The 72089-nt window shown below is 43.7% G+C and overlaps 3 protein-coding genes across 3 annotated transcripts; 2 read left to right on the top strand and 1 right to left on the bottom strand.

The window, feature by feature from the left end:
- Positions 1 to 3056: 3056 nt before the first annotated feature.
- On the bottom strand, positions 3057 to 5279 carry LOC142665038 (CD48 antigen-like). Its single transcript, XM_075844572.1, has 3 exons — positions 5264 to 5279; positions 4479 to 4799; positions 3057 to 3400 (listed from the first exon to the last, which is right to left on the bottom strand). The coding sequence occupies exons 1-3, from the start codon at positions 5277 to 5279 to the stop codon at positions 3057 to 3059; spliced, it is 681 nt and encodes a 226-aa protein (XP_075700687.1).
- Positions 5280 to 19437: 14158 nt separating this feature from the next.
- LOC142664573 (uncharacterized) lies at positions 19438 to 26384 on the top strand. The gene is made up of 4 exons (XM_075843736.1): positions 19438 to 19899; positions 21757 to 22059; positions 23935 to 24051; positions 25462 to 26384. Exons 1-3 carry the CDS (start codon positions 19578 to 19580, stop codon positions 24045 to 24047), a joined length of 738 nt encoding a protein of 245 aa, XP_075699851.1. The 5' UTR covers positions 19438 to 19577; the 3' UTR covers positions 24048 to 24051; positions 25462 to 26384.
- A 14096-nt stretch (positions 26385 to 40480) lies between these two features.
- On the top strand, positions 40481 to 68039 carry LOC142665037 (SLAM family member 5-like). Its single transcript, XM_075844571.1, has 6 exons — positions 40481 to 40826; positions 49476 to 49751; positions 51910 to 52005; positions 58431 to 58504; positions 64909 to 65055; positions 67929 to 68039. Exons 1-6 carry the CDS (start codon positions 40481 to 40483, stop codon positions 68037 to 68039), a joined length of 1050 nt encoding a protein of 349 aa, XP_075700686.1.
- The last annotated feature ends 4050 nt before the right edge of the window (positions 68040 to 72089 follow it).

Genomic DNA, 72089 nt, shown 5'->3' with positions numbered 1-72089 from the left:
AAATGAGATTGTCCAAAACTGCAATACCAGGCACTGCCAATGGACAAGAGTGGTGCTGTTTCTAAAAATTCTAAAAAAAAATAAAATAAGTAGATCATATTTAACACCTTGAATCAAGTGTTATATTTTTTTTTAAATAAAATTGTTCTGTTTACTATCGATTTTTTTTTTTTTTACCTGATTACAAATATTTCTGTGAAAGACGCATGTATAGGATGAAGGACAGCAGGCTGGTCGTATTCAAGACTAATATCGCCCACATAGAACTGATAGACACGTCTCCTAGAAACAAATATGCAAATATATACATCTGTTATATAAAAAGATCAGAGAGTATGGTACATGGCAACTGTGTACACACATTACATTACTTATCCTGTACTGATCCTGAATTACATCCTGTATTACACTCCAGAGCTGCACTCACTATTCTGCTGGTGGAGTCACTGTGTACATACATTACATTACTCATCCTGTACTGATCCTGAGTTAAATCTTGTATTATACTCCAGAGCTGCACTCACTATTCTGCTGGTGGAGTCATTGTGTACATACATTACATTACTTATCCTGTACTGATCCTGAGTTACATCCTGTATTATACTCCAGAGCTGCACTCACTATTCTGCTGGTGGAGTCACTGTGTACATACATTACTTATCCTGTACTGATCCTGAGTTACATCCTGTATTATACTCCAGAGCTGCACTCACTATTCTGCTGGTGGAGTCACTGTGTACATACATTACTTATCCTGTACTGATCCTGAGTTACATCCTGTATTATACTCCAGAGCTGCACTCACTATTCTGCTGGTGGAGTCGCTGTGTACATACATTACATTACTTATCCTGTACTGATCCTGAGTTATATCCTGTATTATACTCCAGAGCTGCACTCACTATTCTGCTGGTGGAGTCACTGTGTACATACATTACATTACTTATCCTGTACTGATCCTGAGTTACATCCTGTATTATACTCCAGAGCTGCACTCACTATTCTGCTGGTGGAGTCACTGTGTACATACATTACTTATCCTGTACTGATCCTGAGTTATATCCTGTATTATACTCCAGAGCTGCACTCACTATCCTGCTGGTGGAGTCACTGTCTACATACATTACTCATCCTGTACTGATCCTGAGTTACATCCTGTATTATACTCCAGAGCTGCACTCACTATTCTGCTCGTGGAGTCACTGTGTACATACATTACTTATCTTGTACTGATCCTCAGTTACATCCTGTATTATACTCCAGAGCTGCACTCACTATTCTGCTGGTGGTGTCACTGTGTACATACATTACATTACTTATCCTATACTGATCCGAAGTTACATCCTGTATTATACTCCAGAGCGGCACTCATTATTCTGCAGGTGGAGTCACTGTGTACATACATTACATTACTTATCCTGTACTGGTATTATACTCCAGAGCTGCACTCACTATTCTGCTGGTGGAGTCACTGTGTACATACATTACATTACTTATCCTGTACTGATCCTGAGTTACATCCTGTATTATACTCCAGAGCTGCACTCACTATTCTGCTGGTGTAGTCACTGTGTACGTACATTACTTATCCTGTACTGATCCTGAGTTACATCCTGTATTATACTCCACAGCTGCACTCACTATTCTGCTGGTGGAGTCACTGTGTACATACATTACTTATCCTGTACTGATTCTGAGTAACATACTGTATTATACTCCAGAGCTGTACTCACTATTCTGCTGGTGGAGCCACTGTGTACATACATTACTTATCCTGTACTGATTCTGAGTAACATACTGTATTATACTCCAGAGCTGCACTCACTATTCTGCTGGTGGAGTCACTGTGTACATACATTACATTACTTATCCTGTACTGATCCTGAGTTACATCCTGTATTATACTCCAGAGCTGCACTCACTATTCTGCTGGTGGAGTCACTGTGTACATACATTACATCACTCATCCTGTACTGATCCTGAGTTACATCCTATATTATACTCTAGAGCGGCACTCGCTATTCTGCTGGTGGAGTCACTGTGTACATCAGATGATTGTATACAGCCTGGTGTAAACATTACACATCCCAGATTGTAAGTCACCAGAACAAGCTCTGTGAAGAGACTGAACAAGCAGGAAATACTTCAAGATATCCACATCCACACCAGCAATGCAGTCTGAAGGAGAATAAAAAAGAGACAACAGAGGTAACGGTCATAAGGTAAACCTGTAAGAAGAAGGAGAACATTATGTACATTTTGTATTCTACATACATCAGTAAGAAATATAGAGATGCTCAACAGAACTTGGAGGCTTCAATGTTTTGTGATTGTAGGCCACTTTCCCCATGTCATACAGGGGTCCGGGGGCTGACATATAGGGTGCAGTTTGGTGGGGCCCTCGACACTTAAGGGCCCCATGACTCCATGTTACACGCAGGTAGAGGGACAGTCAGCAACAGCTCCCCATCTAAGGATCCTGGACCTTGTGTGTGTTTGACATGGAGGATGTGGAATATTGAGGGTTAACTGTAGTCACGCCTACATTTTTAGTTGAATTAGACTTAAAAATTCTTGTCCACATTTTCCAATCCTTTTTTTATTAGAACATTTCCCCAAAATTACAGTATATATAATATACAGGCCACCATATCTTGCATTACATCATGTCTTATATCATGTCTTATGCTCCATTCACATCCAAGGCTAAACCCGGGCGCCATGTCGAAATGTACGTGTACCAGATAATATTCTTGGTTAATTTGTAGGATGGAAATACTGATATGACGGGTTTTAGGTCTCTTGGTACAGAATGAGGTATGATACCCTTGCCGGGGGAACCTTTTGCAGCTCAACCCTAATAAATAGGGCTGAGATGCAATACCAGATGCAGTCCATGGACATGAGTGGCGCTGTTTCGGGAAAAAGGAAAGCAGACTTTTTTTTCCATTTGAATGACCTGGGCAGTTCTAGGTATTCAGACAAGCCTACTTGATGGTTTCCAAGTAGCTAAAAAAGTAAGTAAAAATAGCAAAATAAAAAATAATTCTGTTTTATTACACAGATGGTGGAGCATCACTTTGTGGACTACGTTTGTAGTATTTAATACCGTTTGTGTAAATTAGGTCAAGCCAGTTGTGTCGTATATTAAAAGAGACATTCTTCTGGTCGGCCGGGTTCTGGACTATACACAGGAATTCCGTGTCCTGGTGGTCTCGTGGCAGTGATATCTGGATGGAGCTTCCATTATTATACGGCTGATACTCCAAACCCTGGAGTCTGTATTTCCAAGTATAGAAGAAATCTGATGTATTTGATGGGACAGAACAATGGAGAGTAACATTACATCGGTCTGTGGTATTCTTCCTATCAATTCGTATAGCCGGAAAGGGAACGGGCTCTGTAATGAGAAAAACATGGTGCTGATGAGTAAACCTGAGACAGACCATGCCGATAGCGAAATCGAAGGGAAACCCCTCAGAAAAATCTCTAATAATTTCCTTATGGACTATTATTGATTTTCCCAGGCAGTAGAATCTGCCCGCATTCTCCACCAATAAGTTCAGTTTTCAACAACCGAAAAAAAGATTCACATTAAATAGGTTGTGCCATCTGGAAAACTCCTTGTTAGAATTCTGCCACCCCAGCGGCAGGCAACCACTCGCTCCCCTGCTAATATAGTATTACATGGCGCCCATTGAAATAAAACGTTGAGACTGCCAGACCGAGTGCTGCTTGGGACCTTGCATTGTGACGTCCATATTCCTGAATAGGGATTACAGACATTGGTAGTCCATTATACTTCCAGTTTTAGATTAAGTTTACTAGCATGCAGATCTTACTTCTGGCTGTTTCAACAGAATTAGCTGATCCTCCCACTCTTCCTACTGGATTACATGGAAAAAGATTTGTAGAACACACCTATAGGTAACAGAGACTGTGATTAGAGAAACCATGACTAGATTTAGCTATAACGGGACACCACCAGATTATCTAGTCGCTATGGCAGATTGTTCCTCCCTGCGCCCCTCTACTGCTCTACACTAATAGCCGCCTGTCCTGACCTAAATTACGTACAACTACACTGCCTAACATTTCTGAAACCACTCTTTGGAATTCCTATCCACTTGTACTAAGCTCTCACTATCGGAGACTACTCCTGGGACGAAACCTTGGATGTTCCATTTTAAGAAAAATTAAAGAATGGACAATCCCGTTGACTCCGCTCTCTGGTAAAGCTTCAAGCCAAATCCGTTAGTAACGCAGTCCACTATCTGTTGAATAAGAAACATTTTATACTCAGTAATGGCTAGCAAAGTCCACCAGGAGAGGAACAGAAGAGTTCACTGGTGGCATTTGTGGGTTGTATCTACATTTTCGATTTATTAAATTCTTATCTTATTAAAAAAAAAAAGGAATAGGTCAGAATGGTAAGGACCAAGATAAAATATGGACATTGGATTAGTGTGAGCACGTACCGTACACAGTGAGGACGTATGTTAATTGACCTATTTCAAGATTTGGGAAGGTCATTATTAGAGTGTAGACCCCTGTGTCCTCCATCTTCAGGTCTTGGATACGTAATTTTGTTCCATTGTCGGATAACTCCAGACGGCCATTAAATTGAGAATTGTAGATGGTAAATTGGTCTTTATGATACATGACCACTTTGGTTGTTATTTTCTCTCGGGTTAGAAATTGCCAGGTAACGTCAAGCACAGGAAGTGGTAAATCCGTATAATAAAACTCTGCAGAATGGTGTAGAAGACCGGCCACCGGGTGAGCACCGGCTTGTCCTCCTGCAAAACACAAAAATTTGAGCCAGAATTGATGCAATATAGATGACCTGCCTGCAGCGAATTCTGGAGCTTGATATCAAAAAGTGGGTGCCTAGGTTAGAAAAACATTTTCATATATGGTAAAACCACTCTGAAAGTCCACTTGATTGAGAAGACAACTTTATCTAGACCACATTTCCTGTGACAGATTTACGGTTCCATCTTATACTATGACCCCTCTAGAAGATCATTTTCAATGCAATTTTGGGTGGTCGTTTCAGAGATTTCATTGTACCCTGTCAATGGAGGGTGGTCCTCTGTTCATGATCCTCATCTCTTGACCAGACGGGGGAGTGGCTGCAAAGAGTGTTTCTCGCTCTGGAGGACCTGTCTTGTATTACACAGACAACACATTGATGTGAATGGGCACGGTGTAATGCTTAGTTTCCCCTGTGGTGGCACTGCAGGAAAAATTGAACACTTACTGTTGGATTTTCCCATAGATCACAGCTGATCACTGGGAGGGTCCCAGCAGGAGGACACTTTCTGATCAGCTTATTGTCAAGGGACCCTTCTAACAAGTAGGGATTGTCCATAGCTGACCTTTCCTGACATCTGCCATACATGTACTGTGGGAGTCGGAGAGGGAAGTATGGAGTGAGCCCACAGGCTGAACCTGCTACGTACACTGCATGTGTCAGCAGTGTATAACAGCTGACACCCTACTCTTATGGCCAGGATCAGAGATAACTCAGATCCCGGCTATTTAACTGCTTAGATGCCACGGTCAATAGCGCCCACAGCATATACAGAGGAAGAAGCAGCCTGAGGGCCAGAGTTAGGGCTTAATAGGAGAATGAAAAAACATAATGCACTACAATAAGTATTGTACCAGCGATCTAATCATTGATTGTTCAAGTACCCTAGTGGGCCAAACAAAAAATAATAATTTTTTAGAAATGTATAAAAAAAAATGAAAAGTTAAAAAAAACCACTTTTCTCATTTTTCTCTAAGGTAATGTGTCCCTAAAAGTTTAAACTAATCAAATATAATGTTATTTATCTGAAATGGTGAATGCCGTCGGAAAAAAAAAATGCCTCCCGAAAAAATAAAATGAAAAGTGATCAAAAAGTAGGATGCATCCTAAAAGGGTAATAATAAAAACGAAAACGCGTCCCACAAACAAAAAGCCCTTACACAGCATTTATCAAATAATAAAAACGTTATGGGTTTTAGTATGGCGACACACAGTAAAAAATTGTGTAGTACCGTGTTAGCCAGAGACAATATGAAATGTTAAAAAGTTTTTTGTTTTTTTTTAAATAGATTTTTTGGTAAAAGTGGTAATAAAAAAAACTCTTATCCTGCACTGTAATGAGGAGAAACAACCGTTACCTGAATGTATTCAGAGATAAAAATGAGTGGAGATGCTCTTCAGCTTGCATGGCAGTGATTGTCCTCTGGAGACATTGTCCCCCATACATCTCTTTCTGATAACTTAGGGGTCCAGCAATATGCTGAAACATCGTCCCTTTTCCTGGAGGGGATATTATACGGAAAACTCCAACTAGCAGTCATGGACAAGATTGAGGTGGTTGTAGAAATTTGCAGGAGGTCCAAGAACCAGTTATTCCTCGGTACTGGTCTAGGTTCTTAAAAAGGGCAGCTCATAGATAATTGTGTTCCGATTCTGGATAATCCAGTTCATTGACGAGATGAAGTGGCTGAAGAACAATGCAGGTGGTCCAAGAATCAGATATACCTCAATATTGGAACTTGCTTTTTGGGATACAAAATAGCTCCTTGTATCGGGCGCTTCCGTGTAGCTGGTGCGTTGTTCATTACAGACCCATTGGATGAAGTATAAATATTTTATTTGGACGTTACGTAAGTAAAAAACAATAAAAAGAGATAAAAAAGGATGTGCTGCTACGCGGTTCAACGCCGGACCGGCGTCTTCATCAGGCAAGTTTTTTTATCCCAAAAAGCAAGTTTAAAGACCACATCGAGGAAACTCCAGCACAGGAGGCATACACCGTGGGTCCGCACCCGAGGCTAGCACAGTGTACCAGAAAGTTCACCAGACGAGCAACAAAGTCATGTTGTGCTGATGATCCTGCACAACCATATCAGGTGAGTCGATTACAACTTCACCATACAAAAGATATTATCAGTACATACAACATCACCCCAGAGGAGCGCCATCTCTTTTTTGTACCTTTTCCAAAGCATCAATATTGGAACTACCGGTTCCTAACGGGGGCACCCCATAAATGTTTTTGTCTCCTAATTCTGTATAGTTTAGTGGAGTGCATAGACTAGAAAAAGTTGGATCAAGTGCAATACAGAAGATCCAACAACCAACTATTTCTCGGTATTGAGACTACTGGATATACAGTGAAGGAAATAAGTATTTGATCCCTTGCTGATTTTGTAAGTTTGCCCACTGTCAAAGTCATGAACAGTCTAGAATTTTTAGGCTAGGTTAATTTTACCAGTGAGAGATATATTATATAAAAAAAAAAAAAAGAAAATCACATAGTCAAAATTATATATATTTATTTGCATTGTGCACAGAGAAATTAGTATTTGATCCCTTTGGCAAACAAGACTTAATACTTGGTGGCAAAACCCTTGTTGGCAAGCACAGCAGTCAGACGTTTTTTGTAGTTGATGATGAGGTTTGCACACATGTTAGATTAAATTTTGGCCCACTCCTCTTTGCAGATCATCTGTAAATCATTAAGATTTCGAGGCTGTCGCTTGGCAACTCGGATCTTCAGCTCCCTCCATAAGTTTTCGATGGGATTAAGGTCTGGAGACTGGCTAGGCCACTCCATGACCTTAATGTGCTTCTTTTTGAGCCACTCCTTTGTTGCCTTGGCTGTATGTTTCGGGTCATTGTCGTGCGGGAAGACCCAGCCACGAGCCATTTTTAATGTCCTGGTGGAGGGAAGGAGGTTGTCACTCAGGATTTGACGGTACATGGCTCCATCCATTCTCCCATTGATGCGGTGAAGTAGTCCTGTGCCATTAGCAGAGAAACACCCCCAAAACATAATGTTTCCACCTCCATGCTTGACAGTGGGGACGGTGTTCTTTGGGTCATAGGCAGCATTTCTCTTCCTCCAAACATGGCGAGTTGAGTTAATGCCAAAGAGCTCAATTTTAGTCTCATCTGACCACAGTACCTTCTCCCAATCACTCTCAGAATCATCCAGATGTTCATTTGCAAACTTCAGACGGGCCTGTACATGTGCCTTCTTGAGCAGGGGGACCTTGCGGGCACTGCAGGATTTTAATCCATTACAGCGTAATGTGTTACCAATGGTTTTCTTGGTGACTGTGGTCCCAGCTGCCTTGAGATCATTAACAAGTTCCCCCCGTGTAGTTTTCGGCTGAGCTCTCACCTTCCTCAGGATCAAGGATACCCCACGAGGTGAGATTTTGCATGGAGCCCTAGATAGATGTCAATTGACAGTCATTTTGTATGTCTTCCATTTTCTTACTATTGCTGTAAAGGATCTGCCAGGCACAGCTTCGGGGTTAACTCCCTTAATTAATCAGTCAGCACCTGAATCTACATCCCTGAGACTGACTCCAGCTTCCACCACTCAGGCTGGCAGGCTTAGGAGTGGGAGAGCCTATCGCAACCTGGCCAGACTAAGCTAGCTCCCGCCCTCGGTCTATTTAAGCCTGCCTTTCCTGTTCCTCCAGTGCTTGTGATTCTTTTTCGTGTGGTTTCCTGGCCCAGCTACAGCTCCTTCTATTTTGTTCCTGCTCCATACAGACCCTGGCTTACTGACTACTCTTCTGCTCTTCGTTTGGTACCTCGCACACTCCTGGCTTGACTCGGCTCGTTCACCACTCTGGTTGCTCACGGTGTTGCCGTGGGCAACTGCCCCTTTCCCTTGCTTGTATTCCCTTGTATGTTTTTCGTGTTTGTCGTGCACTTACTGAGTGCAGGGACCGCCGCCCAGTTGTACCCCGTCGCCTAGGGCGGGTCGTTGCAAGTAGGCAGGGACAGGGTGGCGGGTAGATTAGGGCTCACTTGTCCGTTTCCCTACCCCCCCCCGGTCATTACATAATCACAAGCCCATACCTAGTCTACCCTGGTCCCTGACACCACTATGGACCCCCGTGAGACCCTGGCTCAGCAAATGCAGGGTCTCTCCCTACAGGTCCAGGCCCTGGCTCAGAATGTCAACCAGCCTGATGCTACCTTGGTAGTTCACCGCACCTCTTGAACCCCACCTCAAGTTGCCCGACCGGTTCTCAGGGGACCGGAGGGCTTTTCTCTCCTTTCGGGAGAGTTGTAGGCTTTACTTTCATTTAAAGCCTCATTCCTCAGGTTCTGAGAGCCAGCGGCTGGGTATAATTATGTCCCGGCTCCAGGAAGGGCCCCAAGAGTGGGCCTTCTCCTTGGCTCCTGACGCCCCTGAACTTTCCTCCGTTGATTGTTTCTTTTCTGCTCTCGGACTTATTTATGACGAGACTGACAGGACTGCCTTTGCCGAGAGTCAGCTGGTGACCTTACGTCAGGGTAAGAGACCTGTTGAGGAGTATTGCTCTGACTTTAGGAAGTGGTGCGTAGGTTCTCGGTGGAATGACCCTGCCTTAAGGTGCCAGTTTAGGTTGGGTCTGTCGAATGCCCTGAAAGACCTGCTAGTTAGCTATCCCTCTTCTGACTCCCTAGACCAGGCTATGGCTTTAGCAGTACGACTTGACCGACGTCTCAGGGAACGACAACATGAACGTTTATGTGTTTTCTCCTCCGACTCCCCCATGATGCCTCCCGAAGTTCCGTTGCTTCGTTCCTCCCCGAAAGACTCAGCGATACCTATGCAACTCGGGGCCTCCGTGTCCCCCCAACAACGTAGAGAATTCCGCAGGAAGAATGGTCTCTGCTTCTACTGTGGGGATGACAAGCATCAAGTGAACAACTGTCCTAAGCGTAAGAATGCAGCCAGAGAACTTTCGCGCCTAAGTGATCATCGGGGAGGTCACTTGGGCGCACAGGTATTTCCAGTAAATAGGAAACGTACTAAGATCTTGCTTCCCTTTCAGGTCTCTTTTGGTGGTAGGTGTGCTACCGGCAGTGCCTTCGTGGATTCAGGGTCCTCTATTAATATTATGTCTGTGGAATTTGCTATGTCTCTTGCTATGCCTCTGATTGATTTGCCTTATCCTGTCCCGGTAGTGGGTATCGACTCCACTCCTCTTGCTAATGGTTATTTTACACAGCATACCCCTGTTTTTGAACTCCTTGTTGGCTCCATGCATTTGGAGCAATGCTCTGTACTGTTGATGCAGGGATTATCGTACGATTTGGTTCTAGGCCTTCCCTGGTTGCAGTTGCATAATCCCACGCTTGACTGGAATACTGGGGAGCTAACCAAATGGGGTAATGAATGTTGTACGTCATGTTTTTCTGTTAATTCTATTTCTCCCCCTGAGGAGGCGAATACGGTACCCGAGTTTGTTCAGGACTTCGCTGATGTTTTCTCTAGGGAGGCCTCCGAAGTGTTACCTCCTCATAGAGAATACGATTGCGCTATCGAATTGGTACCAGGAGCTAAGCTTCCTAAGGGTAGGATATTTAATCTTTCTTGTCCCGAACGTGAAGCCATGAGAGAGTATATCCAGGAATCCCTGGCCAAGGGTTACATTCGTTCCTCTTCTTCTCCGGTAGATGCTGGCTTCTTCTTCGTGGGGAACAAGGATGGTGGTCTTAGGCCATGCATTGACTACCGTAGCCTAAATAAGGTCACGGTAAGGAACCAGTATCCCCTTCCTTTGATTCCTGATCTCTTTAATCAAGTTCAGGGGGCCCAATGGTTTTCTAAATTGGATCTACGGGGGGCGTATAACCTTATTCGCATCAAAGAGGGGGATGAGTGGAAGACTGCGTTTAACACGCCCGAAGGCCATTTCGAATACCTCGTCATGCCCTTTGGGTTGTGTAATGCCCCTGCGGTCTTCCAGAATTTCATAAATGAGATTTTGAGAAATTACCTGGGGATATTTCTTGTAGTGTACCTTGATGACATACTGGTGTTTTCCAAGGACTGGTCCTCCCACATTGAGCATGTCAGGAAGGTGCTCCAGGTCCTTCGGGAAAACAAACTGTTTGCCAAAACCGAAAAATGTGTGTTTGAGGTACAGGAGATACCATTTTTGGGTCAAATCCTCACTCCTCATGAATTCCGCATGGACCCCGCCAAGGTTCAGGCTGTGGCGGAATGGGTCCAACCTGCCTCCCTGAAGGCGTTACAGTGTTTTTTGGGGTTAGCTAATTATTACAGGAGATTTATTGCTAACTTCTCGGTCATCGCTAAGCCTCTTACGGACCTCACTCGCAAAGGTGCTGATCTCCTCCACTGGCCTCCTGAGGCTGTCCAGGCTTTTGAGGTCCTTAAGAAGTGCTTTATCTCGGCCCCGGTGCTGGTTCAGCCCAAACAAATGGAGCCATTTATCGTGGAAGTTGACGCATCTGAGGTGGGAGTGGGGGCTGTCTTGTCCCAGGGCACCAGGTCCCTCACCCATCTCCGCCCCTGTGCCTACTTCTTCAGGAAGTTTTCGCCAACTGAGAGTAACTATGATATTGGCAACCGCAAACTCTTAGCCATTAAATGGGCATTTGAAGAGTGGTGCCACTTCCTGGAGGGGGCTAGACACCACGTAACGGTCCTTACCGACCACAAGAATCTGGTTTTCCTAGAATCTGCACGGAGGCTAAACCCGAGACAAGCTCGATGGGCGTTATTTTTTACCAGATTCAATTTTTTGGTTACCTATAGGGCTGGGTCTAAAAATATTAAGGCTGATGCACTGTCGCGTAGCTTCATGGCCAGCCCTCCTTCGGAGGAAGATCCTGCTTGTATTTTGCCTCCAGGTATAATCATTTCCTCGATCGATTCTGATTTAGTCTCTGAAATTGCTTCTGATCAAGGTTCAGCTCCCGGGAACCTTCCTGAGAACAAGCTCTTTGTTTCCCTGCAATTCCGGCTAAGGGTACTTAGGGAAAATCATGACTCCGCACTATCTGGTCATCCAGGCGTCCTGGGTACCAAACACCTCATTACCAGAAATTATTGGTGGCCTGGGTTGCCTAAAGACGTTAAGGCCTACGTCGCCGCTTGTGAGGTTTGTGCTAGGTCCAAGACTCCCAGGTCCCGACCAGCGGGCTTACTGCGTTCGTTGCCCATTCCCCAGAGACCTTGGACACATATCTCCATGGATTTTATCACCGATTTGCCTCCATCCCAAGGCAAGTCGGTGGTGTGGGTGGTGGTAGACCGCTTCAGTAAGATGTGCCACTTTGTGCCCCTCAAGAAACTACCCAATGCCAAGACGTTGGCTACCTTGTTTGTCAAACACATCCTGCGTCTCCATGGGGTCCCTGTCAATATTGTTTCGGACAGAGGGATACAATTTGTTTCATTGTTTTGGAGAGCCTTCTGTATGAAGTTGGGGATTGATCTGTCCTTCTCCTCTGCCTTCCATCCTGAAACCAATGGCCAAACGGAGAGGACTAATCAATCTCTAGAACAATACTTAAGGTGTTTTGTCTCTGACTGTCAATATGATTGGGTCTCATTCATTCCCCTCACCGAATTTTCCCTTAATAACCGGGTCAGTAACTCGTCAGGGGTCTCTCCCTTTTTCTGTAATTTTGGGTTTAATCCACGGTTCTCCTCCGTTTCACCTGGTAGTTCCAACAATCCCGAGGTAGAGGTCGTTCATCGGGAACTGTGCACAGTCTGGGCCCAGGTTCAGAAGAACCTAGAGGCGTCCTAGAGCGTACAAAAAACTCAGGCTGATAGAAAACGTTCTGCTAACCCCCTGTTTATGGTCGGGGATCTGGTGTGGTTGTCGTCTAGGAACTTGCGTCTCAATGTTCCGTCCAAGAAGTTTGCTCCCCGGTTTATTGGGCCGTATAAGGTCATTGAGGTCCTCAATCCTGTCTCCTTCCGGCTGGAGGTACCCCCGTCTTTTCGTATACACGACGTGTTTCATGCCTCCCTCCTTAAACGCTGCTCCCCGTCCTTGGCTCCCTCGAGGAGACCTCCTGTTCCCGTCCTCACCCCTGAGGGGGTGGAATTCGAGGTGGCCAGGATTGTGGACAGCAAGATGGTCCAAGGCTCCCTCCAGTACCTGGTCCATTGGAGAGGTTACGGGCCCGAGGAGAGGACTTGGGTACCCGCCCGGGATGTTCACGCTGGGGTATTGGTCAGGAGGTTCCACCTGCGTTTCCCCAGTAAGCCAGGTCCACTTAGAAAGGGTCCGGTGGCCCCTCATAAAAGGGGGGGTACTGTAAAGGATCTGCCAGGCACAGCTTCAGGGTTAACTCCCTTAATTAATCAGTCAGCACCTGAATCTACATCCCTGAGACTGACTCCAGCTTCCACCACTCAGGCTGGCAGGTTTAGGAGTGGGAGAGCCTATCGCAACCTGGCCAGACTCAGCTAGCTCCCGCCCTCGGTCTATTTAAGCCTGCCTTTCCTGTTCCTCCAGTGCTTGTGATTCTTTTTCGTGTGGTTTCCTGGCCCAGCTACAGCTCCTTCTATTTTGTTCCTGCTCCATACAGACCCTGGCTTACTGACTACTCTTCTGCTCTTCGTTTGGTACCTCGCACACTCCTGGCTTGACTCGGCTCGTTCACCACTCTGGTTGCTCACGGTGTTGCCGTGGGCAACTGCCCCTTTCCCTTGCTTGTATTCCCTTGTATGTTTGTCGTGTTTGTCGTGCACTTACTGAGTGCAGGGACCGCCGCCCAGTTGTACCCCGTCGCCTAGGGCGGGTCGTTGCAAGTAGGCAGGGACAGGGTGGCGGGTAGATTAGGGCTCACTTGTCCGTTTCCCTACCCCCCGGTCATTACAATTGCACCAACAGTTGTCTCCTTCTCACCCAGCATCTTACTTATGGTTTTGTAGCCCATTCCAGCCTTGTGCAGGTCTATGATCTTGTCCCTGACATCCTTAGAAAGCTCTTTGGTCTTGCCCATGTTGTAGAGGTTAGAGTCAGACTGATTCATTGAGTCTGTGGACAGGAGTCTTTTATACAGGTGACCATGTAAGACAGCTGTCTTTATTGCAGGCACCAAGTTGATTTGGAGCGTGTAACTAGTCTGGAGGAGGCTGAACTCTTAATGGTTGGTAGGGGATCAAATACTTATTTCTCTGTGCACAATGCAAATAAATATATATAATTTTGACAATGTGATCTTCTGTTTTTTTTTAAATATAATCTATCTCTCACTGGTAAAATTAACCTAGCCTAAAAATTCTAGACTGTTCATGTCTTTGACAGTGGGCAAACTTACAAAATCAGCAAGGGATCAAATACTTATTTACTTCACTGTAGGTTCCTGACGGGGGCTGCCTATAGATAATTGTGACCCGATTCTGAATAGTCCCGTGCAATGGCTTTCCAGAGGGCATGCTGGGAGTTGTCGTTGACAGCTGGAGAGCCACTGGTTATAGATCACTGATCGAATGGATAAAATGCCCCTTATCTCTTGCTTTTATCACACAGAAACGGTAAGAGTATTTGGCTAGAGGCTGACTACAGAGACTCTACGACCAGTTGACTTGCGTGCGTAGATTTACTGACCTGAAACCAAGGAGACAAAGAGCAAAAACAAGATCATCTCAGTTCTATTCTAGAAGCTTATCTGATCTATCTTAACAACCACAAGAAGTTAGAGACGCAGGTCTGTGACTGCCCCTTCCTTCGCCACCCCCACATCATTACGTCTTGTATGTTTCTAGATACTTCAAAGGGACACTAAGATAAAATAATGACTACATTTTGTCTGTCCTGTTATATGGTTGAAAGAAAAAGCAAACATTTCTTGAAATTCTGATTCAGTGAATGGGCAAAGGCCGGTGCACCCCCACCCTCCCCCCGCCCCCCCCCCCCCCATTGTGGACTGGGTGTTGCATAGTGATTAGACCTAGTTGTGTCTTTACAATTTAAGGACTTCTTTCATCTCTCCATGTATTAAGGGGACATTCCCATCTCAAATATTGATGGCATAACCTGTGGCTATGCCATAAATGTCCGATACGGGCGGGACCAACTTTTGGGACCTATATCTAGCTCTAGAACGGGGCTCCCTGATCCTTGTCCTACCTTCTGCCGCTGTCGCTGGGCTCATATGGTGCTCAGTTTTCCTGAAACAGTCGTTAGGGATTTGCTCCAGAGTTCAGGAAACAGCGTAGCTCGCTGTGTTACGTTGTTTCCGTAACGTCCAATCACTTCTATAGGAGTTCCAAAAAAAACATAGCAAAACGCACTCGGCTGTGTCTGGAAAAAAAAAACGGCCACCTCGTCAGTCAGTGGTACGAGTCCATCAACAGCTGCTAAAAGTAGGATGGGGCCCTGTTCTGAAAAATTAAAAAGCGACAGAATCTGTGAGGCGGCGGAAATCTAATTGAGATGTCAACTGAAGGTTTTTTTTTGGGGCTGGTGACTCGTCCTCTTTAACCCCTTAACAACATACCACGTACATGTATGGCTTTTGGAAGGTGGGGAGGTATAATGAAAATTAAAAAAAAATTAAATTGACCGTGTCATTAAGGGGTTAAGTAAGAAACTTATGGCTGCATTTAGACACCACTAGGGGGAGCTTAGGAGAATTCATACATGGAACTCAATAATAAAACAGTTTGCGGTAAGCTCCTATGCTCCCTCTAGTGGTGAAGAAAGCCATGATTTATATTCTATTGCGGATTTGAAGATCTGTGTAGAAAAACTGAGCTCTGGATCAAATCAGCACAGAACGTTGGACTTAAAAACAAGGTGATGTTAGAAAACTTTATGGGTTCCTATTTACTGATGCAATATTAATGAAATCCTAAATAGATGACCTGTTGGATGTCCTTGGGGACTCGGCTGGAGGTACAGTGGTCTACATGATATGATATAAAGCTGTCGAGCACGGGATAGTTTCCATATTAGCTTATTTAGCTCTATTGGAACCCATATACATGTCAATGGTCAGGAAGGATGTGGTGTCCATCACCAATGACCATTTCCTGACATCATGTAGTAAGAATATATAGTGAGAGAATTAGTATTATAAATTATAATCCCGTTCAGTTGGTGGAAGATGCTGGGATTAATATTAAGCCTGTTGGCAGCTCAAGGTAAGAAGTAATTTCACATTTTCCACTGCATTATTGGGTAAAGAACTTCTCCGAGGGTCAACACTAAAGGGGTCAAAAACTCCAGTACAGAGGGAGCAAATATTTCCACGTACTCTCAATACGACCTCATTAAGATCTCGGGGACTGCTCCATGTGGATGTGGTTATTTTATACATACTGCATAGACTTTAAAAGGGGTTTTCCTCCATAAAGTTTGGCGTAAAGCTTGGACAGTGGTCTCCATCTTTTGGCTCTCCCCAGGTGTTGTGAAACTAGAACTCCCAACATGTCCGGACAGTCAACATCTGTGACAGAGAACCACAGGATGGAGATCATTGAGCTAAAATATTCCATACCATCCTGACCATTGGTGGGGTCTGAGACATGGACCATCTATAATCACTAGAAGGTAGGGACCAACCGTAGGGCACCTAACCATTGTCACTTGCCCTGGAGCTTCTGATGGCCAGATGCTGGTGAGATCTGATCTTGTGAACTAGTAACTGGTGCCAAATATTTCCTGCCCCATAACACACATTAATCGATGTCACAATGATGGAAAGTGGAGGTGGTAGTGCAAGTGTACTGTAAACTAAATGCCCACCACTAGCTCCTACACTGGGGGAGTAGAAGAAAGAACACCTCCACCAACCTTCATCTGGCCCTGAATGAGAATTTAGTGCGGTGTGATTCTCAGAGATGGTATGATGCAAAGTAGGTACATAACATAGACGTAGCTTTTAAGGGGCCCTTGGAGAGAGGGGTCCAGCCCTGGTTGGTCCCATTCCGTTTGCTATTGGGTGGCAAAAACAGGTGCCTGGACCTTCAGTCTTAGGAAAGCCCCTGACAAAGAGGCAGCATTGAAATTAACATTTATTTTAATACTTTTACTTTATGAACTTCCTATTAAGTAAAACCCAAGCCTGCACTTACCCACACCTACCACTTGGCGTATCACAGATCTATAGGATTAAAGTACTGTCCCGCTCATTACTCACAACAGCTTCTCCTCATCGGGACTCCTTGAATGTCCAATGATACAAATCTTTAGCTGTGAATGCCGATCTCCATCTATAGGTAACAGAGGTGTATCTAGGTTCTCCTGCACCCGGGGCAAAGATTCAGATAGGCGCCCCCCCCCCAACTTATTTCCCGACATCTCCTTCCTCCTCGCCATGTTTGCTTTCCCTACCAATCAGTGAGATGTAATTTTTTTTCTCACAATTTTTTTAATGTAACTTGAGTATAAAAGCATTTCTACATTTTACAAGCGATATAGTTCTATAATGTAATTAACATAAAAATAAATTAAAAGAAAATAAATTAAAGAGGCCACACACAGCCCCCCTTGTAAATAGCGCCACACAGCCCCCCTTGTAGATAGTGCCACACACAGCCCGCTGCCCCTTTGTAAATAGCGCCAAACTCCCCCCCTTGTAAATAGTGCCACATTCCCCACCTTTTAAATAGCGCCACACTCCCACCCCTTGTACTTAGCGCCACACAGCCCCCCTTGTAGAAAGTGCCACACACAGCCCCCCTTGTAGATAGTGCCACACACAGCCCCCCTTGTAGATAGTGCCACACACAGCCCGCTGCCCCTTTGTAAATAGCGCCACACTCCCCCCGTTGTAAATAGTGCCACATTCCCCACCTTGTAAATAGCGCCACACTCCCACCCCTTGTACTTAGCGCCACACTGTGAACAGACCAGTGAGCGGTAGCCTACCCCTACCACTCTCCGCTCTGCCAGGTGTGACTTACCGGAGAAGCCGAGGAGGTAATGCGGCGCAGGCAGCAGCGGAGTTCCTTCTGACTAGGGTTGGTGACAGCCAGGGCAGGACTTAGCTTGGATGGCTCCCTGTGCGGGACTCTCTATTGCCGCTCCTACACAAACCAAAAATTAACCACATATATGGACACGCTGGAACATATATACTGTACATACATAAAGACAGATATTTAGACATACAGGCAAATATACATACACACATCAGGAATATATACACACAGGTAACTATATAGACGTACAAACACATATATGCGCACACGCACACACACACACACACACACACACACACACACACACACACACACACACACAGGCAGATAAATACACAGACAGGAACATATACAAATACATAAAAGGCACAAATATACAAGCACAAAGACACATTCACAAACAGACCCATATATACGCACACAGGCACATATGTACACAGCACAGATAATGTAGTAGATGTTACCTGCAGTCCTATGTAACACCACAGATAACACAGTGATAACTCTCTGAGTACAGATAATGTAGTAGATGTTACCTGCCGTCCTATGTAACACCACAGATATCACAGTGATATCTCTCTGAGTACAGATAATGTAGTAGTGTTTCCTGCAGTCCTATGTAACACCACAGATAACACAGTGATATCTCTCTGAGTACAGATAATGTAGTAGATGTTTCCTGCAGGCCTATGTAACACCACAGATAACACAGTGATAACTCTCTGAGTACAGATAATGTAGTAGTGTTATCTGCAGTCCTATGTAACACCACCGATAACACAGTGATATCTCTCTGAGTACAGATAATGTAGTAGATGTTACCTGCCGTCCTATGTAACACCACAGATATCACAGTGATATCTCTCTGAGTACAGATAATGTAGTAGTGTTTCCTGCAGTCCTATGTAACACCACAGATAACACAGTGATAACTCTCTGATTACAGATAATGTAGTAGATGTTACCTGCCGTCCTATGTAACACTACAGATAACACAGAGATAACTCTCTGAGTACAGATAATGTAGTAGCTGTTGCCTGCAGTCCTATGTAACACCACAGATAACACATTGTAGCAGAGCTGAGATTGTAATTTAGCACAATGTGTTATCTGCGGTGTTACATAGGACTGCAGGCAACAGCTACTACATTATCTATACTCAGAGAGTTATCACTGTGTTATCTGTGGTGTTACATAGGACTGCAGGTAACATCTACTACATTATCTGTACTCAGAGAGTTATCACTGTGTTATCTGTGGTGTTACATAGGACTGCAGGTAAAACTACTACATTATCTGTACTCAGAGAGTTATCACTGTGTTATCTGTGGTGTTACATAGGACTGCAGGTAACATCTACTACATTATCTGTACTGTGTAGCAGAGGCGTGTGTGCAGAGCACAGAGTAGAGGCAGAGCTGGAAGGCTGCAGCCCGGTAGTGGACCTGTCCCCTGACCTGAGTCATCTGACCTCATGTCACTGACGTGAGGTCAGGTGACTGGACTGGTCCACTCCCTGGCCGTCACAGACCCCAGTCAGAACGCCGTAATGTCCTGGCTCTTCCTAAGCTGCTGCAGGTGTCCGACATACGGGGCGCCTGTCAGCAGCGATCAGCTGCTCTTCGGCGCCCCCCCCCCCCCTTCCCTATGCCCCTCCTGCCCCCCCCCCCCCCTAGCTACGCCCCTGCTAGAGACAGATTCTTCCTTCTGGAGAATAGCTATTTTGAATATTATTTTCCCAGATAGCATTGCTCTTAAGGCTCCCTTCCAGCTTGATCTCCACAAGGAGAATCAGTACCTTCACAAACCCTCTGATGCAGAGATTTGTTTTTTTCTTTTTTTTTTGTAGTGATTGCTGTTCCGATGGTTCTGTATCAGCCTGCGGATGTCATATTTGTTGATGTAAAGACCACGGCAGAACTTTCTTGTGTGTCCAATGAACCATTACAAGCTGGAACTCTGATCTCCTGGTACCGGAGAAGTTGGACAACTGGAGGAAACATTTCACTAGTTAAATCCTGTGCTTCGTATGATGACATGAATAAATATGTCTGTAATAATAACCGTTATGTGGCTACACTACAGATACATAATACACAGACCAGTGATTCTGGGGTTTACTTCTGTTCATACTATTATCATACGTCTAATATCATTGCAAATGGAACCTCCATAAATGTCAGAGGTAAGATCTTAAACTATTAATGACTCCTAAGAAATATATAAATTGCCTGTAGTAATGACATGACGCCGTTTACACATTTATAGCAGGTACCGGGGAAAACGCTGACATCAGCATCTATCACTCGGGGGGATTTTTCACTTTTTTGTTGCCTGGGGATTCTGAATATTTTGCAATAACCGGTAGAATTTTTCACACTTCTGACATGTACCTGAATTATAAAATAGAAAATTCCTATTATATCCCCATAGCCATATAATTTCTAAAAATGCCCCCCAGAACTCATGGGCACCCTCATGCAATTTTTCATTACATAATGTTGTGTAAAAAAAAATGCATAAAAATCCATGTTTGTGGCTACAACTCTGGCGCAAGCAGAACATTGGAAACACCAAACCTCCAAAAAGTAAATGTTTTATGTGTAAAGAGTTGGTACAGATGTAGCCATATTTATCTTGACTTTTAAGGCATTAAATACACAGTGTCACGAAAGTTTAACTTGCCTTTTTCAGTGGCTTTTCAATGGCTTTTGTTGCGCAATATCACGCTGCAGCAAGTTATCAGAGCCAAGATAAACTTGGCTACATCTGTATATGCCACAAAAAGAACCAAAACTAAAAGTAACGCTAGAGAAAAAACAGAGATTCAACACCTTAAAAACATTAGTGTATCCCCAAACCCTATACATTTTGTGAAAGCAGACAACCTGAACAATGTAGTAGTCCTATCTAGTGGTTTACAGTCATGACCACCTTCATTCAACTTTGCAGAATTGTATCTAGGCTTTCCTTTGACCAGAGCAAACTTTCAGTTTACTGCCCTAGCCCTCTAAATACCCCGACCAATCCAGAGTGGCTTGTTGGCAATCCTCCTAGAACCTAGGATCTGTGGGCACATGCCTCTCCAGCCCGTATTAGTTACCCTCCTGCAACTTTGCAACAATGATTATATTTTTTTGTGCAAAAAAAAAATATATGAAAGTTCAAGTGCCCGACTAAAAATATGACCTAGTCAGAGAGTTTATCCATTTATTCAAGTAAAGCTGCACATTTGTTTGTGCTCCAGAGGAGTAAAAACATACAAACTGTGATGTTGGGAGGGATAATAATAGGCTCATAAGGGTGGGGAGATACATTATAAAAGGGTTCGGATTCAGAGGAACAGCGTACTAATGCTGCTCATGGGGAGTAAAAAAAAAAAACGGGAGCAAAAAGAGCTAGTGGGAGGAGCATAGGGAAGCAGAGGATGCTGGGATATGTAGAAACACGGAATGAGAATGGGGAGAGAGGTGTATAAACATACATCATGGTGATAAAAGACCCAAAAATGTGATGGGGAGAAACAGGAAACCTAACTACTGTATATGCCGGTATCTTTTTTTTTTTGAGGAAGGGGGGTGGTTGGACCTCCCCTTACACCCTTTAAGTACCTTTACAACTGACATGCTACTACATTGTTACACTAAGTCAGCTGTAAAGCATGGGTGCTCAGAGGGTTAACCTAACAGAAGTTCATATATCTGCTGTGCAGAAAAAGAAGCAATAAGGCACCACTTATTGGTGGTCAGGGGGTTAACAGGCAACACACACACTAAATCCACACGCACGTCCTAATAGTAATAATTAAAAAAAAAATTGAAGTAATTCAATATTCCGTCAATATACAAAGGAGTAAACACCCCAAAAAGGGGACGTACCCTCAAACGTTATTTATTTCCTGAAGGTACACAACCTGACGAATTCGAATTTCGATTGACCAATAGATGAACTAACTCCATTGGTTGATTTCTCCATCCAGAATAATTGTTCTTCTGTATATACTGTATATGTGACTCTTATTTCCTACCAAATCTGTTTCCAGAAAGTTCCACACCCAATGGCTTTGCCCATCTTCTGGTCCACATCCAGCAATCGCATCCTATAAGGACAGTGCAGTTGGCTTGTGTTGTACATGAGATTCGCCCTACAGTCCGTATAACCTGGAACATCTCTGGGACACATCACAAGGGCACGATGACCTCCATTCAAAGACCAGGTGGGGCATGGACTTTCATTAACATCATCTTACTTCATAAAGACAAATGGGACCATGAAGACAGGATAAAGTGTGAGGTCTCGTTTGGTTCCATCCCTGTTCTCATCCACTGGCAAATACCAGTTGAAGGTAATGTTCCTCACTGCTATTAGAGTCCTGATCAATGAAAATCATGAAATATTGATGGACGATCTTCTGTTTCTAGTCCAACATAACTAAACTCTCTAATCTTACTAAATTATATATTTTATTTGCAATTGTGTTTACTTTGGGTTAAGTTCTGCCCCTTTGTAATGTCCTGGTTCCTACATTACACTAGGAAAGAGCCAGTCAGAGCCAGTCCGGATGACACAATTAACCTATAGAACCCCTTATTCCCACAACATCGATTTAAGTTGTGGTACAGAACTTCTTTTCCCTAAGCTAGTCCGGTGTTTTATCCCCTGGATAAGGTCTAGCGTGGGCAGAACTAGAATACTTTGGGAGAGTTTAGAGGTTTTGTTCGGTGAGTGGAAGTGTAAAGAAGACGTAGTCAAGTCTAGCCAAAGATGGTAACAGAGGTCAAGTAGATTCGAGATCCAATATCGTAGAGTGAACAGAAGAGTAGTCAGACAAGTCCGGGACAGGTAATGGAGGTCAAGTAGATCCGAGATCCGATACTGTAGAGTGATCAGTAGAGTAGTCATACAAGCCCAGGTCAGGTAACAGAGGTCAGGCAGAATAGATATGTGGTGTCTTAGAGTAGACAGAAAAGTAGTCAGACAAGCCAGGGTAAGGAGGTCAAGTAGATCCGAGATCCAATATCGTAGAGTGAACAGAAGAGTAGTCAGACAAGCCAGGGTCAGGTAACGGAGGTCAAGTAGATCCAGGATCCAATACTGTAAAGTGAAGAGAAGAGTAGTCAGACAAGTCAGGGTCAGGTAATGAAGGTCAGGCAGAAAATATATGTGGTATCGTAGAGTAGCCAGAAGAGTAGTCCTACAAGCCAGGGTCAGTTAATGGAGGTCTGGCAGAATAGACATGTGGTATCATAGCCATTACAGCAGTCAGACAAGCCAGGGTCAAGAGGTCAAGTAGATCCAAGATCGGATACTGTAGAGTTAACAGAAGAGTAGTGAGACAAGCCAGGGTCAGGTAACAGAGGTCAGGCAGAATAGATATGTGGTATGGTAGAGTAACCAGAAGAGTTGTCAGACAAGCCAGGGTGAGGAGGTCAAGTAGATCCGGGATTCGATAATGTAGAGTTAACAGAAGAGTAATCAGACAAGTCAGGGTCAGGTAACAGAGGTCAAGTAGATCCGGGATCCGATACCGTAGAATGAACAGAAGAGTAGTCAGACAAGCCCGGGTCAATACAGATCACTGAACACAAAAATAGCGACTAGGTCAAAACAGGGAATCATCCACTATAACTGGCGCAGAGGCCAGTAAGAACCTGCCTTAAATAGTACGCCTTAGGTTTTGATTGGCCATATGGTTACGAACATTGCTCCAGCGCCACCGCACTCCCTTACTTATAGAATAATTGGTTCTTGGACCTCTTCAAATAGTCTTTACAGTTGTTCTTGAAACTTGTTTCCGCTAACCCAATAAGCATCTCTCTACTATTGAGTAGTAGTGTTGGAACAATGTATTAGCCATCAGCAATTTGGGATTTTGGCTTCATACCCTACACCTACACACTTGTTTGCTTATATTGACAGGCCGGTGGAGTCGGGATCTTCATAGTTCCCACCACCCATTATAAGGGATGCAGAACACTTGGGCTAGGACCCTCTCTCCAGGGAGCCCTATAGTAGCTGCTTAGGCTGCCTTTAAGGTACCTATGTCTTGGGGAGCACCTAACTACTGTATCCTATGGTTCCTCTATAAGTAACTGAGGCACCTGTGTTTGGTCATAGACTGTCCGACAAGTTGTCTCTTTTATACATCTAGATCTGAATTTCAACATTTAGTTTTTTTGTTAAAATTTGCCCATTATATTTACATATTTGTGTCTTCCAGTTGCAGAAAAGACGTTCATCTCTACGTGTTCTTTATTTTTGAGATCTTTCCTGACCGCGATTGTTCTGTTGATCTTCATGATAGCTATACATCTCTCTCACACTTACGTATGACCAGGTACAGTCTTGTATTTGTATCCATATTAAGCATGTATTCTGTACAATGGCTACTAATACTACTAATAATATCATAAGCATTAGCTCAGGTCAACCTGGACAGATGCCAGGGCCATGCTTAGTGAATGGGTAGGATCTTCCTGACGTAATACGAGAGCTCTGCTGTGTGCTCTGAGCAAATCAAATGTCTCATCTCCCCTTTTCCTCTCATGTTTTCCCACTAAAACACTGAATGATAAACTGCAGCTGCATCCTCCTCCTCTGCCTCCTCCCTGTCCTCTATTTACTGTTTTACACCAGATGGATTTTTGGTGGCTAAGGAGGTTTCTGAAACTTTACATACAATCAGGATTGGCGGAGCCTATTATCCTGCCCTGGCCTACAACACATATTTACCATACATTTATGACAAAGACCAAGTTGGCAACTACTGGTTCATGGTAGCCCTTTAGTGTGTGCAATCGGGTGGTCACACAGGGTCCACCACCAGAGGGCACTAGCTAAAAAGAAGCACTTCTCACCAGATTATTCCTAAATATCTTGCTAGCTGATGCCCAGGGTTTTGGCGGGTACCATTAAAGAGAAGCACTCCTATGCACTCTCAAAGAAGGATAAGACGAAAAACAATTAATTCAGGGTTGTAACAGATAATCATGGGGCCCCAAAGAAAAACCTAGAATGGGGCCCAATACTAGCATGTTTTCCATCAGAAGCTGGTGTAATCAGAAATGCCCCATAAATCCCAAGTTATCCTCTTCTGAAGCTTCTAAAGGGGCTGTTCCCTCTTGACATCGTCTTCCATAGACACTATTAGGGCACATTGACATTATAGAGGGGGGTCAGGACCACCTCGGGACCCCCTATAGGCCAGAGCAAAGAGCTGCTAAGGAAGAATGGCTCCCGCTTTGTAGGACTCAACGTAACCATGTTTGAAGAGTAAGTGGCTGAATGGAGATTTCCCTGGCAATAGCAACTAATCTCGGGGGTTAGAGAAGATGGATCTGCAGCGATCAATTGATCGCCACGGCAATTTAAATTTCAGATGATGCAACCCCTTTTTTAAAATAGAGGCAGGCTCCCTCAGATGCTGGTCCTCATAGAAGCTGCCATGACTGTAGCAGTCACACCTTTGCAAGCCATTGACATAAACACACATAGGAGAATGGGAATAGTCAGTGCATGTGAGGAGACACCAGGGGAGGGGACCAACTCTGACCATGTGGAAAGGTATAACACTATTAACCCTCGCACCCTCAAAATATGCTTCCAAGGGTCTGCTCTGGATCGAATTTTCACATCATCTGTACGTTTTCAAAAACAGGCCCACTTACACTTTCTAGGTTTAGAATTCATCTTGGACTTTTATCTACATGAAATATTCTTCTCATAGACGTTGTATTGTTCTTGGCAGGTCACCATCTTACACGTTCATAGGGGGGCATTCTGACATCCTTTCTGAAACAATACAATGTGCAAGGAAACTGGAGAACCGAGAGGAAACCCACAAAAAAACAGGAGAACATGTGAAAAACCCTAAGAAGATGTTCCTCTAGTCAAGTTTTGAAGATCCTTCAGATGTTTATGACACCACCAATGTGTTCTTCTGAGCCATCTTTACAACATCAGAAGACTGTGAAAAATCAAAGGGTTAGACCCCATGCACACGACCGTAATTTTGATATTTACGGGAAGGTGTCCGGGCCGTAGACAGGATCTGCAAAAAATAGGACATGTCCTATTTTTTCATTTACGGACCGTGCTCCTATAAGGGTAGCACGGCCCAAAACGCAGGTGACTGTCCATGACCGTAATTACAGACCGTGAAAACAGCTTCGGCCATATGCAGGGGGCTTTATTGATGGTCTAGAAATTATGAGGGTTGTTGAAGTCTTTAAAGGGGTTTTCTAGCCGATAAAAATTGATGGCCTATTCAAAACAGCTGATCGACAGGCATCCCGGGAGTCGGACACCGAACCATCAGCTATTGATGGCCTATCCTGAGGATCGGCCATCAATTTTTATCGGCTGGAAAATCCCTTTAAGAATCCACTGGAGGTTGCTGTTGACCTAATTTTGTAATAGATCCACAGTAGGTTAAAAACTATATGGAAGAGAATGTGTAGGTTGAAAACGAGAGTAATATATTCATAAAATAATAATAGTGGAAACCCCTTTAACAGCATGCATGGACAATCAGGTCACAAGGGGTTTACATCTTCATTGAAGATTTTACCACTAGGTGGTGCTGGAGAGTAAAGTACATATGCCACAATGCAAGTAAAGTGAAATATTAAAGTCTATGTACACCTTTAAGGGCAATTGTTTTTTAATAAATAGATTAGTCAGTGTGATTAGTGTAACTTTGTAAATAGTTTTTATTAAAAATTTGTTTTACTTTTGGAGATACAACTGTTCTGTATTCTCTATAAAAAAAACAGTTGTACCATTCGCTTTACACTCAATCCTTCAGTCCCGCGGACCTGACGGCTTCAGTGTCGGCGGGTGCTGCATGTTTTTAACATGCAGGATCCACCTGTAATCGATCACATCTAAGTTATGAGAGTAACATCTAAGACACGCAGGACCGGCCGACACTGGACCCGTCAGGTCCGCGGGACTGATGGTAGCAGGATTAAGCACTAAATAAAAATGCCCTCAAAGGTCTACATGGCCTCTAAAGGGGTTTTCCAGGCATTTTATATGGGTAACCTATCCTTAGGATAGGTCATCAATATCAGATAGGTGGGGGTCTGATTACCGATTGATACTGCCGCGGCGTTCGTCGCCACAGCTTTTTCACATTTTACAGGCACAGCGCTGTACACATCCATAGCGGCTGTACCTGGGATTGCAGTTCCAGTCCCATTCAAGTGGGACTGAGCTGCAATCCCAGGCACAACCGCTATGGATGTGTATGATGCTGTGTCTGGTAAACACTGGGGCGGGTGCGGCGTTCATTGCCGAGGCCGAGGCCACTTGAGTCAGTTAATTAGCGGGGTACCGGAAATCGGACACACATTGATCTGAATAGGATGGCCTATCCTAAGGATCGGCCATCTGTATAAACTGCCCGGAGGGCACAGAACTTTTCTTTATACATTAATTAAATGGGTTGCATGAGTTTAGAATAAAGGGTCTGGTTTTTTTTCCACCAGAAACAGCGCCACTCTTCTGCATGGACTTTGACTGTCATTACAGCATTTATTGCATAGGGCTGACCTGCAATATCAGACACAGCTCATGGCACAAAATCAGGCGACCCCTTTAGTTTCTAAACTTTTTTTAGCACTCCATGTGGTCAGGCTTGGTATTGCAAACTGAAATATAATGGTTCACCGTCATTACACCTGACTTCATTGCCCCTTCGGTTATTGTTGGGGGGATTGCCTAGTTCCCCGGAGAGCTGAATACCGGCCATGTACTGTGTATCTCCAATAGGACACAGTCCCTCCGTTCTAGTGGTCAGTGGAGTGCGGATGACTCCGGACCCCCCACAATCTCCAAGACAATTCAAAAGTTTTAATGAACGTGAACCTTTATCATTAACATAACTTAGCACAGTTCAACATGTGTGAACTCTGTAAACGGACAAAAGTTTTTTCAAAATAGAACCAAACAATGTAACACAATGTACCATAATTAAAATAAAGTAAATACATAATAGGATCCATCAACAGCATATAGTCTTCTTGCTGACAGTTTCCAGCCACCAACAGTTCTCTTCTACACTGTACAGTACCGTGCTCACAACAAATAGATAAAAACTGAAGATTAAAAAAATACCAGTAAACTTGATAGATGCTAAAATAACAAATAATTATTTATTCATCTTTTGAACCCCCCCCCCCCCCCCCAATGTTCTGTGATGCCTTGCCATTCTTCAGCTGCAGTTTTGACATGTCTTCCTGTCACATGATGATGGCGGCCAATCACAAGCTACAGAGATGAAGTCAGTAAAGTGTCAGGGGGGCACATGATTACTGCAGTGGTGGGGTAACAAGGTGACTGTGCACAGAGGGCAGACACATACCGTACACTCTATGTACAGTGCCAGGTACATATACAGCTATATCCTCCTCGTATAGAGTGCAGGCACATACCCCATACATACAGTGCAGACACATACCCTCTATATACAATGCCAGGTACATATACAGCTATATCCTCCTCGTATAGAGTGCAGGCGCATATCCCATATATACAGTGCAGAAAAATACCGTCTATGTACAGTGCCAGGTACATATACAGCTATATCCTCTATAGAGTGCAGGAACATATCCCATATGTACAGTGCAGACACATACACTCTATGTACAGTGCCAGGTACATATACAGCTATATCCTCCTCGTATAGAGTGCAGGCACATACCCCATATATACAGTGCAGACACATACCCTCTATGCAAAGTGCTATATCCTCCTCATAACTGGATAAAGCTCAGCATGGGTTACATGTACACAGTGGAATAACACGTGATCTGTGGAAATATATCGGCAGATTTCACGAGTCATGTATATATATAAATATTATTACCCAAAACATGTCCAGCAGTATATACACACACGGCATCTCAGTAATTCCTGTAAAGGTGGCGCAGCCAGAGTAATATAAGAGCACAACAACGGATGGCAGATTTTTCAACTTCTGCAATAAAATGAAGAACCGTAAATTATGCAGCGACACAATATCAGTGTCTCTGCATAATATCCAATATCCCCAGACCACCTGCACAGGGGTCTCCTCAAATCCAACGTGTGACACAGGGCCAGCAGTTCTAAGCCACGTTCTTTATTCTTGTCGCTGTCTTGAGCTTCACTTTTGTCTCAGTCTCTGCCGCTCTCTCCAGATGCTGCTCTCTCTAGCGACTCTCCTCGTAGGGATCTCTCTGCAGTCTCTACATACTCTACTCTTTGCCTCCCAACCATCCCGTATTCTGCGGGACAGTTCTGGATTCCAGGCGGTGTCCCGCTGTCCCGAGTGACCAGGTTATGTCCTGCTGTCAACAGTATCTGCGTCCTCAGATACAGTTGAACCCAATTCTGAAGCAGGGAACCATCAGCTCTGTACAGGGGCACTGTGGTGCTATATACATGGGCCCTATCTACATGGACATTGTGTCACTATCTACAAGGGCACTGGCACTAGGGGCAGCTAAGAAGCATTAAACTGTATAAGGGCAGCTAGGGGGCATTGTACTGTGGGGGCAGCTATGGGAGCATTATGCTGTATGGGGTAGCTTTGGGGGCATTAGCCGGTATGAGGGCAGCTATGGGCCATTATACTGTATGGGGCAGCTATGGGGGTATTATACTGTATGGAGTTCTTCTACGAGGCCCGCAGCATGAGAGGGCCCGTGTTGCCCGCCGGCACGGGCCCCCACCATGGCCGGAGGCTCCGCTAGCTGCCGCTATGGCTGCTACAGCGCGACGCCACTAAACACTACGGCAGAGCAGGGAGGTATCTCCCCGCTCTTCCATTAAACGAGTTGTTCCTACATAAGACATGTGTCCCCTATCCACAGGACCCCCTGGGTGTCACACAACCCCCCCTTGTAGACGGTGCCTTTTTTACAGCCCCCCCTGTAGATAACGCCACACAGCCCCCTGTAGATAACGCCATACAGAACCCCCTGTAGATAACGCCATACAGAACCCCCCTGTAGATAACGCCACACAGCCCCCTGTAGATAACGCCACACAGCCCCCCTGTAGATAACGCCACACAGCTCCCCTGTAGATAACGCCATACAGACCCCCCCCCCCCTGTAGATAACGTCATACAGACCCAGGGGTCTCTCTGCAGTCTCTCCTCTCAGGAGTCTCTCTGCAGTCTCTCCTCTCAGAGGTCTCTCTGCAGTCTCTCCTCTCAGAGGTCTCTCTGCAGTCCCTCCTCTCAGGGGTCTCTCTGCAGTCTCTCCTCTCAGAGGTCTCTCTGCAGTCTATCCTCTCAGGGGTCTCTCTGCAGTCTCTCCTCTCAGAGGTCTCTCTGCAGTCCCTCCTCTCAGGGGTCTCTCTGCAGTCTCTCCTCTCAGGGGTCTCTCTGCAGTCTCTCCTCTCAGAGGTCTCTCTGCAGTTCCTCCTCTCAGGGGTCTCTCTGCAGTCTCTCCTCTCAGAGGTCTCTCTGCAGTCTATCCTCTCAGGGGTCTCTCTGCAGTCTATCCTCTCAGGGGTCTCTCTGCAGTCCCTCCTCTCAGGGGTCTCTCTGCAGTCTCTCCTCTCAGAGGTCTCTCTGCAGTCTATCCTCTCAGGGGTCTCTCTGCAGTCCCTCCTCTCAGGGGTCTCTCTGCAGTCTCTCCTCTCAGAGGTCTCTCTGCAGTCCCTCCTCTCAGGGGTCTCTCTGCAGTCTCTCCTCTCAGAGGTCTCTCTGCAGTCTATCCTCTCAGGAGTCTCTCTGCAGTCTCTCCTCTCAGAGGTCTCTCTGCAGTCCCTCCTCTCAGGGGTCTCTCTGCAGTCTCTCCTCTCAGGGGTCTCTCTGCAGTCTCTCCTCTCAGAGGTCTCTCTGCAGTTCCTCCTCTCAGGGGTCTCTCTGCAGTCTCTCCTCTCAGAGGTCTCTCTGCAGTCTCTCCTCTCAGGGGTCTCTCTGCAGTCCCTCCTCTCAGGGGTCTCTCTGCAGTCTCTCCTCTCAGGGGTCTCTCTGCAGTCCCTCCTCTCAGAGGTCTCTCTGCAGTCTCTCCTCTCAGGGGTCTCTCTGCAGTCTCTCCTCTCAGAGGTCTCTCTGCAGTCTCTCCTCTCAGGGGTCTCTCTGCAGTCCCTCCTCTCAGAGGTCTCTCTGCAGTCTCTCCTCTCAGGGGTCTGTCTGCAGTCTCTCCTCTCAGGGGTCTCTCTGCAGTCTCTCCTCTCAGAGGTCTCTCTGCAGTCTATCCTCTCAGGGGTCTCTCTGCAGTCTATCCTCTCAGGGGTCTCTCTGCAGTCCCTCCTCTCAGGGGTCTCTCTGCAGTCTATCCTCTCAGGGGTCTCTCTGCAGTCCCTCCTCTCAGGGGTCTCTCTGCAGTCTATCCTCTCAGGGGTCTCTCTGCAGTCCCTCCTCTCAGGGGTCTCTCTGCAGTCTATCCTCTCAGGGGTCTCTCTGCAGTCCCTCCTCTCAGGGGTCTCTCTGTAGTCTCTATTGAGACTTTAGCTTCATTAGTTACAGGCAGCACAGTCCCTCCCTCTGTGGTTTCTCACTGGCAGTTATTTATTGACAGTTGTAACAATGATCGCGGCGGCAGAAGTTCTCTTCTTGTTACTGCTCCTCACACTGCTGATCCCAGGCAAGTAATTCTATATATACTAATATCACTAGTGCCGGACTGATTGTTATAGAGAGAGATAGGAAGGGGTGCAATATAAAAGAAAGAGGAGATAGATAGATAGATAGATAGATAGATAGATAGATAGATAGATAGATAGATAGATAGATAGATAGATAGATAGATAGATAGATAGATAGATAGATATGAGAGAGATAGATATGAGATAGATAGATAGATAGATAGATGATAGATAGATAGATAGATAGATAGATAGATAGATAGATAGATAGATAGATAGATAGATAGATAGATATGAGAGAGATAGATATGTGATGATAGATAGATAGATAGATGATAGATAGATAGATAGATAGATAGATAGATAGATAGATAGATAGATAGATAGATAGATAGATAGATAGATAGATAGATAGATAGATAGATAGATAGATAGATAGATATGAGATAGATAGATATGAGATAGATAGATATGAGATAGATAGATAGATAGATATGAGATAGATAGATATGAGATAGATAGATAGATAGATAGATAGATAGATAGATAGATAGATAGATAGATAGATAGATAGATAGATAGATAGATAGATAGATAGATAGATAGATAGATATGTGATGATAGATAGATAGATAGATAGATAGATAGATAGATAGATAGATAGATAGATAGATAGATAGATAGATAGGTAGATAGATAGATAGATAGATAGATAGATAGATGTAGAATGTAAGGATTTATCAAAGGGGGGGTTCACGGTTAGTTGAATGGGTATTCTGGTGCACATTGACTTTTAATTATAAGTACACTTTTATCATCAGTTTAAAGGGGTCGACTTAGAAAGAAAATCCCTTTTTCGAAATAAGGCCGGCCTGGTGGGGATCGGCTGTTTTTGTCTGGCCTAACTTCTGTAATAATACAAACTGTATTCTTTAATTATATCGGAGAATGAATGAGAAAGTCTGTAATCTGAGGAAGTGGTGGTTTATTTTCTCTCTAATCCTCTTTGTTAGGGTATGTGCACACGTAGTAACCAAAAACGTCTGAAAATACGGAGCTGTTTTCAAGGGAAAACAGCCCCTGATTTTCAGACGTTTTTTGAGCAACTCACGTTTTTCGCGACGTTTTTCGCGGCGTTTTTTACGTTCGTTTTTGGAGCTGTTTTCATTGGAGTCTATGAGAAAACGGCTCCAAAAACGTCCAAAGAAGTGTCCTGCACTTCTTTTGCCGAGGCTGTATTTTTAGGGTATGTGCACACACACTAATTACGTCCGTAATTGACGGACGTATTTCGGCCGCAAGTACCGGACCGAACACAGTGCAGGGAGCCGGGCTCCTAGATCATAGTTATGTACGATGCTAGGAGTCCCTGCCTCTCTGCAGGACTACTGTCCCGTACTGAAAACATGATTACAGTACGGGACAGTTGTCCTGCAGCGAGGCAGGGACTCCTAGCATCATACATAACTATGATCCCTGCACTGTGTTCGGTCTGGGACTTGCGGCTGAAATACGTCCGTCAATTACGGACGTAATGCCCTCGTGTGCACATACCCTTGCGAGTCGTCGTTTGACAGCTGTCAAACGACGACGCGTAAATTACAGGTCGTCTGCACAGTACGTCGGCAAACCCATTCAAATGAATGGGCAGATGTTTGCCAACGTATTGTAGCCGTATTTTCAGACGTAAAACGAGGCATAATACGCCTCGGTTACGTCTGAAAATAGGTCGTGTGAACCCAGCCTTAGGGGAATAATTTAGTTCTCGAATTCTGAAATGACCACATATATTTATACATGTTAATAAGATCACCTCTAAGGTGTCTTTTTTGCCCTTCTTCTATATCCTTTTAATAATGTGGAGCCCAAAATTGAGTCCCATATTCAAGATGTGGCCTTACAAGGGATTTATAGAGGGGTAATATTACATTTGAATCACAGTTTTTATCTCTCTTCTTACACCCTAAAATCCTATTTGCTTTTGCAGCCGCTGCTTGACATTGAGTGTGTTCGGTAGGACTAAACGTGGACACCACAACACTACTCAGTTCTTTTCTAATCAACGGTTTACTGAAAAATCACAATTTCAAACAGGCCAAATAACAACAATGCAGTATTCAAATCAAGTCTCTCAGTAGCTGGGGCCCTCGCCCTCGTGGGAGTCCCACTCGCTCTTGGGTGGCTGCGCCTGGCGCTCACTGACCCGGCCCGGCGGGTCTCAAGAAGGAAATGGGCCGTCTCCGCGGATCACTGTGGTGCTACCACTCACACTGCGGAATCCCCAAAGGTGGAAGCTATGCCCCTCGCCCTTTGGCTACGGCGTGAGTCCGGCGGATATATTACCGCGTGCGCCTCCGCGGGTCAGAGTGAGAGCTACTCACTACCACGCGGCATACCACCCTTACCTCTGATTTCTGCTCCTCTGTTGATGAAGATGACGTCTTTTCCCTTGTGTCTCCTGACACCGCTGAGCTGTAGTGAATGTCCAGCTAGTCCTCCTCCAGGAACGTTGAGCCAAGGATCCTTCTCCTACAAATGGCGGCAGCCTGGTCACTGTGCTCTCTCTCTGTCACACTGCAAGTCCTCTTTTCTTGTCCCCACTCCGCTCTGCATCCTCTCTCCTCCCCAAGTCTCCTCCCCTTTTTCTCCTGGTTCCTCTTCCTGGGGTGCTGCCAATTTCCCCTTCCCTCTCTCTTCATCTGTGCTTTTGTTCCTCCCTTTTTCTGTCCTAATGGCCTGTCTGTTTTCTCACTCCTGCTGTGTTCCACTGCCCCCCAGTGGTCATTGTTAACTTTACGGTTTCTACACATTGTTTCTAAGACATATGTCTAACCTTTGCTGCAAGCGGCCTGACGTCACACAAACGGGGGAAAACACGAGGCCCAGAAGGGGCTGAGAGCACAAATGGACACCTAAGGCTCGTGGAGATGGTGGGAGGCGAGGGGGCTGCGACCCCTATCATGTCATGAGGGTGCAGGAGGCTGGTACCCCCATTACACATCTCCCTTGAGGAAATAGTGCAGTCCCCGGCACTACAGTCAAAATCCCTGTAACGGGACGGTAAGGTCCCTCTGTTCTCCCGACGGGGGTAACGTACCGTCCCTTCTTCTTGGTCCCCTTCACCTGTTGTTGAGGATGGGACATCTGCGACCGGGACCACTACCCACCATTCGCCACTAGGTTCAGCGGGGGTAGTGTCAGGTGCCGTAGCCGGTGTCAGCTCCCTCATCTGCTCAGCTGGAAACGAACAGGGTCTCAGCAAGTTTCGGTGTAGTTTCCGTACCCTGCCGTTTCCGTCTTCTCGCTGTACTTCGTACACTGAGAGTTGTGGACTCGCTCTTCGGATAACGACATAGGGCACTCGCTCCCAACGTGGTGCCAACTTACTGGCTCGTTGTGCTTGTTTGTTGCGGACCAATACCCTGTCCCCAGGGTGGAATGGTTCTATGGGCTGGCTGGGTCCGGCCGTTATCGAGGGTTGTTCATGTCTCCTTGCTGCTTGTACTCGATCTCGCTGAATCCTGCGCTGGTGCTCCACTATCCACTGAGACGGGGTTCGCACACTATTTTCTTCAGGTTGCTCCATGAGTAAGGCTATTGGTAGGCGTCCCATTCGGCCAAACATGAGCTGATAAGGAGTGTATCCAGTAGTACTGTGTATGGTATTATTATATGCCCATACTACGTCTTCCACATAATTAGGCCACCGCTCTTGGTGATCGTCGCCCAAAGTTCTCAGCATCCCCAACAGAGTCCGGTTAAAGCATTCACACGCCCCGTTGCCCTGAGGGTGATAGGGCGTCGTTCGCGACTTCCGTATGCCGTGTAGCACACACAGCTCTTGAATCAGCTGTGATTCGAAGTTTGGACCCTGGTCAGTTAACAGTCTCTGTGGACACCCATAGGGCCGTATAACGTGAGTCCATATTAGTTTGGCTGTGGTGGGTGCTGTCTGGTCCCTGGTGGGGATGACGATCGCATATTTGGAGAAATGATCTACACACACCAATGCGTATTTGTGTCCGGAGGTCACTTCATGGACGGTAAGGAAATCCATTGTTAACAGTTCAAAGGGTTCCCCCGTGTGTATGGCCTGCGGCACGGTAGTCTGCACTGGTCCTTTGTGGATAGCACAGTTGGCGCATGTCCTGCATATCCGCTCCACCGTCTCACTCAGTTGTGGGCTGTAGAAATAACCTCGGACCAGGGCCTCCGTTTTCACAGCGCAGAAGTGTCCTCCGACCTCATGTAGGGTCCGGCAGACTGACTCTACTTCTTTGATCGGCAACACCAATTGCCACACGACTCGTTGCTCTTTCGCCATCCAGAGCCGGCGGTAAATGACTCCACCTCGAAGGAGCAGCCGCTCCTGTTGTCTTGCAATTTGGCATCCCCTTCGTGTTAGCTGAGCACGTTCGGACCCTGTCGGCCGCCGTCTGGCCAGAAGCCACCCATGTAAATGTTGCAGGTCCTTATCAGACCTCTGTTTCTCCTGCCACTCTAGACGACAGTACAGTTCACCCACTTCGGGCCCTCCATTCCTGACCTCCAGTTGCGTCACCCTGCTTGCCACCCGCAGTGGCGGGATCTCCACCTCTTCCACTTCTTCATCCTGATCCCCGACAGGGTTCGTTGTCGGGTTCCGGGACAAGGCATCCGCATTGCCGTTGTTGCGCCCAGGCTTATAGCGAATTATATAATCGAACCGGGCGAGGCGTGCCACCCAGCGCTGCTCTAGTGCACCCAGTTTGGCGGTGTGTAGATAAGCAAGCGGGTTATTGTCAGTATAGATCTCTATCCGGCTTCCCGTCAAGTACTCTGCAAATCTTTCCGTAACGGCCCAGACTACAGCTAGGAGTTCAAGGCGAAAGGAACTGTAATTCAGGGGGTTCCGCTCGGCGGGCCTCAGACTCCGGCTACCGTACGCAATCACCCTTTCCACTCCATCTCTCTTCTGTGACAGCACCGCTCCCAAACCGTGCAGGCTAGCATCAGTATAGAGTTGGAACGGCTGTGAATAGTCGGCGAATGCCAAGATGGGCGCAGTCGTTAATCGCTCCTTTAACTGTTGGAAGGCCTGTTCCTGAGTCGGGCCCCATCGGTTGGCCACCGATGTACTCTGTTTCCCCCGCCGTTCTGCCGGCTGCCCCCGTAACAGTTCGTGTAGTGGACCGGCAATCTTGGCAAAATCTTGGATGTATCGCCGGTAGTATCCTCGTTTGTCTCAGTCATTGAACGGGATCGGCCCTTCTGATATTTTTGTTATTCTGCTCTTCTGATGGAGCAAAACAATTGAAAGACGAACGCGGATGTGAACAGCATCTAAACCCTCCGAAACTTACATGACACATCAGGATTCTAGGGAGAATTCACATCGGAAAATGTTTTTCCCTGGGGTTTCCCTGTTTTGGGTCTGAATGTGGTAATTTCCTGCTTGTTGTCTGTGGATGCATTCATTTTATTGTCTGAAGTGTTATTGTTTCTGTGGGCGATTATAAATGTAGAGATTTTTTTTACCCCTAAAGGGTGTGAGGGCCTTAATTGTATTAAAACAAAGAACAATTGATGCTTTGTCTGTTCCCACGTGTGGGATCGGTATTATTAAGGAATGAGTGTATATCGGGAGTCGGCATATTTCTTGGCGCCATTTCATATGCAAGTCAGGAGTTGCCTTTTTTGTGCGAAATTCTCAATTTTCATTTGTATCCATTTTCCAAGAATGTGATCACCTGCCAACACCTAAAAACAAATTGGTTAAAGAATCCGTCACCGAGACACTTCCTTTAGCTTCCACTAGGCGGAGCTACTTAAAAATGAATTTACAGTAGACAGCTATGAATTCAATAGGAACTGTAGAAACATTTTGTGAGCTCCCCCTAGTGGTGGCTGCAGGCAGGCAGAATTTTATCATATTACACTACGACTTTGTGTAGGAAAGCAGCGGATTTATAGCTCTGTGCCTAAAATACAGATCTCTGACCCCTATAAACATACGGAATTTGGAAATTATTTGATTTAATCTCTTTATAATATTAGACCACTGCAGATAATATCATTAACCCCTTCACCATCATTAAACACTAGGAATATTAGGTGTGATCCACCAACCCACCCTGAACCTCCAGTGGTATTAACTACACCTATAAGCACCGTAGAGCACCAGAGATATTACCATTAACCCCTTTGCCACCAGAGACAATGGGTGTTAACCCCTAAACCTCTGTAGACCGCAAGGGATATCACAACCCAAACTTGATATAATGTAGAAAGTTACCAGAGGGAGTATGGTGGGGGAGGGGGGAATCATTGACGATGAAATGTGTATTTCGGGATATTGTATGCATGACCTACTTAACTAAAATCTGTCTATTGTGGCAACGCAATTTAATCACTTTTTCCACCGCCATAATGGAAAGGTCACGTGACTTGCAAAGCTTTTAGAGACTAATTAGACTATTGATTTTAGATTAGTGCGTAATTTCATAGATACGGTAGCGAGGTAGAGACGATGGTTATTCACTTTTTCCATTTGGTTTGTGTCCCAGCTGTTTCCTGTAGAGATAATGGGCATGAGATCGGCCCTGGGTATAGGGACAAGGACGCCAAATCAGTTACAATGACTCAAATGTCTAGTAGGAAAACCCCCGTCATTCTCACAAAGCTTAATCTGATAGGAGTGGCTGATTGGCAGACAAGTTCCCATGATCTGCTTGACAGAGCAATGTGTCAAAATAGTCTGGTCAACGCTCGAGGCTGTTAAGAAACTCGGAGTATATTACATTAAATAGATATACGTTACGTCTATGGATTCCTTAAAGGGTTTTCTAACCTTTCCCGTGGATGATATCGTCTCAGTAAACGTCCTTAACAAAGATGAGTGAATTTCTCGAACATTTGTCTCGGGGCTGATACTATCAAATCACCCATGAAAGTCGATTCGGTCCGAATAAATTTGCCACAAAGTGCCCCAATTGCCCTGTCTGACTCTCTGATGTATTCTCAACTTGGACAAAGTCCTAGAAGACTTCAGAGAGTCAGACAGGGCAATTGGGATACTTGCAATTCCACCTCTTAAATACACAAATACCATACCCACCTCCCCTGGTCTTCTGTAGTGACCCATCCCGGCCAACCTCCCGAGATGACGTAATTTTGACACATGTCCCTCAGCAGCCTGTGATTGATTGCAAAGGTCACAAGAGACAAAACAACATCATCTCTGTAGTCCGGCAGGGACGCTCTTTACAGGAGACCAGGGGAGGCGGTGAGTATAGTATTTTTTTTTTAATTGTCTATTTTCCCCTCTTTTTTCTGTAATCTGTAAAATGGCAGTCAGCGCTGGCCGATAGCGCTGCTATTTTGCCAATTCTTGTGCTGTAAAACCCAAAATCCAAAACTTTTGGGAAATTCAGACCGAATTTGAATTGTGCCAAATTGGTTCGCTAATCTCTATTCCTCAATATGTGATTAGTGAGGGTACAATTTCAAGGTCCTCCACCATTGTCAAAAACTAGGTAGATTCTCCCATTGACCATTCATTGATATCTTAATAATATGTCATCAACGTAAAAATCCGGAAGACCCCTTTAATGAGGACCGGTGAGTTCTCCTGACTTCTCAGTTTTTGTAAATACTTGCATTCCTCATAAAATAAAAATTCATCTTCTCTTAGAACTCTGCGTTATGCCGTTCCTCTGTTATGCCTCCTAGAAATGTATTAAGAAATTGAAAACTGGGCGTTACCATTCCACTTGTCGGAGGGGCGTGTCCATACACAGTCTCACTCTGTCAGCACTGATTGGACAGTGACAATCTGTAGGGACCTACCCCCAACTGGTAACACCCAGTTGTCAAATTATTCATACATTTCTAGGAGGAATAACAGAGGAACGTACAAAGTAGAATTCTAAGAAAAGATGCTCCAGATTTTTTATTTATTGCGGAATACAATTATTTAATCAAACAGAGATGTCAGGAGAGGGGAAAGCTCCTCTTAATGTATTGTGGGCCTTAACCACCTCAGTTATTAATTTGATAGTAGTTGTCATTCATAATGTATTTTACCGTACTTTGGCTTGTATTGGACAAATTCATATGGGGAGCCTATTATATCATTTACAGTGACAGTTCTTTTTCAATCGAGATTGCCATAGCGTAGATAGAGGACAGAGGGCCTCTTAGCAACGACAAAAAATGTGCCCTTTTCAGGTGCTGATTGACATCACTACACATCGACATCACTCCTGAGACTCCATAACGAGTGCCTGGGCTGGTCTATGGTAAGTGATATCATAATGACGTCATGAGATTCCCTGTGTTAGACAGATGCAGAGGGAATGCAAGGAAGACACAACCTGTGTGTTTCCTGCACTATCTTATATTAAAATCTCAAAAAATAGTGATCTAAGCCCCAGCTGATCCTCACAGCCAATTTATACTGTCATGCGTATCACATGGGTATCATGTAATCATGTGATAACGTAGTTGAATCATGCAAAATGTGACTTTTCCCCAAATATTATTAATTTTACTCAGCTATTGCTTTTCTTTTATGTGCGACCCGAAGGGGTGCAGAGGTTTCTGTTGCATCCACGGCCTGATGTCTAAGCGGACCCTGAGGTTCTTGTGTCTCATGAGAGAACATTTAATTGATTTATCAAATCATGTTAGATTCCTAAATCAGGAGAATTGTAATTTTAGAAAATTTCCTTAAATTACCCTGTCATTCAAAAATATTCAACTTTGTTCTAGAAAGAGGACCATCACCACCATCATCTTCACTAATAAATATCAAGAAATCATTAGTGGAACCTTTACTATGAGAAATAACAATTTATGTAATATTTCATCAGGGTGTATGAGTGAGCAGGGGCAGATAGAGGGTGATGTGGCCCGCTGGGCAATAAGGGTCATGGGCCCATTTCCAACCACCACACAATGACTTTGCATTGGCTTATCAGCTTTTATCTCGTGTATCTCACCCAGATTGGAGTCGAAGTGGCGATCAGTTTGCACCCCCGGCCCAACAGCCTATAGGGCATATGAGTTGATGGAAAGGGGTTGTTTTCATTAGACAACCCTTTAAACTTTAATGCAACTGGCCCAGGGGCTGTGGACCGCTTCTGACTATGGGTCCTTATGGTCAAATGGTCAGTCTACCGATCAATACTATGTAAAAAATGTATTCATATTTCTTTAATGCAGGAGGACAAACTGGTGCTCACCCGGTGGCCGGTCTTCTACACCATTCTGCGGCATTTTATTATACGGATTTACCACTTCCTGTACTTGACGTTACCTGGCAATTTCTAACCCGAGAGAAAACAACAACCAAAGTGGTCATGTATCATAAAGACCAATTTACCATCTACAATCCTCAATTTGATGGCCGTCTGGAGTTATCCGACAATGGAACAAAGTTACGTATCCAAGACCTGAGGATGGAGGACACCGGGGTCTACACTCTAATAATGACCTTCACAAATAATGAAGTAGATCATGTAACATACGACCTCGCTGTGTACGGTACGTGCAATATATGTCCTTATATCCGTTAAAGAAGCAGGTTAGAATCAAATATGGCGCTGTACTCGTGGGAGGCGGGGGGGCAACACACATAACATGTCACCAAAATGCAGTTACTTACAGTGAACATTCACCTTCTGGAGTTTTTCTCATACAGAGCTCCAGATATCCTGCATAGACATAGTTATATAATAAAATTCTGCTTGTCTTTATCCACCACTAGAGGGAGTACATGAGCTAGCTGTCTACTGTTTTATTATTGATTTCAAAGTATAAACAGTATGCAGTGAGCTCCTACGCTCCCCCTAGTGGTGCCTGCAGGTATTTTGAATTTTATAAATAAACTATGAAAGAGATTTGGATCAAAATATATTTTTAAATGAATCACACAGAATTTCTATGGAATATCTACTGACATGCTGGGGCCTGTCAGTGTCATTTGATGGCAAGCTGTCGGCTTCAGTAGTTACTGGTGTCCTAGATTATCAAAATTTCGTTCTCAGAAAATGTATTATTTGGGTTTTACCGATTCACAGATTTTTCTAATCTGGTTTGGTGGATTACACTTGCAATTATATATTTCACTCAATGTTTTCCTCTGCTCAGAGTGAAATTTCAGAGTACTAGGAAACCCCCAAGGTTTTTCTATGTCACGCATGAGACTACACCTCTCTATCTATGGGGTTAAAGGGGTTTCCTGTTTTTATGTAAATAAAGCTTACCCGTTGCATGAGAACATCTCTGTTTAGCTCTAATACTGCATAGATCTAATACTTCTCCCAGAGGGTTTTGCTACAATGGTATACAGTCCCTACTAGGGCATATAGAACCTACTCAAGGCTTCCTCTATCAGTCGGAGCAAAAAAATATTTCAAAGAGTGACTCCCACTCGCAGCGGGACCCTGTATTACATGGTCAGTCATTTATTTAAATTGTTGACATGTAATACTGGATTTCTCCTGCAGGTTCCCTCGTGATCTGATCGCTGGGATTTTAGCTATCAAATCTACAATGATCAACTCATTTAGAGGGTACCCCTTTAAAGCGTAAAAATCTCACTTTCATCTTAGACAGCTGTTTATATATATTAGATAGTTAGTACGGCTGAAAAATGACACATGTCCATCAAGTTCAACCAAGGGACGGGAAAAGTGAAGTTAAAAATTTCTACACATAGGAGCTAATATTTTTTTGTTCTAGGAAATTATCTAACCCTTTTTTAAAGCCTTCTACTGTCCCTGCTGTGACGGCTCCTGCGGTAGGCTATTCCATAGATTCACAGTTCTCACAGCAAAGAAGGTTTGTCGCCGCTGCAGGTTGAACCTTTTTTTTTCCAGATGGAGGGAGCGCCCCCTTGTTTTTTGAGGGGGTTTTACATGGAATAGGATTTCACCATATTTTTTGTATGTGCCATTAATATATTTATATAAACTAATCATGTCCCCCCTTAGTCGTCTTTTTTCAAGGCTAAATAGGTTTAATTCTTTTAATCTTTCCTCATAACTTAGATTCTCTATGCCCCTTATTGGCTTCTATGTATTTTTTCATCCTTTCTATGAACTGGAGCCCAGAACTGAACTGCATATTCTAGATGAGGCCTCACTAATGCTTTGTAAAGTGGTAATATTTCATCCCTGTCCCGTGAGTCCATGCCTCTTTTAATACACGACAATATCTTGCTGGCCTTTGAAGCAGCTGATTGACATTGTGTTGTTACTTAGTTTATGATCTACAAGTACACCCAGATCCTTCTCAACAAGTGACTCCACCAGTGTTGCTCCCCCTAGGACATACGATGCATGCAGATTATTACACCCAGATCCTTCTCAACAAGTGACTCCCCCAGTGTAGCTCCCCCTAGGACATATGATGCCTGCAGGTTGTTCGTACCCAGATGCATAACTTTACATTTATCTACATTAAACTTCATTTGCCAAGTGGACGCTCAAACACTTAGTTTGTTTAAATCTGCTTGCAATTCACGAACATCTTCCATAGACTGAACTATATTGCATAGCTTGGTGTGTTCTGCAAAAATAGAAATAGTGTTATTAATCCCATCCTCTATATCATTAATAAATAAGTTGAATAATAGTGGTCCCAGCACTGAACCCTGGGGTCACCACTTATAACCGGGGACCATTCAGAGTAGGAATCATTGACCACAACTCTCTGGATACGGTCCTTGAGCCAGTTCTCAATCCAATTACAAACTATAGTTTCTAAACCTATAGTCCTTAATTTACCCATTAGACGTCTATGAGGGACAGTGTCAAATGCATTTGCAAAGTCCAAAAACACTATATCCACAGCAGCCCCTCTGTCTAGGCTTCTGCTCACCTCTCATATAAACACTATATCCAGAGCGGCCCCTCTGTCTAGGCTTCTGCTCACCTCTCATATAAACACTATATCTACAGCGGCCCCTCTGTCTAGGCTTCTGCTCACCTCTCATATAAACACTATATCTACAGCGGCCCATCTGTCTAGGCTTCTACTCACCTCTCATATAAACACTATAACCACAGCGGCCCCTCTGTCTAGGCTTCTGCTCACCTCTTCATAAAAACAGATCAGGTTAATTTGACAACTTCTGTCCTTAGTATATTAGAGATACTCCCCTCACGTAGCATGCAGTCTAACATATACAGAGAGAGATGCAGCAGCTTCATCCCCCTCCTCTCCCATATTACTCAAGACAGTTTTTCCCATTTATAGTGAGCCGGCAAGAAGTGGAAGGGGAACTATGGGCTACTGGAAGGTGAGGGAGATGTCTCTTCTCTTCCCCCCTCTTTAAAGAGATATATGCTCATTACAATTATAAGCCACAAACAACAGAATGCAAAAATATTAACCCCCTTTGAGTTAGCATTTAGTTGAGGCTTGTTGGGCAGTCTATGTGGGCCCTGCCATAATAATCATATACTAACATGTTGTGCAAGTGTGAAGAGGCTAAGTCGGCAATCCACCTACACAGGAAGGAAGACAGAAGGGTTTTCAGTAGTATCACTGACAGCGGTGAGAGTGGGACTGAGCGTGTCATTATATTTTGTGCTATAAACGAAGATGTGGTATTTATTTAGTTTTCTTGTAGTAATTTATATTAAAAAAATCTAATACTCAATGTATGCAGCCTAGAATACCTGTAATATACAGTGCGTGTATGTATATATATATATATATATATATATATATATATATATATATATATACAGTGAAGGAAATAAGTATTTGATCCCTTGCTGATTTTGTACGTTTGCCCACTGTCAAAGACATGAACAGTCTAGAATTTTTAGGCTAGGTTAATTTTACCAGTGAGAGATAGATTATATAAAAAAAAAAAAAGAAAATCACATAGTCAAAATGATATATATTTATTTGCATTGTGCACAGAGAAATAAGTATGTGACCCCCTACCAACCATTAAGAGTTCAGCGTCCTCCAGACCAGTTACACGATCCAAATCAACTTGGTGCCTGCATTATAGACAGCTCTTACATGGTCACCTGTATAAAAGACTCCTGTCCTCAGACTCAATGATCAGTCTGACTCTAACCTCTACAACATGGGCAAGACCAAAGAGCTTTCTAAGGATGTCAGGGACAAGATCATAGACCTGCACAAGGCTGGAATGGGCTACAAAACCATAAGTAAGACGCTGGGTGAGAAGGAGACAACTGTTGGTGCAATAGTAAGAAAATGGAAGACATACAAAATGACTGTCAATCGACATCGATCTAGGGCTCCATGCAAAATCTCACCTCGTGGGGTATCCTTGATCCTGAGGAAGGTGAGAGCTCAGCCGAAAACTACACGGGGGAACTTAATGATCTCAAGGCAGTTGGGACCACAGTCACCAAGAAAACCAAGAAAACCATTGGTAACATATTACGCCGTAATGGATTAAAATCCCGCAGTGCCCGCAAGGTCCCCCTGCTCAAGAAGGCACATGTACAGGCCCGTCTGAAGTTTGCAAATGAACATCTGGATGATTCTGAGAGTGATTGGGAGAAGGTGCTGTGGTCAGATGAGACTAAAATTGAGCTCTTTGGCATTAACTCAACTCGCTGTGTTTGGAGGAAGAGAAATGCTGCCTATGACCCAAAGAACACCGTCCCCACTGTCAAGCATGGAGGTGGAAACATTATGTTTTGGGGGTGTTTCTCTGCTAAGGGCACAGGACTACTTCACCGCATCAATGGGAGAATGGGTGGAGCCATGTACCGTCAAATCCTGAGTGACAACCTCCTTCCCTCCACCAGGACATTAAAAATGGCTCGTGGCTGGGTCTTCCAGCACGACAATGACCCGAAACATACAGCCAAGGCAACAAAGGAGTGGCTCATAAAGAAGCACATTAAGGTCATGGAGTGGCCCAGCCAGTCTTTAGACCTTAATCCCATCGAAAACTTATGGAGGGAGCTGAAGATCCGAGTTGCCAAGCGACAGCCTCAAAATCTTAATGATTTACAGATGATCTGCAAAGAGGAGTGGGCCAAAATTCCATCTAACATGTGTGCAAACCTCATCATCAACTACAAAAAACGTCTGACTGCTGTGCTTGCCAAAAAGGGTTTTGCCACCAAGTATTAAGTCTTGTTTGCGAAAGGGATCAAATACTTATTTCTCTGTGCACAATGCAAATAAATATATCTAATTTTGACAATGTGATTTTCTTTCTTTTTTTTAATATAATCTATCTCTCACTGGTAAAATTAACCTAGCCTAAAAATTCTAGACTGTTCATGTCTTTGACAGTGGGCAAACGTACAAAATCAGCAAGGGATCAAATACTTATTTCCTTCACTGTATATATATATATATATATATATATATATATATATATATATACTACCAGGGGAGCAGGCATAGCAGCTGCTATGGGGCCCAACAATTAAGAGCGCCCGTCTCTACACAGAGGTAAGGTGCAATGACTATGGATTATGGAAAAGGGCATGGAAAATTTAACGTGGCCCCACTGCAATTTTTACTATAAAGCTTCACGGCTACCCCTGCTGTGTGCATTAACCCTATTCTGCGGCATTACTTTTTGCATTATCCCTGTGCTGTGACATCATTGTATGTATTATCCCTGTACTGTGACATCACTGTATGTATTATCCCTGTACTGTGACATCACTGTATGTATTATCCCTGTACTGTGACATCACTGTGTGCATTATCCATGTACTATGACATCACTGTGTGTATTATCCCTGTACTGTGACATCACTGTGTGCATTATCCCTGTACTGTGACATCACTGTGTGTATTATCCCTGTACTGTGACATCACTGTGCACAGTATCCCTGTACTATGACACCACTGTGTGTATTTTCCCTGTACTGTGACATCACCGTGTGTATTATCCCTGTACTGTGACATCACCGTGTGTATTATCCCTGTACTTTGACATTAAAGTGTGCATTATCTTTATACTATGACATCACCATGTGTATTATCCCTGTACTCTGACATCATTGTGTGCATTATCCCTGTACTATGACATAGCTGTGTGTATTATCCATGTACTATGACATCACTTTGTGTATTATCCCTGTACTGTGGTATCACAGTGTGAATTATCCCTGTATTATGACATCACTGTGTGTATTATCTCTGACTGTGACATTGCTGTGTGCATTATCCCTGTACTATGACATCACTGTGTGTATTATCCCTGTACTATGACATCATTGTATGTATTATCCCTGTATTATGACATCACTGTGTGTATTACCCCTGTACTGTGACATTGCTGTGTGCATTATCCCTGTACTATGACATCACTGTGTGTATTATCCCTGTGCTGTGACATCATGGTATGTATTATCCCTATATTAGGACATCACTGTGTGTATTATCCCTGTACTGTGACATCACTGTGTGCATTATCCCTGTGCTGTGACATCATGGTATGTATTATCCCTATATTAGGACATCACTGTGTGTATTATCCCTGTACTGTGACATCACTGTGTGCATTATCCCTGTACTATGACATCACTGTGTATTTTTCCTGTGCATAATGGTGACCAAAATAATCATAAGCGTTCATGTTTTTTTTGAACATGCTGCTAAAAGTGGTCATGGTGAAATAGGGCCCTAATCCAAATTTTACCATAGGGCCCAATATTTACTTGTCACTACCTTGAATAAATGGTGTGACAACCTGGGGGACAACTTCGATCACAGGATAGCCATCTCCAGGGTGAGATGGTTGGCACACATAGAAAGTTCACTCCAACACATTGCATAAGGGTTTAAAACAGCCGCAGATTTATTGTCTTCAACACAGCAAGCAGTTTTACAACAAAACTGTACAAAATAAACCCTAGGCCGTCCAGCCTCTAACTAATACATTCAGTGTCCCTCACTAAGAGACCCTGAGCCTTGTGCCCAGTACCTCACAACATACCTAGCTTTACCATACACAGTGGTGACTCTCACTGCCTGGCATGCCTGTCTTCCCCAGACTGAGAGCCCTGTGTGAACAGCGCACACTTGAATTACAGAGCCGTCTCAGGTGAAGCCTAACTAGGCTCATCAGACAGCCCAAGGCACGGACCGTCTGTATGGAGTGGAAGCCGCCCTTCTCCTTCACACTCCAGCAAACCAGGCCCTATTCCGGGTTTTACACCCGAGCAACCGCAGAGAAAACCCTCCCTGCTGTACATGCTCCCTGGTTGCCATAAACCTGCCCTGTCCAGTAGCTGCACTGCTACAATGGATATAGGTAAAGGACAAGGGGACCAATATCAATGGGGTACATGTTACTAGGAGAGTGGTCCCAAAAATATGTGCATGTTTTAGATGCACTGTAGGCACGCTCACGGCTAAGCACGCTCATGACCTTTCCTCAGCATCAAATGTGATGTAACTCACGGCCCCTGCACTCTCATGCCTACAGGGATTGTCCGTTCTTATGTAAGTAAAACTGAATAATTGTACAATGGAAAGTTCTGCAACATTCTAATACACTTTGCCTTTCAATTCCTCACAATTGTCAAGATCTCTGCTTGCTGTCAACAGAGTCGTAGCCAGGCTTTCCTTCAACGGGGCAAAGATTCCGTTTTCTGCCCTAGTGCTGTTTCTAAATACCCTGACCAAGGACCCTCCCCCCTTGCACCGTGCTTCTAGGGGACATGCCCTGACAATACATGGTCTCTACCCCCTCTCCTAGTAAACAGGAAAATTCTTGGTTTTTTTAGAGTCTGAGAACCCCTACAGACCTTATTACAGCTGCGGGTTTGTTACATTTGTATCCACTCTAGGCACTGAACTATAAGCTAAATATATCAGTAGGCTGATACAGTTTATCTACGCTGGAACATTGTAGCAAACTAGAGATTGTTGTTTTATTCAGCATATGGGCATATAGATGTGGACCATCTGAGGACCATCCTCTAATATCCAGGTTAGAGAACATCTAGAGAGACGAACTCTTCCTCTAAAGGACCCAACTCCTCCATGCACTGTGTCAAGTATAGGAGCTGATCACATCATTAACAATGGGTGATGGGGACAGCTCAGCCCCTCCTCCCTCTCCCTGCACTGTGACCTCTGCACGAGTCACAGAGCACGCTCACTACACTCTCCCATAGAAGTCAATATTAAATCAGATGATGGGGACAGCTCAGCTCCTCCGCCCTCTCCCTGCACAGTGACCTTTTCCAAAATCACAGAGAACGCTCACTACACTCTCCCATAGAAGTCAATATTAAATCAGGTGATGGGGTCAGCTCAGCTCCTCCCTCTCCCTGCACAGTGACCTCTGCATGAGTCACAGAGCATGCTCACTACACTCTCCCATAGAGGTCAATATTAAATCAGGTGATGGGGACACTCAGCTCCTCCTCCCTCTCCCTGCACAGTACTCTCTGCACAAATCACAGAGCATGCTCACTACAATCTCCAATAGAAGTCAATATTGAATCAGCTACTCAGCAACTAACGACCAGCTGTCATTTTATTTTAAGTGACACTATGCAATGAAGATTTATATGAAACATATTGTTGTGTTTGTTTTTTTCATTATCTATATTAAAAACATCCTGAAATCTTGCAGCTTCCACACTGGCCACAGAGCACTCCCAATAGCCTGTCCTTCGTTGTAGAGATTACTTCTCGGCAGTATTACAATGAAAGGTAACACTTGTGTTATAAAGCTGGAGCCAGATAACATAGGATCACACTATTAACAATAGGTGATGGGGACAGTATAGCTCCTCCCTCCTCCCTCTGCCTGCACAGTGACCTCTTCACAAGTCATAGAGCATGCTCACTACACTCTCCTATAGAAGATAATATTAATTCAGGTGATGGGGACAGCTCAACTCCTCCTCCCTCTCCCACCACAGTAACCTCTGCACGAGTCACAGAGCACGCTCGCTACACTCTCCCATAGAAGTCAATATTGAATCAGCTTCTCAGTAACTAACGACCAGCCGTCATTTTATTTTAAGTGACACTTTGCAATGAAGATAATCTAAAGGTGACAACCAATATGGCTGCACTTCCTGTTGCTACTTTTGCAAAAAGCCGAAAATTGCAGACACACAAATATGTAATATACACATCATATTAAATTACACTTTGCTAAAACAATACAATTATAGATTGTGTTATTTTTATTTTATTTTCTTACAGAGCCCATCCCCCTACCAATTATAATCCCTGAGAAGAAGGATACGACAGACGGATGTAATGTTACTCTTCATTGTTCTGTCCCATCAAATACATCCGATTTCTTCTATACTTGGAAATACAGACTCCAGGGTTCGGAGTATCAGCCGTATAATAATGGAAGCACCGTCCATATATTATTGCCACCGGACCACCAAGACATGGAAGTCCTGTGTATAGTCCAGAACCCGGCCGACCAGAAGAACGTCTCTGTCAATATAAAATCCTGCTTTAGTAAAGGTGGGTACTCCTACAAGTGTCATGTCTACAATTTTTTTCTGTAATTGGTATGCAGTTGGCACTGGAATTGGCTCTTCCGGGGCTCGAAGCGCCACCCCTTCCAGTAATCAGACCATTTATACCCATATATGGACAGTGAAGTCAGTGATTTCTCCTGAAGCGGAATCCCCGGTCACAGCCGTCCCTGACACAGCTGTGGCCGGTGATTCCGCTCCAGGAGTATTCCCTGATGTCCCTATATGGACAGTGATGTCAGGGACTTCTGGAGCGGAATCATGGGCCTCTCTGGCCGGGGATTCCACTTGAGTCACAGGGGACCGCTCCAGGAGAAGTCCCTGATGTCATTTGCCCATATATGGATAGTGACGTCAGGGACTACTCCTGGAGCGGTCCCCTACAGTGGTGCTATAAACAGGAAGGGGGGCATCTATGGGGTGGGGGGTGCCATCTATGTGGGGTGTGCCATCTACAGGGGTGCTATGTACAAGGGGGCTGTGTGGCACTACCTAGAGGAGGGCTGTGTGGCACTACCTACAAGGGGGGCTGTGTGAAACTACCTACAGGGGGGCTGTGTGGCACTACCTACAGAGGGCAGTGTGTGGCATTATCCACAGGGGACTGTGTGGCATTATCTACAGATGGCAGTGTGTGGTATTATCTGTAATGTATAATGTAATATATGTACACAGTGACTCCACCAGCAGAATAGTGAGTGCAGCTCTGGAGTATAATACAAGATGTAACTCAGGATCAGTACAGCATAAGTAATGTATGTACACAGTGACTCCACCAGCAGAATAGTGAGTGCAGCTCTGGAGTATAATATAGGATGTAACTCAGGATCAGTACAGGATAAGTAATGTAATGTATGTACACAGTGGCTCCACCAGCAAAATAGTGAGTGCAGCTCTGGAATATAATACAGGATGTAACCTAGGATCAGTACAGAATAAGTAATGTAATGTATGTACACAGTGACTCCACCAGCAGAATAGTGAGTGCAGCTCTGGAGAAAAATACAGGATGTAACTCAGGATCAGTGCAGGATAAGTAATGTAATGTATGTACACAGTGACCCTACTAGCAGAATAGTGAGTACAGCTCTGGAGTATAATACAGGATGTAACTCAGGATCAGTACAGGATAAGTAATGTAATGTATGTACACAGTGACTCCACCAGCAGAATAGTGAGTACAGCTCTGGAATATAATACAGGATGTAACTCAGGATCAGTACAAGATAAGTAATGTAATGTATGTACACAGTGACTCCACCAGCAGAATATTGAGCGCAGCTCTAGAGTATAATTCCGTATGTAATTCAGAAACAGTACAGGATAATGGGATTTGTTGTGGTTAAGCAATTCTTATGGTAAGGTTACAAAAGATAAAATATTTCCGTTTACTGCGGGTTGTCAGGGTTCTCTTATGTACAAAACAAATGTTCTATTTATCCTCTGTTGATCTTCCATTGACTCCAGCCCTGCATATAATAAGATTGACTATACAGGTTTTACCACTGCTTGAACCCCTAGCCATCATCTGCAATCTGCAGAGGAACCTGACAGCAAGTGTTCAATTCCCCTACAGCGCCACCACAGGAGCTCAGTAGCATTACATGACGCCCTTAAACATCAATGGACTGTCTGTGTAATTCATGGTCATACTTGGTCCTCCAGAGAGAGAGATGCTGTTTGGGGCTACTCTCTGCTCCAGCTACATGATGGAGGTTACTTGTAGAAGTGTTCACAAGTAGGCAGTGAGTGTTGTATATTTTCAGCACTGTGCCAACTCATTGGTACAGTTTGGAGTTAGCACCTGTATAATTATGCCCTTGTTTGTGCTCGTGCCCTCACAAGTTCTTCGAATCCCTCACAAGGTCTCAGGGGTGTTGGAGCTCTTTAACAATGAGAGGTTAAAAGTCTGCTACCCCATTACTACCCCAATCCAGTAAATGACCTATTGACTTCTATGGGAGAGTGTAGTGAGCATGCTCTGTTTAGCCCCATTGTTATAGACCCTATATAAGCGATCATGTGTACTACTCTGGTAGATTCCTTACATCTCCGCCTGTTCTAGACTCACATTAGACAGGTCATACTTGTGGTATCTACTTGTAGAATGTGAATTGATATTTATTCTTGTTGTTATGTCCCAGATCCTTCTCGCCTCCGGTATACTGGATATATCATCCCTCTGTTCCTTATAATTCTGGCTGCAACTATATTTATAATATGGAAAATAAGAAGAAAAAGTAAGTGAATAAATGTATTATATATGACCTACATATCACATACATATCACAAACATACACTGTACATATAATATTCATATCACATACATATATCATTACATATCACTTATAATATTACATATCACATACACATTACATATATATCACACACATACATACATACATACATACATACATACATACATACATACATACATACAAATACTGTTCATATCACATACATATATAATTACATATCACATATATATAACATTTCATATCACATACATATCACATTACGTCACATAGATGTCACTTACATATATTACATATCACATACACATTACATTACGTCACATACATGTCACATACGTATAGGGTTACATGTCACATACATATATTACATATCACATACACATTACATATATATCACACATACGTACGTACGTACGTACGTACGTACGTACGTACGTACGTACGTACGTACGTACGTACAAATACTGTACATATCACATACATATAGCATTATATATCACATACATATAACATTATATATCACATACATATCACATACACATACACATATCACACATACATATACTGTACATATCACATACATATCACTTACATATAACACTACATATCACATACATATAGCATTAAATATCACATACATATAGCATTACATGTCACATACATATATCATTACATATCACATACATATCACTTACATATAATATTACATATCACATACATATAACATTACATGTCACAATCATATCACATACATATAGCATTACATATCACATACACATAGCATTACATATCACATACACATAGCATTACATATCACATACACATAGCATTACATATCACATACACATTACATACATATCACACATACAGTGAAGGAAATAAGTATTTGATCCCTTGCTGATTTTGTAAGTTTGCCCACTGTCAAAGACATGAACAGTCTATAATTTTTAGGCTAGGTTAATTTTACCAGTGAGAGATAGATTATATAAAAAAGAAAAACAGAAAATCACATTGTCAAAATTATATATATTTATTTGCATTGTGCACAGAGAAATAAGTATTTGATCCCTTTGGCAAACAAGACTTAATACTTGGTGGCAAAACCCTTGTTGGCAAGCACAGCAGTCAGACGTTTTTTGTAGTTGATGATGAGGTTTGCACACATGTTAGATGGAATTTTGGCCCACTCCTCTTTGCAGATCATCTGTAAATCATTAAGATTTCGAGGCTGTCGCTTGGCAACTCGGATCTTCAGCTCCCTCCATAAGTTTTCGATGGGATTAAGGTCTGGAGACTGGCTAGGCCACTCCATGACCTTAATGTGCTTCTTTTTGAGCCACTCCTTTGTTGCCTTGGCTGTATGTTTCGGGTCATTGTTGTGCTGGAAGACCCAGCCACGAGCCATTTTTAATGTCCTGGTGGAGGGAAGGAGGTTGTCACTCAGGATTTGACGGTACATGGCTCCATCCATTCTCCCATTCATGCGGTGAAGTAGTCCTGTGCCCTTAGCAGAGAAACACCCCCAAAACATAATGTTTCCACCTCCATGCTTGACAGTGGGGACGGTGTTCTTTGGGTCATAGGCAGCATTTCTCTTCCTCCAAACACGGCGAGTTGAGTTAATGCCAAAGAGCTCAATTTTAGTCTCATCTGACCACAGCACCTTCTCCCAATCACTCTCAGAATCATCCAGATGTTCATTTGCAAACTTCAGACGGGCCTGTACATGTGCCTTCTTGAGCAGGGGGACCTTGCGGGCACTGCAGGATTTTATTCCATTACGGCGTAATGTGTTACCAATGGTTTTCTTGGTGACTGTGGTCCCAGCTGCCTTGAGATCATTAACAAGTTCCCCCCGTGTAGTTTTCGGCTGAGCTCTCCCCTTCCTCAGGATCAAGGATACCCACGAGGTGAGATTTTGCATGGAGCCCCAGATCGATGTCGATTGACAGTCATTTTGTACGTCTTCCATTTTCTTACTATTGCACCAACAGTTGTCTCCTTCTCACCCAGCGTCTTACTTATGGTTTTGTAGCCCATTCCAGCCTTGTGCAGGTCTATGATCTTGTCCCTGACATCCTTAGAAAGCTCTTTGGTCTTGCCCATGTTGTAGAGGTTAGAGTCAGACTGATCATTGAGTCTGTGGACAGGAGTCTTTTATACAGGTGACCATGTAAGAGCTGTCTATAATGCAGGCACCAAGTTGATTTGGAGCGTGTAACTGGTCTGGAGGAGGCTGAACTCTTAATGGTTGGTAGGGGGTCACATACTTATTTCTCTGTGCACAATGCAAATAAATATATATCATTTTGTCTATGTGATTTTCTGTATTTTTTTTTTTTATATAATCTATCTCTCACTGGTAAAATTAACCTAGCCTAAAAATTCTAGACTGTTCATGACTATGACAGTGGGCAAACTTACAAAATCAGCAAGGGATCAAATACTTATTTCCTTCACTGTACATGTCACATACATATCACATAGATATCACTTACGCAGTACATACAGTACATATCACACACATACATACATGGATCTGTGACATAACCACACTGGCCGGGAGCCTGGACTGCAAAATGATAGGACATGTCTTATTATGGGCCGCATTTGCGGTCCAGGCACATTGAAATCAAAGTGTGCACGGTCCGTGATTTGTGAGCGGCCCACGGATGACACTCCGTGGCCGGCAGTGACGCAATCACGGGCCATGCACACAGCTACGGTCGTGTGCATGAGGCCTTATAGTGAATACTTGTATTCCGCATGAAATAACACTTCTGGTTCATCTTTTCTCAGAACTCTGCCTTGTGCTGTTCCTCTGTTTTTCCTCCTAGAAATGCATTAATAAATTGACAACTGGGTGTTACCATTCCCCTTTTTTAAGTGGCGTGTCCCTTCACAGACTCACTCTGTCAGCGTCAATCTGTGTAGGGACACACCCCCAACTACTAACACCCAGTTGTCAAATTACTCACAAATTTCTAGGAGGAATAACAGAGGAACGGTACAACAGAGAGTTCTAAAAAGAGATGGTCCAAAATTTAAGTTTTTTTGGGGAATACACGTGACAGGTGCTCTTTAAAAGACAGTATCACACATGATAGGCTTAGATACACTAGATAGTATCACATTATCGGACAGGGATAATGTGTGTATGCAATCTGCTGGTAAGGCAGCGCCCACATCTGTTCAATCTGAAGCCAGCAACAGGCAGCAGTGTAGTCACCCACCTGTCTGCAGTATATTGATGCCATTCCACCATTACCTCCACACCCAAGAGCGGAGTCCCCTTTGACATCATGCCATGGTCATGGACCTCGGCGATCAAAGGGTTAATCAGCTGGGGTCGGACTTTTAGTTGTGAATACCCCTTTAAGACAGATGGAAAATCATAAAGCCTAATTAACAGCTGGAACGGACTGGGTCTCATGCACAAATTGTGAGATTTTTATGGTCAGGAGACGTCCGCTGCCCCACATGACCATCATCTGATCTCTGATCGTCTTCATCTGATGATTGTGATGTCATAAACTTCTGCTTTTGTCTACTCACGGAGCTGCTTCTATTTCTAATGTGTCCTAGTACTGACTATATGACTGCTACAGAGTTATTAGCAATGACTAAATGGGGCCCTACACAGGGCATTGAATAGGGGCACTACACAGGGCATTGAATAGGGGCACTACACAGGGCATTGAATAGGGGCACTACAAAGGGCATTGAATAGGGGCTCTACACAGGGCATTGAATAGGGGCTCTACACAGGGCATTGAATAGGGACTCTACACAAGGCATTGAATAGGGACTCTACACAAGGCATTGAATAGGGGCACTACACAGGGCATTGAATAGGAGCTCTACACAGGGCATTGAATAGGGGCACTACACAGGGCATTGAATAGGGGCACTACACAGGGCATTGAATAGGAGCTCTACACAGGGCATTGAATAGGGGATCTACACAGGGCATCAATAGGGGATCTACACAGGGCATCAATAGGGGCTCTACACAGAGCATTGAATAGGGGCTCTACACAGGGCATTAAACAGGGGCACTACACAGGGCATTGAATAGGGGCTCTACACAGGGCATCAATAGGGGCTCTACACAGGGCATTGAATAGGGGCTCTACACAGGGCATTGAATAGGGGCATTACACAGGGCATTGAATAGGAGCTCTACACAGGGCATTAAATAGGGGCTCTACACAGGGCATTGAATAGGGTCTCTACACAGGGCAAGAATCACCTAAATATGAAGGAGCCATTGAGCTAAAGCAGGAGTTATCTTATGATCTTATGATCTGGACGGTCCATTTCTATGGAGGATCCAATGCAGATGTAACCCTTTGACTACTAAAGATGTGCTACATACGTCATGACAGGAATGTCTGTCATAGACTAAAACTCTTCATATTAAGAAGAAAAACAGCTGATTATGAAGGAGCCGTTGATCTAAAGCAGGAGTTATCTTATAATCTGGATGGTCAATTTCTATGGAGGATCCAATGTAGTCGTAACCCTTTGACTACTAATGACGTACTACATATGTCATGACAAGAATGTCTGTCACAGGCTGAAACCCTTCGTTATAATCCAGAAATTGCCGAATATGAAGAATCTGGCAGCTATTTTTATCATCTGGACGGTCCATTCCTTTTGTGGATCCAATGTAGACGTAACTCTTTGACTGCTAAGGACGTAAGAGGTACGTCATGACAGGAATGTCTGTCATAGGCTAAAACCCTTCATAATAAGCCCAAAATTTGCTGATTATGAAGGAGTCAATGATCTAAAGCAGGATCTATCTTATGATCTGGGCGGTCCATTCCTATGGAGGATTCAATGCAGGCTTAACCCTTTGACTTCCAAGTGTACAATATATACGTTATAATGGGAATGTTCCTTCCAAGCCAATAATGTTTGTAGTGTGTCAAATCCATATCACCAAAGAGGGCGGCCAACATGTCCAAATTTCCCCTGCAATAGTAAAAATGGCCCATTGGAGTCAAGGGGTAACCATGTATTTAATAGGAGGGTACTGACAAAGGAACCCCCATATATGATGCCCAAATGGGTCATATGAGCAAGAGTTGTCGTAAGTGCTCAACCCTTTTAAACTGGGCATAGATCTCATGTTTATGGGAAAAGCCGACCTACAAATAAAGTTTTTACTATTTATCTTGGTCCTTGGGGTTGTTTATATTGTTGTTTATCATACAATACATTTTTTATTTCAAACTTTGTATTTTGACCTTTAATTTGTCTCCATTCACATAACATTGTTATAACTACATAGGATATGGTGAGACAGGTGCCCATAAAAAAGGCTAAAGAGAGTAAAAAAAAAGGCTATATATAACATTACAGCCTTTAAAAACTTTTATTATATATCCTATACACAGTGCCTAACCCACATGAGTAAAATATCTTAAAGGATTACTCAGGCTAGATGCAATTGTAGCAAAGCCTCAGCTAGATACTAGTGTTTTATATGAATGTATCTTGTATGATGATGATTTCACTTCCTGGAGGCGGTCCTTAAAGGATTTGTCCACTCAGCAGAGTATCAGATTTGCCCTGTGACATAGAAGAGTATATGGGATTTGTGTGCATAACTCAAGGCAGACTTCAATTCCAACCTCATAAAATTGCTGTGTAATGGACTAAATTCAGGAAAACATAAAAAGGCAAATCACCGATATACAATATAATAAACCATGATTTGTAAAATAGGTAGTCCCTGATCATGTCCCAGCCTGAGCTCCACCTGTGTTGCCTTTTCCAAAACCCCTGCCACATTGATAATCCAGGTAGGCAAAATGGGGCCTCCCTCTACTGTACAGTTTTCTTTCCAGTTTCCCATCTCTACCAGAGGGGTTGTCATAGGCCCAGTAGACGAGTGGCCCTCCACCATTCGTAAAAGAGCCATTTCCTGAAATCAGAAGTGTAATTTGAAGCTCCTAGGTCCCAATGCAAAGTCTTTGACAGCTCCCCCTACTATAATTCTGGTATTCTTATCTGGGGCAGAATAGCCTTTTGAGGGCCCCCCCCCCCCAGGCTCAAGGGTTTAGGTGTGACTGCTACCTCTGCACCCCTACCGGAACTTCCTTCTGATGGTGGTCATGGTGGAGTGGAGCCACAGTCCCAAGTTTTACTATGGGGTCCCATGGTTACTACTCTTGTAGGCACTTTCAGCTTGCCCAAAAACACTTTATATCTGGTGAGGGCTAAACTTATTTTGGCTAGAACACGGCCCTGACCAAGTATTATGGAAGTCTCTGTCAAACCTCACAACAAGGTTCATTAAGTGATGGCATGGACTATGGATTCCATGAGATAGGAAAAATAATTTTATGGGTTCCAAAAAGTTGAACTACTGCTTTACTGCGTCATTATTTCCATAGAAACCGAAGGGGAAGAATTAGAATACTGCATGGCAGAGATCCTGAGCGTTGAGTCGTCAACTAACATCAATCAGGTAAGAAACATATACATTGTCACCTTAAGCCAATGAGATAAGGACTAGGGCATGATGGACACACCTCAGCAAAAAATAGGTGGGGCTTTATTGTTTGGGTGTGGCTTTCATGGAGAGGAGGTGTGGCCAGTGCGTAAAACCGATCCCAAGATACTGATATTCAAAGAGATTTTTCCACCATTAACATGTATCGCATAGAGGACCTTGGGCATCCCGACCGATCATGACAACAGGGGTCCCGTGTACCCCATTGTACAGATTGGAGCAGAGATAAAAGGACCAGAGAGTTAACCCTGCTCACTGGGCTGTTTGGAAAGGGCATGCACTCGTTACAACATGCAGCACCGGCGCTCTTCGAATTGGCAAAAAAGTGCCCAAAAAATTTCAATATCAAGTGAGAACAAAAAAAGTAGTCACCTACATCTGGGTGCCTTTATCCAAGTTAGTGGTGCTACCTACTGTGGTCTTTACTCTCCATCACTTTTGTGGTCCCGACCATGTCAGATTATAAGAAGTATTAAGATATGAGAGCCCGCGCCATTGTGTAGTAAAGAGGTGGTAAAGGTCCAGTATAGAAATTCTGGACTCACATGGGGTAAAATGTGATCCTTAGTTGTTGGATCTGGGATCGTCCTCCCCGTCTGTGTTCTGTAAACAGTCCTCCAGTAGTTCTGTTGTATCACAGGTCATGCTGGTGAAATTCGCATTGATCAGTCGGGCTTTGTATGTCTGTGAAAAAGTAATAGACCTGACCTTGTTGTTGGGTGAAAAAGTTAATTTTTATTTTCTATTTAAAATTAGCAGGATAAACATTTCAAAAAGTTTTAGTCAAAAGACGTAAAATAAATAAAAAACAATACATAGAACCGGGAGATCAACGTTTTGTAGGAGATCCCTGCTTCATCAGGAGGGTTATAAGATGTGCAGTGGGTGTCCCTCTTAAATAGGTCAGAGTGCTGACATTAAGAGGGTCTATTTAAGAGGGAAACCCACCCCATTTCTCATACCACTCCTGATGAAGCACGGACCACCTACGAAACATCTAGGTTCTAGTTATTGTTTTCTATTTATTGTTTTATTTCTTTATTTTACCATTCCTTGGACTCAAATTTTTTGGAATGTTTGCTCTCCTCATTTTAAATAAAAAGTAACTTTTTGACTACCGACTGATCTATTCGATCAATCCACCAGCACGACCAATGATACGACAGGACTACTGGAGGACTATTTACAGACCACAGACTGGGAGGACGATCCAGGGACCAACAACTGAGGATCACCTTTCACCTTCTGATATAGGGACAGACTGTTTACAGAAAAGAATCACACTACCCCATCCAGTGAGGGCGCGCCACACCTTTACCTGACTATAAGAGGTTCACTGTACATTATCTTATAGAGTTGTGTATTATAGTATTCTATAAACCGGTGACATATTTACTAGACCAGTTGGTACAAAAGTATAAAAAAGAGGTATTGTATTAACAGATGGCTGAACTCAGGTAACATCCCCCGCTCCCCCCCTCCTATTATGTACTTATCAGACAGTATAATCCACGACATCTGTCTGCCGCTAACGTTTTGTTAGTAGATGTTGAAAGAACATGTCTGACAGTTGGGATAGGTGGCAAAAAGTCAGGTGAGCCTGGGACACAACCGTGCAGGAGGATAAGCTACAAACAATACACTGTTCCGCCCCATTATACACCCCCTTCCATACGTTCATGTCATAGATTCAGGCTAAAGCCGGGCTTAGTGACCTGGCTTCCCCCTTATGGATGGTGACCTCGCTAGTTCTTGCTCCGGGGCCGAGCGACTGATAAATTGTGTTACATTATCTATCTATCTATCTATCTATCTATCTATCTATCTATCTAATATTGAATATGCCGCTTACACTGTGTAATGCAGAATTGCTCTTACTATCTAATAAGACTTTCTAATAATGTTTTATTTTTGTAGCAGACAGAGGTGTAACTTGAAGCTCAAGGGCCCCAATGCAAAATTAGTAACATGGCCTCCCTACTAATGACTCTTTAATAGTATTAGAGGGACCTTTAGGGCCTCATCAGGGTCCATGGCCTGGGTACAACTGCAACTTATGCACTCCCCAAAGTTATACTCTTGGAAGTATCTTTCTTAAAGTGTGACTAAACTGTCAGAAAACTTCTGACGTGTCATAGTGACATGTCAGAAGTTTTGATCGGTGGGGGTCCGAGCACTGAGAGCAGTGGGTGTACGGGCTCATAGACTTTCTATTGAACATGTACATGAAACCAAGAGGGTCAGCGTTCACCCGATCCCTTCTGCGGCTTCATTTTAGCGATCGGTTGGGATCTCAGTGCTCAGACATGTCAGAAGTTTTCTGAAAGTTTAGTTACCCTTTAAGCCCTATTAAGTTTTGTACTCACCTCTACACACATAGCCCAAAGGCTGGACATGAAACTTTCACCCATCACTGACACCGAATTCCTTTATGTCCTCACAGAGATGTACCCTGAAGCTCCCGGGCCTCAATGCAAAATCGGTAAAAGGACCCTTCAGCTTCTGGGTGCTATTTATATCACTTGTGTCTTCTTTGTGGCAAAAAGGCGTTTGACACCCTTCAGGTATCAGGGCCCGGGTGCGACTGTTACTTCTACGCCCTCTTATAACTACACTCATGTGTTCTCAGAGGTCAGCAATTCTTTATTAACCTTGACCACAATAAAATAAAAAAACTATAGTTAGAAGATGGTTACAAATGACTCAACATAGAGAAGACCAGTCTGAGAAATATCCACTGCATGTTCTTTGTGTTGGGTCGAGCCAATTGAGAAACCAAGGTATGTCTGATAACGCACACATCATAGTTGACCCACCATGACTGATGGTCATACCTACGAGAGATACATAGTTTCCTATGTAATCCTAGAATTATTCTCCGATAACTCTAGAACCATGAGTGATCTATCTCCTAAAACCTCTATGATGAGGTTCTGAAGTGACTTAAGTCCAGAAGATGTATGCGTGAGATACTGTATCCATCAAAAAAGCTTAGTATCTCATTACCAACCTTCTTGTGTTGCCCAATTTTAAGGGTTTTCCTCTATAATTGTACAGCATTGCTTAGAGGACCTATATAGGACCTACAGGATATACACCAACACTTGTCTCTTGCTTTGGAAGACAGTAACTTATGTGCTCCTGAATGAAAGCATGAGACCTTGGACGAGGGCCATTCACCTGGTTAGGGGTTCTCCAGAAGAAAGCAAGTCTTCCTTTTACTGTATAGGTGGCCATACACTTTTGGATTCATTTTGGACAAACCAGCTGAGTTCCATAGGATTGGCCAACCATCCAATGTATATGGCGGCCTCCCGACTTGGGGGAGCGAAGTATTGGGCATATGGATTTTAACATGCCCAATCCTTTTGTCATCAGGGAAGATAAGTCGCCGCCAGAGGTGTCTGGCAACTACTTACTGCCCTCTCGATATTCAGGAAAGCGTGCATATGTATGGGGGGATCGGGAAAAATATCTGTTACCAAACAAGTATTCAGCCAACATCTATTTTTATGTGTATGGCCAGCCTAAGGAAGGGGTAGTTGTAGGTGTACCCCAGTAAATTAATATTTTTTTAGGGGTTCCTCCATGGCAAAAATTTTGAGAATTTCTCACCTGGACTTTGTTAGGTTCTTTCTTTTCAAACATGGTTGTAGCTCATCGATTTCATGAATGTGGACAATACCCCTATTCCTATTTCGGATGAATGTTTTGATCTAAGTCAGCAATTGTCTATAAGTATTCGACACAAATGTATTTTTCATGTCGTCTTCGTTTATTCCAGACTTTGCCCCATGATGAAATAAACCATCGTTCAATCCCTCCGCCTCAAAAATTTGAAACGCTCTACACAAGCCTGGCATTAAGAACTTAGAAGATGTGGATCATATAAATGAAGGTAAGATATTTCATGGACCAAATTCTAAATTCAAACATTTAAGTTGAAACATGGTGGTCATGATCACGGAAGAAGAACCTGATCCGAATTACTTGACATGGTCAATGGTTCAGCTCAACTGATGACCAGACGTGAAATCGAACAGTCTCAAAATTGGTCGATGACTCTTAAATGTGCCACATAGGGAGGGTTAGTCATCTAAATTTTACGTAAAATTTCCATAGACTTATAGACTATTATCAATGCCTGATGTGTTGGAATAGACAGCACAGACAAGCCCCCTAAGACCATGGAAAGTACCATGAGAACAAACATTGTTATATATTCATCTATCTTGTCTACTAAAAATATATTTTTGTGGTTGTGGAAAATCCTGTATATTTCTTTAAAAAGTTACCGAGAATTTCCATTCATTATCAGGCACGGCTTAGAGATAAGAGCTGCATACGAACAAAGTCGCAATGCTACAACAGAATATGCTCTTCTATCTGACGTAAATAAAATTCCATCAACCGCCACACAACCCCAAGCTCCAACCCTTCCCCAGCGACCAATGTTAGGGGTGTACATAGAAAAGAGGAGACCCCAAAGCAAATATCAAAATGGGACACCATTAAGGTCAGTCCCGAAGTGTCTGGTGCTTGTTTCCCCCTCCACAAACTTAATACTGTATATAGACAATTCCCCACCCCCTGAAGGTGGGAGTCCTATACAGGTTCTCCTACCCAATAGTAAAGAGGATGAGACCAACCAAGTCTGGGTTCCCACTCTTTAAGGGACCCATAGAATCTAATTTTATTTTTAGATTATACACAGATATGGATGAACATTTGGTTACAGACATTCTCCACCCAGGGGCATAACTAGATGCTGCAGGGTCCTCTGCCGACCCCTTCAGGTCTGAACGCCCCTCCCAGATCAGATGCCCTCAGATCATATCAGTTGTGTGCTGCATCGTATATCATTTGTGTGCTGCCCAGTGTAAGGACTTTGTATAAGGATATCCGGGTTGGGCCCCTATTGGGCTCACTTACCCTTCGGCCTAATCGCGGCCGTATCGTTACGCCACTATCTCCACCTATGTGTAGGTGCAGTATTAAGATATGATTACCACATGGTTGGTCCCTTCTCTGCCCTCAGCTTACAGCTAATTCCACCTTGTACTAAAAACTTGAGTAATCTGAGGCAAACTGGTTGCTAGGGAAGTGTTGCCTGACAAAGACTCTGGTTGTTAGGTAGTGTAGACCTAGCAACTGGACTGTCAGACAGGCTTCAGATGTTCAGTTTAAACTGATTTAGTAGAGAAGAAGGTATTTGAAAAAGGAGAAAAAAGCCTCCAGCTCACCTTGTTTGCTAGTTCATTTGGGGTTGCCCCGCACGGATCCTCATGTCGGCTCACGATGGTGTACAACAGGGAAAAGGAGAAAGTGGATCCAGCGTGGATGTATTTAAAATGGAACTATTTCCAAGTTTAATTAGTCAAAAAAATTAAAAGTTAGGACTAAATTAGAGGTGTAGAATCCTATAGTGTAAGGAAAATTATCCAATATGGAAAGAAGCCTACGCGTTTCTGACGCTGCCTGCGTCCTTAGTCATGGCTGATAATGACTGATTTATCAGCCATGACTAAGGACGCAGGCAGCGTCAGAAACGCGTAGGCTTCTTTCCATATTGGATAATTTTCCTTACACTATAGGATTCTACACCTCTAATTTAGTCCTAACTTTTAATTTTTTTGACTAATTAAACTTGGAAATAGTTCCATTTTAAATACATCCACGCTGGATCCACTTTCTCCTTTTCCCTAGAGAAGAAGGTAAGCAGATTTTTTGCAAAGTCAAATTTTTAGTTTATTCGTCATTTTTTTTTTCCATAGCACCAGTTTAAAAAATCATGGCCTTCTTCATACCCAATAGTTTGACTTACCTGACAGGAACTATTGTGCTAGGGTGCCTCTGAATCCTGAGCTGGGCTTAGCTACTCAGGGGTACTTTCATGATCTGCAGGTTAGGGAAGATTTCTTATTCCCAGAGGACTCTTAATAACATGGCATAGCTCCAGACGGAGACAAGGACTGGAAGGTGGAGATCTTTAGAATGGTGAGAGACCTTTGGGGACAAGTACCGTAGGGTCCGATAACTCCAGTCAACTGCTGAATTTTCACAATTTTGGTGCCGTTCTCAATAACCCAACTAATATCCAGACCCATCTATGTATAATGAGGCCTTTACCATGGGTACTGAATAAACAAAATTAACCCTACAGAGATAACTAATTCATGGTCTAGTTTGTAGAACAACTCAATCACTGTGTCTATAGCCCGAGCAGGTGATTGATATCATAGATGTGAAATGACCACCGAAGTTTCTCAGATACTTCTCAGTAACTTGTAAATTACGACTTTCTGACTAAAATGTGACTGTTCTCATTCAGATATTTGACGTCTTCTTACCCATACCAGCTGGACACCACAGAAGAGTGTGAATCGAAGGTGATGGATGTTATTCAGCTGTTGTCCATGGTTGGTTCTCGACTGGTATACTTCACCTCAACAGCTGATTCACCTCAGTTTCATGAAGGAACCCTTCTTTTCTCCGTTTTTTTGCTAGTGAGTAATGGTACTTCATGGCCGTGCAAACCACTCCCACCATCTACAACAGAGAAGGACCATGCAGGGCCACCATCAGGAATCTCTGAGCCCCATACAGCCAAGGAGTCTGGCCCCCCCCCCCATTACCGAGGATTGGGCAATGGAAAGTGTCGCGCTCACGTTTGTACATTATGCGTGTTAACTGATTTTCGTACTGATGTCAATTGCAGTGAACGAAACTATGGAGCAGGCAGTGACCGGTTAATGCCCTGGATTTTGTTCAATTCAGCCAAAACGTATCACACTGTATGGCATAAAGTGGGATACGACGCCCGGGTAATGGCCCTGGGGCAACTCCTGAAGTCAACGTCCATAAATGCACAGTGACGTTCGTAGCTTTCCTGGAGCTGGGATTCCCTGGAACTTGTACTAGAGCTCTGCCCAGGGACTCCGGCGCTGTTCTTGATGTCCATATATGGACAGTGATGTCAGGAGCTTCCCCAGGGCCAAATTCCAAGGGCAGAGTGATTGTGATGATCTGCCAGGGGACTCTGGCATTGGGAAGCTCCTGACATTACTGTTCATATAGTGTTATCAGGAGCGGTATACATTTTTTTTTGCGGGGTCTCTCAGGATGGAATAGCGGAGTCTACTCTGCTATTCCATTCTTCAAAAAAAAAATTAAACCCCAATCACATGAGTTATATTGGCATCCGCACCGAAAATAGGAGAGTTTTAGCCATGTCCCAATTTAAAAGCAAATTGTTCCTCTATTAGGCTTCGTTCACATCTGCGTCAGGGTTCCATTCTGACATTCTGTCGGAGCTTCCCGTTAGAACGAAACCCTGACTGACACAAACGGAAAACATATAGATAGATATGAGACAGACCCATAGATAGATAGATAGATAGATAGATAGATAGATAGATAGATAGATAGATAGATAGATAGATAGATAGATGAGGGGTACGAGGGGGGGGTTCGTGAGTGTAGGCTAGGGGTGCCACCAGTCCGATGGGCCCCTTTTTTTTAGCCATGTGGCCAGGCTCCTGACAGCAGTACCACTAGTACTGCCCTGATGGTGGCCCCGAGACCATGTACTGAGCTCTTAAAATGCAGGGGGAACAGTTAGTTTTTCCTACATCCCAATACTGTGCAGAGCCTGATGTAAATAGGAAACTTTTCAGAGTGTAAATCACCAGAGCAGCTTTTTGCTGACACTGAACAAGCAGGGACTGTTGTGAGCTTTTAGCTCTAAAGCCTAAAGAATTGTTAATGCAGTCATGAACTGTCTATAATAAAGGGGGTAAATCAGGATCGGATAATGTTGCAGAGCACAAATGAAAAAACTCATCCTATGGAATGACTTTTATGTGCAGTTAAGGCTATTTATATTTGTATGCTTTATTATTAACATTATTATTATTATTTATAACTATTATTTCCTCTGGCAGCTAATCCATAATTTCAACGTCTCTAGCATCAGTATTCAAAATGAAAAATGTGTAATGTGCCTCAGTTATGAAAAACTACAACTATAATTTCTCGAAAAAATAATTCTTGTAGCTTCACTTCAATTAGGTCTGAGTTGCAATACCAGAAAAATCCACATGGACAAAAGTGGCACTGTTTCTTAAGATACCCCATTAGAGAAATAGGAGGTAATAGAGGGGGGTCTCCTGTTCAGGATCCTCATCTCTTGGCCAGAGTGGAGAGCGTTTACATAGAGCGTCTGTTGCTCTGGAGGACCTGCCCTGTCCTGTATTACACAGACAACCCATTAAAATGAATGAGAACTGTGTAATGCTTAGTTTCTCCAGTGGTGGCGCTGCAGGGAAAATGAAACCTTATTGCCAGGTTACCCAAAAGATTACAACTCATTGCTGGGGGTCCCAGCAGGGCAACTCTATGCAAACAGCTTTTTCTTCATCTACTCTTCTACCAAGTAAGGATTATCCAAAAATGAATCACCCCTTTAAGTGACAAAAATGTTGGTTGTTTTTTTAACCCAGAAAGCTGTATCTCTTTTTATATTTTTATTCTGAAATAAAGAATGGGTACAGCTTACGCCCCCCCCCCCCTACATGACATACTCACATACATGCTGTATCAGATTTTTCACGTGACCCTACTTGAGTACCCCAATAAGTGTCCCTATAGGAGAGCAGACCGTAGTAGGCCCATAACAGCAACAGCCACAATGCCCTATAATAAATATTGCCAAAGTAACCCAACAAGAGACAGTAGGTGCCCAGTGGGCCAGCCACAGTGCCCCATAAATGCCAACAAAACCCTGATAATTTTTGTCTACTAGCTTCATATGTGGCGGCTTTAGTTCTTCCATAGGTGACATCCATAGTGCCCCTACAAATGACAGCAACAATGTCCCCCTAAATGCCCACTTCAGTGGTGCACCCCCATATATAATTCCACTTGGAGGTTCAGATTTTTTTCCGAATATTCTTTCATGTCAGGAAAGGGTGAAGAACCATATATTTTTGTTTAGCCGTTGCTGTTGGAGGACTACAATTTTTATGTTTTTTAGTACAATTCTTTAACGCTCCGTCACTCTCAATGGTGATCTAGACTTTAGGTCAAGTTTTACGTTTCAGGAAATAATGACAAAGGGCTGACAAAAAAAAGCAAAAATATTCCCGCCCTGGGCACATTCCCTATGTAACTATTATACCCATTGTATTCTGTAACCGATCTTCTACTACTCACCTTACAGCAGACGTGGACTATAGTGTAGTCTGGACTATCCACAAGACCAGTTTGTGTTACAATATTTTCCAGTTGATTTGCCAAAAACATTTTTATACAGATATTTTTTTATATTTTTATCTTTTTTTTATTTACCTTTTATGTTTTGCTTTTTATAATTATGTAGAATTTTAAAGACAAATACATCATTGTGTTCTTCATAGAATGGCCGGGTGCCATCATCATAATTAAGAGCGCTTTCAATTTTAATCTAAAGAGGAACTATCACCTCTCCTGACGTGTTTGTTTTGGTGAATAATTGTATTCCCCTTGAAATAACAATTCTACATTGTAACGTTCCCCTGTTATTCATAGTAACATATGTCGAAAAAAGAAACCGGTCCATCAAGTCCAACCGTTCTCAATCAATTGGATTTTTTACAAGCTAAACAAGCCCAATTTCTGTCAATTTCTTTCAATGTAAGCGACACCGCCCATCCCATTTTATAATCTAGTCACCCACCTTTGAACTCTCTCCAGTTCTCCTATATCCTTTTTACAATGTAAAGCCAAAAACTGAATCCCATAAACAAGATGTGGCCTTACAAGGGATTTATAGAGGGTAATATTACTTTTGAAACACCGGTTGTTATCTCTCTTTTTATACACCCTAAAAGCTTATTTGCTTATTTGCTTTTGCAGCTGCTGCTTGACATTGAGTACTGCGGCTTATTTTATATCTAACCAGAATACCCAGGTCCATCGCTTGTTCCTTTATTCCCAGTTTTTTCTAAATTTAATGTATATGAATTAATACTATTATTGCGTCCCATGTGCATTACTTTACTTATCAACATTAAATTTCATCTGCCATGTTTTTGCCCATGCTGCCAGCTTATCTAGGTCTTTCTGTAATATTTTATAGTCAAGCTGACGTTTAAGTATCCTACAAAGTTTTGTATCGTCAGCAAAAACTGATACCTTACTATCAATCCCACCCACCAGAGCATTAATAAAACCGTTACCAGTTGGGGGTATCTGACAATGTCCAATCAGTGCTGACTGAGTGGGATTCACCCCTTTGACAAGGGGAATGGTAATACCCAGTTGTCAATTTATTCATAAATTTCTAGGAGTAATAACAGAGGAATGGCACAATGCCGAGTTGCTCCAAAATTGTTATGAAACCGCACCACCCTATGGACTGTGTCTGGTATTGCAGCTGAACTAAAAGAGGCTGAACTGCAATACCAAATTTAGCCAATATATAAAAGTGGCACTCTTTCTAACCTCATACAACCCCTTTAAAAATAAGGTATCGTCAGAAAATTACATATTATTTAAATCAGGTTTATATTATACACATTTATTTTTTTTTTAAATAAAGTTTTTTATGTGATTATCCACATAATTTTTAAAAGAAATATTTCAGTTTTCACAATGGCCACTAGAGCAGTCACGAAAAGCTGATATTTCCTGTTCTCTGTAGCTCACTTGTCAGCTGTGCCGTATAGACTGGGACAGAATAAAGAAAACGTATCTCATTATGATTAGGGGGTGGGTGAGTTAACAGCTCTGTTGTTTACAATGGAAGCCTCAATAAGGCAGGATAGTAACACTATATACACATATAAGGTTCTGTATATATATCTCCCCTGGTCTCTGGGGGAGGGGCTGTACTCCGTCACTTCCTGTAGACTAAAAATCGATGAGATTTCTCTGTCAATTGACTCCCATTCATTTCAGCTGCCATAAAGCGCACACTCTCTGCTGCACTGATTACACAGGAAAGGGGTGTCTCAAATATGGCCGCCCAAGGGAAGGTTTTACCAATATAAAATAGCAATTACATTTAAAAAAAACAAAACAGACACATTATTTATCATCTACATATAATTTCATGTAATTAATGAGACTAAAATTAAATACGAGACACAATCCCTTTAAAAATTCTACCAATTTTTGAGTAAGGGCATGACCACACGTGGCGGATTTCCTCCGCAACTGTCCGCATCAATGCCGCACAGAATCTGCGTTGCAGATTCTGCTGCGGATCTGCACAAAATGTGCAGTACATTGATGCGGACTAGCTGCTGCGGACTGCGGGAAAAGTGCTTCCCTTCTCCCTATCAGTGCAGGATAGAGAGAAGGGACAGCACTTTCCCTAGTGAAAGTAAACGATTTTCATACTTACCGGCCGTTGTCTTGGTGACGCGTCCCTCTTTCGGCATCCAGCCCGACCTCCCTGGCTGACGCGCCAGTCCATGTGACCGCTGCAGCCTGTGCTTGGCCTGTGATTGGCTGCAGCCGTCACTTACACTGAAACGTCATCCTGGGAGGCCGGACTGGAGACAGACGCAGGGAGTTCTCGGTAAGTATGAACTTATATGTTTTTTTACAGATACATGTATATTGTGATCGGTAGTCACTGTCCCGGGTGCAGAAACAGTTACTGCCGATCGCTTAACTCTTTCAGCACCCTGGACAGTGACTATTTACAGACGTCTCCTAGCAACGCTCCCGTAATTACGGGAGCCCCATTGACTTCCTCAGTCTGGCTGTAGACCTAGAAATACATAGGTCCAGCCAGAATGAAGAAATGTCATGGTAGTAAAACCAATACGCTCCGCAGCACACATAAGATCTGCGGACTTCATTGCGGAATTTTGACTCTCCATTGAAGTCAATGGAGAAATTCCGCCATGAGTCCGCAACCAGTCCGCCACTGCTCCGCAACAGACAGAGCATGCTGCGGACACCAAATTCCGCCATGAGTCCGCCACTGCTCCGCAACAGACAGAGCATGCTGCGGACACCAAATTCCGCTCCGCAGCCTATGCTCCGCAGCGGAATTTTACGCCTCGTCTAAACGAACACTGCTAAATTAAAGTGTAAGTCAATGGACAAACGGCACCGCTGCGGATTAACGCTGCGGAGTGTCCGCAGCGGAATTTAAGTGAAATTCCGCCACGTGTGAACCCAGCCTTAGGGATCATGAGAATTTTTTTTTCATTTTACTATCGACTTTGTTTCTTTTTACATTTACGCCGTTATTTGAGACCTTGTATTCTGTGTGACTGGTTGTCACTTTTCTAGGCATTATTTCCGGGTACATATAATTTTTGGAAAATATTGATACATTTTTTTATAATGACAAAAGGTATAAAAATTAATTTTGTATTTTATTTATGTCATTTAATGTTTACCTTAGTTGATTTATGAAAATATTGAATGTGTGTGCGATTTTTTATTTTATTTTAATTAATAAAAATGATTAATTTATAAAAACAACAGTTATGTTTTTTATTAGAATATTTTTATTTGACACAATCCTTTTTTTCTAATGATTATATTTCATTTTTTAAAACAATTTTCATTCCTATTATAGAGCTGTCATTTATTTATTAGATGTTTTTTATATAATGTATTATAATATTTTTTACGACATTACATTACTGCCTGTGCAGCTAAAAACCTGACGGCCGGGTTTTCCAGCTCTTGCGCTCTATCTCCTCCTCCTCACAGCGCAGAGTGCATGTGAGGAGGAGGAGTTGATGCTATTCTGACGAATGGCATCGCTGTACACGGTGTGGCAGGGCCGGGGTGTACAGCAGGTGGAGGGAGCGCTGCGCTGGCTCCCTTCTCCTGCTTGTTTTAAAAGCGCCCTGGCCCGGCGACACCTTTGATGGCGCCGCTAGCAGCTGCAGCTGCTGCTGCTGCTGCTGCTACTACTGTAGCGACGCCACTATAGCAGAGCGGGGAGGTATCTCCCCGCTCTGCTATGTGCTAGCCGCACTTTAGCTCCTTGAAGGAGCGGAATCCCCGTGTGTTCGGGGATTCCGCTCCTGGACAGAGCGCTTGATGTCTCTGTCCATATCTGGGCAGTGACATCAGGGGAAACTCCTGAAGCGGAATCCCCGAACACATGGGGATTCCCCTTCAGGAGTTGCCGCTGATGTCACTGTCCGGATCTGCCCGGCCCGGCACGGATGCATAACTTTATGCAAACCGGCCGGGCAGAATGGCCGATTTTACCGGCCGGCACTCGGGCTCGGACGCGACCCGGTCGTGTGAATCCCGCCTTAGGCATTATTACTGGACACCACTGGGGGCCTTTATTAGACCTTAGGTTGTCTGCATAAGCTATGTTATGGTGGCACTGTGGCTTCCATTGTTATGGAGGAACTGTGGCTGACGTTGCTATGAGGGCCCTGTGGCTGGCACTGGAATAGGTCGATTTTGGCTGGCATTGATGTGGGGCAATGTGACTAGTAGGTAATAGGGACAACGTGGTAGCATTGTTACAGGAGCACTATTACTAGCATTTTTATGGGGGCACTGTGGCTGG

This window comes from Rhinoderma darwinii, chromosome 12, assembly GCF_050947455.1.
Source record: "Rhinoderma darwinii isolate aRhiDar2 chromosome 12, aRhiDar2.hap1, whole genome shotgun sequence".
NCBI lineage: Eukaryota > Metazoa > Chordata > Amphibia > Anura > Rhinodermatidae > Rhinoderma > Rhinoderma darwinii.
This window is presented reverse-complemented; position numbering and strand designations above follow the sequence as displayed.

What these genes read in the sequence shown, in the direction of transcription:
- LOC142664573 (XM_075843736.1), top strand. Translation starts at nt 19,578, where the DNA reads ATGGTTCTGTATCAGCCTGCGGATGTCATATTTGTTGATGTAAAGACC. An exon ending in AACCTCCATAAATGTCAGAG is followed by an intron (nt 19,900 to 21,756) that starts GTAAGATCTTAA and finishes ATCTGTTTCCAG; the next exon opens with AAAGTTCCACACCCAATGGC. An exon ending in CTGGCAAATACCAGTTGAAG is followed by an intron (nt 22,060 to 23,934) that starts GTAATGTTCCTC and finishes TGTGTCTTCCAG; the next exon opens with TTGCAGAAAAGACGTTCATC.
- LOC142665037 (XM_075844571.1), top strand. Translation starts at nt 40,481, where the DNA reads ATGTATTCATATTTCTTTAATGCAGGAGGACAAACTGGTGCTCACCCG. An exon ending in ATGGAAAATAAGAAGAAAAA is followed by an intron (nt 52,006 to 58,430) that starts GTAAGTGAATAA and finishes TTATTTCCATAG; the next exon opens with AAACCGAAGGGGAAGAATTA. An exon ending in CGTCAACTAACATCAATCAG is followed by an intron (nt 58,505 to 64,908) that starts GTAAGAAACATA and finishes TACCCATACCAG; the next exon opens with CTGGACACCACAGAAGAGTG.
- LOC142665038 (XM_075844572.1), bottom strand. An exon ending in ATACGTCCTCACTGTGTACG is followed by an intron (nt 3,401 to 4,478) that starts GTACGTGCTCAC and finishes TTCTCATTACAG; the next exon opens with AGCCCGTTCCCTTTCCGGCT.